The sequence below is a fragment of the Populus alba genome, chromosome 14, assembly GCF_005239225.2.
Source record: "Populus alba chromosome 14, ASM523922v2, whole genome shotgun sequence".
NCBI lineage: Eukaryota > Viridiplantae > Streptophyta > Magnoliopsida > Malpighiales > Salicaceae > Populus > Populus alba.
The window spans coordinates 21,575,258-21,647,112 of NC_133297.1; the positions used below are offsets into that span (position 1 = coordinate 21,575,258).

The 71,855-nt window shown below is 32.8% G+C and overlaps 4 protein-coding genes across 11 annotated transcripts; 3 read left to right on the forward strand and 1 right to left on the reverse strand.

Annotated features, from left to right (window-relative positions):
* Positions 1 to 458: 458 nt before the first annotated feature.
* Positions 459 to 5,911, forward strand: LOC118039654 (WD repeat-containing protein WDS homolog). Of its 2 annotated transcripts, none has more exons than XM_035046416.2 (5): positions 459 to 748; positions 1,370 to 2,095; positions 3,202 to 3,303; positions 4,537 to 5,172; positions 5,425 to 5,911. In XM_035046416.2, exons 2-5 carry the CDS (start codon positions 1,448 to 1,450, stop codon positions 5,596 to 5,598), a joined length of 1,560 nt encoding a protein of 519 aa, XP_034902307.1. In that variant the 5' UTR covers positions 459 to 748; positions 1,370 to 1,447; the 3' UTR covers positions 5,599 to 5,911. The 2 variants fall into 2 exon arrangements, with proteins under 2 accessions (XP_034902307.1, XP_073260774.1); XM_073404673.1 differs by lacking the exon at positions 459 to 748 and adding an exon at positions 763 to 985.
* Positions 5,912 to 10,015: 4,104 nt separating this feature from the next.
* On the forward strand, positions 10,016 to 17,098 carry LOC118039653 (uncharacterized). 4 transcript variants are annotated; one of them, XR_004685955.2, is made up of 15 exons: positions 10,016 to 10,378; positions 10,523 to 10,684; positions 10,759 to 10,875; positions 10,972 to 11,056; positions 11,589 to 11,697; positions 11,794 to 11,861; positions 11,986 to 12,111; positions 12,189 to 13,273; positions 13,603 to 13,803; positions 13,907 to 13,967; positions 14,787 to 14,900; positions 15,700 to 15,813; positions 15,892 to 15,998; positions 16,697 to 16,769; positions 16,857 to 17,098. XR_004685955.2 is itself a non-coding variant. In XM_073404497.1 (15 exons), the coding sequence occupies exons 1-14, from the start codon at positions 10,302 to 10,304 to the stop codon at positions 16,721 to 16,723; spliced, it is 2,436 nt and encodes an 811-aa protein (XP_073260598.1). In that variant the 5' UTR covers positions 10,016 to 10,301; the 3' UTR covers positions 16,724 to 16,769; positions 16,887 to 17,098. The 4 variants fall into 4 exon arrangements, 2 of the variants coding, with proteins under 2 accessions (XP_073260598.1, XP_034902306.1); XR_012167902.1 differs by having other exon boundaries at positions 16,887 to 17,098; XM_073404497.1 differs by having other exon boundaries at positions 15,892 to 15,981; positions 16,887 to 17,098.
* A 17,169-nt stretch (positions 17,099 to 34,267) lies between these two features.
* Positions 34,268 to 37,075, forward strand: LOC118039651 (alcohol dehydrogenase class-3). The gene is made up of 9 exons (XM_035046412.2): positions 34,268 to 34,426; positions 34,549 to 34,685; positions 34,778 to 34,824; positions 34,934 to 35,259; positions 35,471 to 35,553; positions 35,661 to 35,736; positions 36,253 to 36,410; positions 36,494 to 36,655; positions 36,750 to 37,075. The coding sequence occupies exons 1-9, from the start codon at positions 34,393 to 34,395 to the stop codon at positions 36,864 to 36,866; spliced, it is 1,140 nt and encodes a 379-aa protein (XP_034902303.1). The 5' UTR covers positions 34,268 to 34,392; the 3' UTR covers positions 36,867 to 37,075.
* Positions 37,076 to 60,325: 23,250 nt separating this feature from the next.
* Positions 60,326 to 64,420, reverse strand: LOC118039649 (uncharacterized). 4 transcript variants are annotated; one of them, XM_035046407.2, is made up of 9 exons: positions 63,769 to 64,420; positions 63,473 to 63,685; positions 63,161 to 63,361; positions 62,762 to 62,869; positions 62,515 to 62,652; positions 62,150 to 62,401; positions 61,289 to 61,609; positions 61,028 to 61,200; positions 60,326 to 60,866 (listed from the first exon to the last, which is right to left on the reverse strand). In XM_035046407.2, the coding sequence occupies exons 1-8, from the start codon at positions 64,312 to 64,314 to the stop codon at positions 61,033 to 61,035; spliced, it is 1,947 nt and encodes a 648-aa protein (XP_034902298.1). In that variant the 5' UTR covers positions 64,315 to 64,420; the 3' UTR covers positions 60,326 to 60,866; positions 61,028 to 61,032. The 4 variants fall into 4 exon arrangements, with proteins under 4 accessions (XP_034902298.1, XP_034902300.1, XP_034902299.1 ...); XM_035046409.2 differs by having other exon boundaries at positions 60,326 to 60,871; XM_035046408.2 differs by having other exon boundaries at positions 61,023 to 61,200.
* Between the last annotated feature and the right edge of the window lie 7,435 nt (positions 64,421 to 71,855).

Genomic DNA, 71,855 nt, shown 5'->3' on the forward strand with positions numbered 1-71,855 from the left:
ATGAGAGGGAAGAATAGTGGAGAGAGTTGGAAAGAACGATGAGAAAAAAGACCAAAACATGGTTATTTTCAATAATATAAAATTAAAAAAGTGTGCATAGCCATGTTTTATGTTCAGCAAACAATTCATAAAAACAAATTTGAGTTGCTTTTGCTTAGCCTGTGTTTAGAACACATGCTATTGTGAGTTCCAATAATTAAAAAATATGGTTTGTAACTAATTAAATATCTAAAAATTATGGTTTTAATCTGAACAATGGAAGCTAATATGTAAACAAACACTTTTTTAATCTATTTTATGACTATAAAGAAATTGTAATTATTTAATATCATTCATGTTTATTTAAATATTGGATTTTTATTCGATTCCTAAATCAATGCTAGAAGAAAAATTACAACGACTACATTAGACAATGCCACCCGTCAACTTCCATCATATAAGTGTTACAAGCAGGGGAGGAAAAACTACCGCGAGCAGTAAGAAAAGAAGGATCTATAAACGGCACCGTTCTACGGAACGACAGGACAAATGGTCTCGTGATGGTGGTGTCAATGTGATCGATCTGCATCACGGCTTCCAATTTTTAATCATGTATTCTGAAAAGCCCAATTGCGCACTAAATCGCTACTTCTCCCTGTAATTCAAAATCAATCCTCTCTTTACGGACCACCACCACTCCTCCTCCGACAACAACAGCCTTGTCACTGCTCAGGGAATCTCCTTACGTTTCTTGTCTGGCCCATTCCTGGTCAGCTCTCTTGTCTCGTCTCTCTGTCTCTTCTCCTCGCATCATTTCCTATTTCACCCTTTTTTAACTGTCTGCGCTTAAAAGTTCTCGTGCCATCTTTTTCTTTCGCTGTACTTTCCAATTAGTAGGTTTGGTGTTGGTGTTTTTTAAGGTTTGTGTGTATGTTATTTCGTCGAATAATCAATTTGAACTTTCGCTTATTGGTAATGAAACTCTGGTGCTGATTTTTAGTACGAGGTAAAGGTATCTCATGTTTTTTTTTTTTTTTTTTTTTTCTAGTAACAGGACATGTGGGTGTATGGAACGACCATGAAGGTTTTTATTTATTTTTAATCCAATTCAAGATTTTGAGTTTCTGGGAACCAATAAATGTTTCAGTTTATCTCTCTTTCTTTACCTTCTCTGTTTTTTTTTCTTAAAAAAATAAAATTAAAGCTTCTGATTTTTGGGGACTGACGATTATTTCCGTCAAGTTTCTGGACTTTTGGAGTATTTGGTAAATGAAATCTTTGGTTGCTTGTGTTAAGGTTGTCAAGGATAGTTGGATTGCAACAGCTAGCGTATAATTAATTAGCTGTTTTTATGAAGCTGAACACTCACGGATACCCACTTGTTTCTCAGGGAAGTAGGATTATTCGATCACTATCTGACCACATGAAGTGAGAGAACTGGTCAAACATTTGTAGAGTTTGCCCGGAAATGGAGAATTCACCTACAACAATCGGCTCAAAAGGTTTGATAAAGCAGAATGAGTTTGTAAGGGTTATAATTCAAAGCCTTTATTCTTTGGGCTATAGAAAGTCAGGTTCTTGTCTTGAATCGGAATCTGGGGTTTCATACAAATCTATGAATCTTGAGTTGCTGGAATCACAAATATTGGAAGGAGATTGGGATGGCTGCATAAATACCCTTTCTGCTATTCAGGAGTTGGCGGATGAAACGAGAGCGTCGGTGTTGTTTCTGGTGTTTAAGCAGTGTTTGTTAGAATATTTAATTGGTGGCGATGATTCTTTAGCTCTTTCTGTTTTGCGGAACCAGGTTCCTGCATTACGAATGGGCAAGGAGAATGTCCATAATCTTGCTTATAGTATAATTTGCTTGAAGGAGATGGAATTGAGTAAGGCAGATGACAATGTCATCCACTGCCAGCGGAAAAACTTGCTCACAGAGTTGGAAACATTGCTTCCTCCACCAGCTGTGCTGCCTGAAAGAAGGTTAGAACATCTGGTTGAAACTGCCATTACAGCCCAAATTGATTCATGTGATTATCACAATTCAATTGAGCCAATTTCACTTTATGAGGACCATAACTGCTCAAGAGACCAGTTTCCCACAGAGACCATTCAGGTGTGCTTCTTACTGCCTTTTAAATTATTACTGCTTAAAAATGTTAAAAAGAAGCAAAACTAAAAATAATTGACTTTCTGAATAGAACATGGAAATGCTAATTGCTTTAACTTATTGGATGTTCTTAAATGCTGAATACTTGTGTGCATTGAGATTACTCGTTATTTCTTAATTGAGCATTCAGATGGCTTATGTTGGTAAAAAGTCCAAAAACTTGTAAGGTGGCAATGATGATGCTAAATACACATTATAACGAAAGAATCATGGACAAGTCACTTTCAACTTACAGCATGATAATATAACACTATTTAATGTCTTAACCCCATTGAGGGTAGCAGCATAACATTCATGAAAAATTCTGTGAAGCAATGAAGGATAACATTGTTTCATCTTCGTACTTCTGTGTTAGAGATGCAGGAATGAAAATGCAATTCTTTTTTGAACATTGCTGCTTCTGAGACTTGCTTGGTGCTTATCTAGCTGTCTTTATATTGAATTATAGAGTAAGAATCTTGTTAAGAGAAGCTGGATAACTGAAAGTTAATTTTAGAATATATGAGAAAGCCACATGGAACTTGTGATGCAAGGTTACAACTTTTAGCAACTCTGTGCGCAGTCATCCATACATATAAATTGAACCTAGTTCTCTGTTGCCTTCCTCATGGTCCACAAAATTCATGAAGTGTACTCTTTTAGCATTGTTAGCTGTAGAAAGAACTGAGCAAGATCCTTTTGGGTAGAAACAGAGTAAGAATTTTGCTGGAATAAACCATACAAATGAAAGCTAGTTTTAGGATTGTCTGGGAAGCAGACGAGTTCTGTTATTAAGCTTGTCATGAGATCTACCTCCTCTCTATTGGCTTTGGTTTTTCCTTATCAACCTGCAAATGTTTATTTATTTATTCTTATGCATACCCTATTTAAATGTTTGAAAATAACTGTTGCAGAGCAACTGAGCTTGAGACTAAACAAAAACTAATTTTAGAATTTACCTGAGAGCATCAGATTATCTGTCTTGGTGAGATTGTCATTTGAACGAACCTGCAAATACCATTTTTCATATTTAACAGAACAACATATACGCACTTGTTGTCTGTGTTTTGCAGACGTTGACTGAGCATGAGAATGAAGTTTGGTTTGTTCAATTCTCTAATAATGGGGAGCACTTAGCTTCTTCTTCAAGTGACTGCACAGCCATCATATGGAAGGTACTCTTTGATGCTTTATCCTGTGGGCTTGCTTATCACAAGTGTCAGACAAAATAGGGTATTACTTTCTTGATCCAAGTTTGTCTTCGAGAATTGGTATATGACAAATTGCTATTGTGGTTTGCAATGTGTGGGGAGCTGCATTCTGCTATTTTGCAACTTAGGGAGATTTGTTTTGGGGGGGTGAAAAACACAGGGAGTTGTGTGCGGGTAATCATTATTCAAGGTTCCAAATCTCGATTTTTCCAGGAAATTTTTCATTTGGAATGGTGAATGAAAAAAAGAGGACAAAGGAAATGTTCAAAAGCTATGTATGGCTGGTTAACTTTGAGGACCAGCAGACATTAAGTTCCTTGCTGTTGTTAGTTGAGTTTGAAAGTTAGTGATAGCTGATACTTTTATATTCACTTGTTTTAGATTAATTTAAATTTCCGGCTCTTGATGTACAAAGTAGTACTGGACGGAGTGATTCGTATTTGAGATAAATTATGCACTGATTTTTTTGGCTAGCTGTGACTTTTTGGAAATTTAGACTTGATGTCCTAGTCTCTCAGAGGAGCTTAAATGAATTTTACTATACGATAATACAAAATATTTCAATTGCTTGTTGATGTTGGTATCATGGAATTGCCTTTAAAAAGAAAAATTATATTTCAAGAGGAATGGTTGATTACTGAAATAATAAGCTCTTCAAAAAATATGCAAGGGCCAGCTGATAGCGACTAACATGATGTTATTTATGTGGAGCTAAATGAAAGATTTGGCCCCATTGTTGTGCTGATTTAGATAATTGAAAATTTTAGAAAACAAGAGAATTGAGTATTGTTAATAAATATGATAATTTCACAATGTTTGGATCTTGGATTTTAAGCTTTACCATAGGCCTTACAGCTACCAGGATTTGATTACTGTTTCTATGCACTATATTAAATTGTGTGAGAGTTAGTGTCTAAGAAAGTCTGAATAGGTCCCAGCTAAGTAGTTGCCTTTAGTGGAAATAGTATGTTGCTCTATTCATTGCCCTTGTCATGACTATTCAATTACAGTTTTGTGAAGTCCCTCAATGTTCATATATTATATTAATCTAAAGCTTTATATTTACATGTGTGTGCTGCATTGAGTTGATTTTGAGTTTGTGCTTAGAACTTTATTTACAAGTTCTTCTGGGTGAAAAATGAAGATGCGTACCAATTTGAAAGTGGGAGGCTGTCATTTAATTTTGCAATTCGCCAGGTACTGGAAGATGGGAGGTTGTCTTTTAAACACATGCTAAGAAGCCATCAAACCCCAGTATCCTTTGTAGCATGGAGCCCTGATGATACAAAGTTGCTAACTTGTGGAAATGTGGAAGTTCTCAAGTTGTGGGATGTGGAAACAGGTACATGCAAGCATACTTTTGGGGATCATGGCTTCGTTGTCAGTTCATGTGCTTGGTTTCCCGACTCAAAGCGATTTGTGTGTGGCAGTTCTGACCCTGAAAAAGGAATCTGCATGTGGGACTGTGATGGCAACGAGATAAAAGCATGGAGGGGCACAAGGATGCCTAAGGTTTTGGATCTTGCTGTCACACCAGATGGAGAAAATCTGATCAGTGTAATGTCAGATTTAGAAATTCGGATATTAAATGTCAGGACAAATGCTGAACAGGTCATCCCGGAAGAGCAACCAATTACTTCCCTTTCAGTTTCCGCTGATAGCAAGTTCTTTATTGTCAATCTTAATAGCCAAGAGATCCATTTGTGGGATGTTGCGGGAAAATGGAAGAAACCATTGAAATATATAGGCCACCAGCAACACAAGTATGTGATAAGATCCTGCTTTGGTGGATTGGATAGCTCATTCATTGCCAGTGGTAGCGAGAATTCAAAGGTATGGCCTTTTTCTCCATGGCCTAAGCTTTTTGTGAAACAAATAATTCATGTCCATGCATATTACAAGTGATTATATTTGTTTTTATCTTTAGGGGTGATTTATTTTGTCTTTCTCATTTATATTCTCATAGCATGCAGATTCACATTCTGATGTTGAGCAGATGGAACCATCACTAACCTGTTCATTTCTGGTCTGCTGTTATTTAGTGAAGTTAATTTAGTCTGAAATTATGTTGTTACTTCCTAGCAGGTTTACATCTGGAATCGGCGGAACTCAAGGCCAATCGAGGTTTTGTCTGGCCATTTAATGACAGTGAACTGTGTCTGCTGGAACCCTAAAAGGCATCAAATGCTGGCTTCAGCTAGTGACGACCATACCATCCGTATATGGGGACCAAGCCGATCCAAGAACATACAGTGTTAGAAGAGTGTTTGATCAAGAAGGATACAAAACCAGTATTGCAGCCCAAACCTGCATGTGCAATAGTATTTGTTTTCCCCAATTTGTTATTTGTTCGTAGATTTGTAAATAGGTGGCATTCCGGTGCCCCTTTCCAATTTTTGAGCCTTGTAAATCTCCATTCCTTGTAGCTTTTTTTTCTCTTGCGTATGTGAATTATTTAGATGTTTTGAGCAAGAGTATGTTTAAGAAATAGATGATGCCCTATATAATGGTCTTTGTACTCTCATGCTATGGTACAAATGTCTTTCTGATCGAGCAGTGATCTTTCTTGGCAGCTGCAGGTGAAAGTTTTTGTTTTGCTTTACTCACTGGTTCCGTGCTCTGTGTTCCTGGTCTTTCTATGGACCATCTATATATCAAGAATAGGCGCTTGGGCTAGCTTTGTCTGAGCTTTGATGGCTGTGATTTTTGGCTCCAGACATATGCGTGCAAGAACAATCGAAGCCTCATGAAACCACAGTTCGAAGGAGAAGAACCTGGTAATGTCGCGGGTTTAACAGGTGGGATTTTGTCAACCTGGTACCATGATCTAGGTTCTGCTTGTCAGAAGGGATGTGGATTGGACGAAGAGTTGATGATGATATTAAAAAAAAAGAAAAAGATGAGAGTTAATTCATGTAAAATTTACCAAAGATATAGGGTATTTGGGGATATTTACTGTAGCAGTAAAGAGGATTTATTAAGGATTGTACTAGTATACTTCATCTAATGAGATTAGAGGATTAAGCTCAAGTGTAAAACAGTTTTTTTTTTATATAATTTAATTGTCATCCTCGCGTTTAATGGAGGTATGAATGTATTTTTTACTTTTTTAATAATGAAAATCTTTGGTATAAAACCTAAGATATTTGATTGTGAAGGGCTTTATAAGATTTTATGTTTTTTTTCATAGTATAATTACTAGTTTATCCTTTACATCATAATTAATTAAGGCTTGTTTGGGGGGTATTTTTATATTATTATTATTCTTAACATAGCGAAATCATAAAATTAATCTCTATCTCAAAATCAATTTAGGCTTGGTTTAAGGGTAATTTTGTATTTTCATATGAGTGTTTTTAGTTAAATGCATATTAGTAAAGGGGTACAATTGTCTTTTAAAGTAATTAAAAATATTAAAAAAATAAAAATGAATATGTCGAGAGTGTTAGAGATGTCACTGTGCTTTGGTGGCTCGTGCAACTTCATATGATGGTAAAAAAATTACTTTCATCGTGTCATTAGATTCCCTCACAGGATCACTTTTTTTTTTTTTTCTCTCCTTCCTCTTTTGATATTCGCGCTTAACATTTAAATTTTCAAGACAGTTTTCTTGATTTGGTATATTTGGGTATCGATCTTCATTCTTTTTTTTTTTTTTTAATTGCATCATTTTAATATAGATTGTTTATTTTTTTATTTTTGAAAGGTCTTATTCTTTTTGTTCTTTATTTTCGTCTTGCCTCTTTTAAAAATTTTAATTGTTTTAAATTTTATTGTTTAACCAAAAATTTTAATTTATTGATTTTTTTAAAATTTAGCTCTTATTCTTTTGATGGTTTTTTCTTTTAATTATTTAGTAAATTTGATTTTTCTTTTCAATCCACCCTTTAATATAAGATTATCCACTTTCTCATTTTTTTTCTATTAAATTTTATCCCCATTCATTTAGTTCATATTTTTTCTTTTGAATTTTTATTTTAGTTTCACCTCTTAACATTTGATTTTTTTAAAATCAGAGATATGTGGTTTTTTTTGGATTTGATGCTTCCAATCAAATGGTCCAGGTTATGAGTTTTATTAGCTGACATGGATTTTCATCTTTTTTTAGACTTATTTTCTTTTTGAATCTTAATACTTGACATTTTTTTTTAATAGGCTTCATGGTTTTTTTTTTTCATTTTTTTTATAGGGTTATTTTGATTTCATGACTTGAGTTTTAGGTTTGATGGGTTAGCCTAGGTGGTTCACATTTTTTTTTCCTTTTAATAATTATTCTTTCTTCTGGATCATTTTGTGTTATTAATTTTCTTTTAATATTTAATTTATTGAGAATTGATCTTCAAGGTTTTTTTATATTTGATGTTTCCAATCAAATGGCTTAGAGCACGAGTTTTATAAGCTAATAATAGTGGACATCATTTCTTTTTTTTTTTTACTTTTTTTTTTATCTCATGATTTGACATTGATTTTCTAAAAAACTTAGGTTTTGTAATTCTCTTTGTTTTCCTTCCACTAAAAGATAATGTTGATCTTATGATCTAACCAGTGGGTTTGGCGGGATAACCTGAAGGTTTGACAAGTTGACTCAAGCAGCCTCAGGTTTTGTTTCGACTTATAATTGTTATATTGTTTTGCCTTTTGTATGTTTGACTTTTGCTTTCAATTTAATCATTCAATTTCCTTTTGTATTTTTTATTTTTTTTTCAATTTAATCCTTCAACATTTGTTTTGTTGAAAATTAGGTTTTAAGGTTTTTTTAAATTTATTGTTTTTGATCAAATGACTTAAGTCACAAGCTTAATGGGTTAGCAAGAGCTAACATGGTTTTTTTTTTTTTTTTTTTTTATCACTCAACATTGATTTTTCTCTTTTTTTTTAAAACGTGTATTTATCGATTGAACAACATTTGTTTTCTTCAATTTTTTTATCCATCCCACAACAAAAGCATGAGTTACATAACTAGTAAAAAAAAAGGATGGATAAGAGATGATGCATCTAAGTTGAAGAAAATTACTCCAATCTCTTCTTGTTATCAAATAAAGTGAACACATTATTCACCTCGAAGCATTGAAAATTATGAGGTCTCCTTTCTAGTTATCAAATTAGAGTAGAATATATATATATATATATATATATATATATATATATATATATATATATATATATAAAGGATCATGTCTTTGACTTGCCTCTTTATTCATATTAGAAATTTGTTTTGTTTTCCTAAACTCAGTATATCGGCTAAAAACCTGTGACCAGATAGATTTATAAATCATTCTCAGATATAACAATGCCATATATTGATTTTCTTTTTTATATAGGTGTTTCTTGTTTTATTCTTTTATATTGGTTTTTCTTGTTCTATTATATTCTAGTATATAAACAAAAAAAAAACACTGCTTCAATTCAAAGTGTTTTATGTTATAAAGTGAACCATCTCTCTCTCTGTAACAATTACAATTAGTTGTGTACTAGATGTGTTGCTCGCAATTTGCTGCGGGTCAAACAAAATTTTTTTATGTTTGAAAGGTGATAAGCTAAAAAAAATTCAAGTTTCAAGTTATTAGTTCAAGTGATAATTTAAATAATACAAAAAAAAAAAGCAACAAGAATAAATAACTTGACAAAACAAGCAATGAAAAAAAGATATATAAAAAAAAAAAACTACATTTGAGTTTATTATAATTATCAAACAACTCAATGCTAACCTAATTAAAAAAAAACCATAAAACAAAAATCAGCTTAAAAAAAAAAAGGAAAAACCAAGCAAACCCAGATGAACATCCTAAACATGATCTAATCTAAAAAACCTACAACTTATTAAATCATAGATCAGAGTTCAATTAATAAGCTTAAATGTTGTCCAATTTAATTTTAAAGGATGAAATCATTGAAAAAATATTGATAAAAAACTTGCAAAAGAAAAAAAAAACAACAAAAAGATTAACACACATAAAGGGTGAAATTAAAAACACACTAATTTTATAGATTATTCAAGTTAAGAAAAATTAGAATAAAAAGAAAAAGAGACCAAATATGAAGAACCAACAAACTAAAGGGCTGTTCTTGAATTTTGAAAGGGTTGACATGAAAATCTAGGTGGGGAAAGAGAGAATAAGAGGAAAAAAATGGTCGCCAATACCTTACCACCGTGAATGGTGGTGGTACACACGTTGCCTCATCGGGTTAGAGACGTTGAGATCTTCTAAAAGTTACACTATATTGCAGGTTAGCCCATCACACGTTGCCAAAACGACACAGGAGCTATCCACACATTGGTGCATGCAGAGCATGCGTCGACATGTTTTTTTTTTAGCACCCTTGAAATTTACATTAAAAGTAAAATAAAATAACAAAAAAATCATTGAATAAAATTTATATTAAAAACAAAATAAAAATATTATTTTAATATATTTTTAAATAAAAAATATTTTAAAAAACATCTACTATCATAATTTACTTTACAAGGACATTTTCTTTGGAAAATTTTATTCATTACATCTTTTAAGCTCTGAATCCTAACTAATATCAAGAGTGAGATGGTGTCCGTTAGGGAGCTAGTTATCCCTTAATTAATTAGGACATACATACAATTCTGAAGTTGTCGTAACTCCTTACAGACACTTTAATAAGTAGAAGTTTCAACGGGGATCTGTAAGATTTTTCTGTTATGTTAACATCTCTCTCTCTCTCTCTCTCTCCCTCTGAGGCCATAGGCGCACACATTTTATTATTCACCTTCCTCTCTCTCTCTCTCTTCTCTCTTCTCTTACTAGGTTATGTCCAACAATAAAATCCAACACCCATAACATTACCCTCCCTCCCTCCCTCTTTCACCCCTCCACAGCAAATTCAAATTCAAATCTATCAATCAATGAATTAGGGTTTCTCCTCCACACCATTGCAGCTGCTTCATTCGAAATCCCCTCTCCATGTGAACCCTTCATTGCGCAAACAAGGAAATGACCCCAGTTTCCTTGCCGCTGGATCGAAATCCTCCCCTCAATCCTCCCGTCTCTTCCAATCCTCCTCTTCTTAGGTTTAATTTCTGATTAACAAACTCTTATATTTCTATTCACAGATTCATAACGAGTGGTTAATTTTGACTCTTTACGAGAGAGCTAGCTAGAATTTACTTAAAATTGATTATATTTTGGTTCTGATTTTTTCTTATATGTTTCAGTGGTAGAAACGCCTTGTGTTTGTTAGTGCAGAGAGAGATTTGTCCTCGAACTAAACACACGCCAAAAAGGCGGTGGGGAGAAGCTTCGCAATGGAATTATAATTCTTCATCGGTGCCGAAAACTGAACCAGCTAGAGATGCAAAACGCGGTCTTATTTCATGGTAATTGCGCTGCTTTTAAGCTCTCTTCGTGGGCTGCTTGCATCGTGTTCTGAGTTTGTTTGCTCATGTTTTAGGGCTGAGGCTGAGTCGTTGCGGCATCTATCGGCGCAGTATTGCCCACTGGTGCCTCCTCCGAGGTCGACTATAGCAGCAGCATTTAGTCCTGATGGAAAAACACTCGCTTCTACGCAGCAAGTCTTCCTACTCTGGTCTTTTCCTGGTCATGCCTGCACCAACTGGAAGTTGTACTCACTTCTCTCTCTCTCTCTCTCTCTCTTTTTATGCAGTGGTGATCACACAGTGAAGATAATCAATTGCCAAACTGGAATCTGCTTAAAGGTGTTGATGGGTCATCGGAGGACGCCTTGGGTGGTAGGTTGGAATTTGGTTTTTTGCAAGGATCGCTAATTTTCTTTATATTTTTTAATTCTGGCCAGCTACGTATAAATGGAGAATGGATAAATTTGACGCAATTATTTGGCATAAATTCAAAATTTAAATTCTAACACTTTCTTTTTTTAATCCTGCTCCACTGAGATGTCTTCCTAAAAAGTAATGGGAATAGAATATATTCAGTGAACATGCTGATTTTTTCGGTTAGGGCATTATAACTTCTTTCTGCGGTATACTCATTTAGTACTATAGCAGTCTACCTGTCTACAATTTTTCAATTACAAAAACTGCATTTTCTCAAGGGCGACTGCTTCCCTTTCCTTTCTGTTTTACAACCATTTCCCATTATCTTTCATGTACAATCACAGTTTTGTTGTTGATCTCCCTTCTCTTTCCTTTTCTCCCCATTTAAAGCTATTAACCCTGCTTTTCAGCTCAAATCAAGTGCCTTTTCTTGAAAATGAACAACCTTTAAGTTATCTTTTCCATATTAAAGACCCTAATTTTATAGGTCAGGTTCCACCCACTGCATCCGGAAATTCTTGCAAGTGGAAGCTTGGATCATGAAGTTCGCTTATGGGATGCAAACACATCAGAGTGTATAGGATCCCGTGATTTCTGTAAGTTCAGTTCTACACATTGATTATTTTTATGCAGTTTTCTTTTTCTGTAGTTGTTGAGCGTGTATGACCTGGTGAATTTGTTTCCCCTCACAGATCGTCCTATTGCTTCCATTGCTTTCCATGCAGAAGGAGAATTGCTTGCTGTTGCATCAGGTCACAAGGTATTGAATATTACTTTAATATCGCTCAACTTACACAAACTTTTTTCTTCTCATTACTTGAAAGGCATGTGTTGCATTGAATATATAGTTTAACATAGCATTGGCATTTAATCTCATGTGTCAGTTGTACATATGGCACTACAATAAGAGAGGGGAGGCGTCTTCACCAACTATTGTATTGAAGACTAGGCGCTCTCTTCGAGCAGTGCATTTTCACCCGCATGGTGCTCCATTTCTCTTGACTGCTGAGGTGAATAACCCAAAGGTCATTTATTTGATTACTTACTCATTCTATCGTGTAGATTACATTTTTGGACTGATATGCAGGTCAATGATCTTGACTCTTCAGATTCTTCTATGACACGGGCAACATCTCCAGGTTACCTGAGATATCCTCCTCCTGCTGTTTTTGTCACAAATGGTCAGTCTGGTGATTGTGTTAGCTTGGCTTCTGAACTACCACTTGTGTCCTTGCCTTTCTTGTTCGTGCCTTCATTTTCTTTAGATGATAGTAGAATAGATGCTAATAGACTTGTCACTTCAAGTACAATGCAAGTGGAGTCCTCTACTTCAATGCAGCTTCAAATGGATACAAATGCAACAGACAGATATGTTCCCTTAGTGTCTCCCATGGAGACATTTCCTGCAGTCCCTTCTAGTTCACATACCAGTGCAGAAGGTATAGTAAATAATTCTTTCCCTTCTGGAATGGGAGGCGGAGTTTCTAACACCAGAGAAGACGCGATGGAGACTGATGAAATGCCGCCTGTAGGGGGGAACCCTCAAGGAAAATCAGCTCATCTAGAGATGCTTGATGTTGGTAATAGTGCAATGGATGGAGTACCTGCAAATACTTCAATTAGGCAGCAGTCCACTGATTTTGGGCAACTTCAGCAGATTCTACCCTCTAGACACTCCACGTGGTGGGAGTTACCCTTTTTGCAGGGATGGTTAATGGGTCAGAGCCAAGCTGGTGGACCCTCGACAGTTCCTCTTAGTAGTGGTAGTCGTGAGCGTACAGCCCAATATATTGGTCCTTCCTCACTGACATCTTATCTATCTACTCAGAATGTGGAAGCTGCAGTGGCTTCTTTGGCAATGCCCGGCAGCACCAGCATATCCGGGGTCTCTGGGAGATCTGGCTCTCGGCATCGCATTTCACGCTCCCGGTTCTTTGTGCCTGAATTCGGGGAAAGTATGGCTCCCATTAATATGCAACATGAAGGTAGTGATAATCAGCCCATATTTAATAGAATCCAGTCTGAGATTGCCACGTCATTGGAAGCTGCAGCTGCTGCAGAGTTACCATGCACTGTAAAGCTTAGAGTGTGGTCTCATGACATAAAACATCCTTGCGCTCCACTTAATGCTGACAAATGTCGCTTAACCATACCTCATGCTGTCCTTTGTAGGTATGCTGAAGGCTGTAATTTTTCCTTTTCCTATGAAATTTGGTGTTTACTTAATTAATCAGCATGATAGAATTTAAATTATTTTGACCAAAAAGAAAGTATTAATTTGTTGATTTTTTAGTATATTCTTTGCTTGCTCCAGCAAGGATGAGGCGTTTTTATTGCTGCTTTATGTTCAGTGAACTCTATATTATAACCACATCACTTAAATTTTTTCTTAAGTCATAGTGGACAGCTTGGTCATCTTTTGGATTTGCATTTTATTAATATATTTTGGCTGACCTTTCAATGTTCACTTTGTGTCTCTCTGTCTGCTATTGTTTTTTCAGTGAAATGGGCGCTCATTTTTCACCATGCGGAAGATATTTAGCTGCCTGTGTTGCTTGTATGCTGCCCCATATGGAAGCTGATCCCGGTTTACAAACGCTAGTCCATCAAGATGCTGGGGCTGCTACTTCCCCTACTAGACACCCAATATCAGCACACCAAGTAGTGTACGAGCTTCGCATATATTCCCTGGAGGAGGCAACGTAAAATTCTATCCAACTTTTACAATGCACTTTATTCTTTCTTGTTCTTTAATCCAGATGAATGATTGTCTTATCTATCAAAGTGGCTTTTCTGTTTATACAGCTTTGGTTCAGTGCTTGTGTCACGTGCAATTAGAGCTGCTCATTGTTTGACTTCAATCCAGGTCAGTGATCTTTCATAGAATAAAGGAACATGTATGATGTATCTGTTTTCATATTTACCGGTCTTCTTCAATTACAAGCAGGCCTTTGTCTTTGCATTGAGATGCAAAATCTTTTGGCCTATTGATGGGTTATCATATAGTTAGCATAATAAGGTCAAAACTTACCTGTACTCTGCTGATTGACTGCTTGTTAGTTCTCCCTCCATTTTTCATGTGAATTCTCAACATTCAATTGCATTTAGCTTGTAAAGGATATGCTGATGCTCTCCTTTGTGGTATTAAGCACATTTGGCTAAACTGGCAACAAAAGGAGGACTTTTGAATTGTAATTCATTGTGTGCTCTTCCTTATGGTGTTAAGTGCATTTGGCTAAACTGGTAACAAAAGGGCTTTTGAACTGTAATTCATGGTCTATTATTTATGGCAACATCTTTTTGTCATTGTTGTCATTAGTTTCTTTGGGGTCTGGAATCCCTGAGAGGACTCATTTAATGTTCTAGGCTTCTGAGATCCTCAATTGCTCTTTTATTTTTTCCCTGATAAAGGAAGAAAGAGAACCCTTCGGACATGATGCTCTGAGATATAGATGTTGCGATTCAGATATAATATTTTTAAGATACTTAAGTTGCAAATACTAGAATATCTGGTCCTGGTATACTTTTTTTTTTCTTTTAAATACCAGTTTGAATATGTTTATCTTATTTGTTTGGATTTATAATTATGTTGGTGTAGATGGTGAAGGTCATAGATGTTTGCTTGCTTACTAACATTTCCTTGTTGGTTGATATTACTGTGCTTTGTATTTCATGCCATGTGCAGTTCTCACCAATGTCGGAGCACATATTACTGGCTTATGGTCGACGTCATGGCTCCCTTCTAAAAAGCATTGTCATTGATGGGGAAACAACAACACCTATTTATACAGTTCTGGAGGTATAAAGTTCATTTTCTTTCCCTGCCTTTTGTCCTTATTCTTGATTCCCTTTTACTTGAGAATTTTCTGTTGGGTGATTGTTATTTTGTGATAAGGTGTCCATTTCTTTATGGATTTATGCTTCATTCATGTAAAAGCAATCCATCTCTCTGCTTTATTTGCTAATGTTGTCATGCTTTCACAATTGTTGCACTGGCAAGAGTGGAATTAATTGAGGTGGCTTTCCTATAAAGCAGAAAATTGTTGCTCTAGCAAACATAGTTTGTGATGTGCTGCTCTCTGCTTTATTTGCTAACGTTGTCATGCTTTCACAATTGTTGCACTGGCAAGAGTGGAATTAATTGAGGTGGCTTTCCTATGAAGCAGAAAATTGTTGCTCTAGCAAACATAGTTTGTGATGTGCTGACAGTGAGTTGAGTGAGATAGTTTTTCTATATGATTGATGAAGGAATGAATTTTGAATAGAAAGGTCTGCAGGTGATTGTGCTAATACTAGACGGAAACTTGGAGTTTGTACTACTGGAAAAAGGTTTCTTTGAGCATAAATGTGCAAAGATGTTATGGCCAATGGGTTATATACTTCCCAATTAATACCCAGAGTCATGGTTGCAATTGTCACTATTATTGAAATGATGGTTTTTATTCTGGAAAAGAAATATTATTTGGAAAAAACATAAATAGTGAACTTATTATGTTTAGCAGCAAGGGTTTATATCCTACCTGTATTTCATACTGTAACTGTCTCTGGAATTTGGCATGTCAGTCTTGCAACTCTAGTCCTCTGTTTCTGTCAATTAGGTTTACAGAGTTTCGGATATGGAACTTGTGAGAGTGCTTCCTAGCGCGGAGGATGAGGTCAATGTTGCTTGTTTTCATCCCTTTGCCGGAGGAGGTCTTGTCTATGGAACCAAGGTGTGCACCTTTCTTTGATCATGTTCATCTTATTAATCTATACTTTTGAACTGCATAACAGTTTTCGGTAAACTACAGGAAGGGAAACTTAGAGTCCTCAAGTATGATGGTGTCCATGGTGTTAATTGTACCAGACCAAATCACTTTCCTGAAGAGAACTTGACTGAGGTAGAATAAAATGAAAGGTTGCTTTATTTTCTTTTATTTTCATTTTTCTATTTTGTCCTTCTATTGATTAGAAGATGCCAGGGTTCAGTTCCCTTTATGCATGCTTCCATTTATAAATCTTACCTGGATCACAGAAACGAGCACTAGTGCAGTTGCACATCGAATAAAAAGAAAGCACTTTTATTTCATGTCAAATGTAAAAAGGGAAAAAAGGATGTAAAAGAAATCTGTTAATCATGGAAATTACTAGGGGTTATCAATCTTCTGGAGCATTTTGCCTAATTTTTTTCCCCGTGCACTCATTTTCAGCACCTCTGGTCTATTAAGTATCAAATGACTAATTTGAAGTTTTTACCATTAGACATCATTTTAATGCAAATTGGGATTGGGTTTAGGTAGCTGCTTGAGCTTTTCCCAAAAGATCTGGGTGGTTCATGTTGTCTTGCTCGGACATTATTGTTTACCTCATGGAAATAGGAACAAGGGTTGCCATGCAGTGGAAAATGTGCTAGGTCAACTAGTTCTATTTGGATGATATTTTTATTGCCTATTGAGCTAGCCTTGGTTTCTCAAGTGTTTTTCTGTAGAATAAATGATACAATTGACTTCACTCAATGCAAAGTTGGTGGTTTGTCTGGTGCCTTAGAATGTTCATGTCCATTGGCCTTTCCCCTCAGTACTTATTTTTGTTTTATTTTTTGCTTATGGATTGCAGGTCCAGACATATGCTCTAGAAGGTTAAACCCCCATGTTTCCCCTTTGTGCAATCTGCACAGCTCAGCCTGATGGTATTAACTTGTACCTTATTTCAATTTTCTCATACAATGTATCCCAATTTCAGAATTTGTTCAATCAATATTCGTGCATTTTCTTAGGTTCTGCAATGTTTGCTTCCATTGGACCAGAAAGCTCACCATTGTACACGAGGCAAAACCTCAACATTTGGTGCGCATCTCCTGGCCTGATTTGAAGCAGGTGTGACTAACTTCTGGAGTTCTACACTTACTGATTTCTTCTCACCAGAAAATTGTGGAAATGTATAACAATTTATGTGCTAAAATGTAAAATATTGTGCCCCAGTAGCGTACTAATACAAGTCTGCATGTTTTCCTTTTAATTATACCCTCTCCTTCTCTGCTTATACAAAAAAGAAAAAGAAAAAAAGAGAACATTTTCGTTCTTTCAATTGAATATTTTCTTTATTGACCAAATGAATTATTGTTTAATAGTTACTACAAGTTGCCCTCTTCAATGGGTGCTAGCTCACTTAGGCTTTGGCTCTTTATCAATGTTAGCTGATGATGGAAACGAATTTGGTGGTGCTCAGCTTGAAACACTTTTTTCCTTCTATAATGTGTCTGAGTTCTGATTCAAGCAATGATGCGTGGCAATTTAGAGTAAAGTGAAGAGCGTGTGATTTCACTGAACACATGTTTGAGTCAAATGTTAGGAGGAAGATTAGTTTCATGCTCCCAAGGACGGGTTTATGGTAGCTGTAGATCTCATCCCTCCATATTAGTTGGTAAATAAACCTCCATATGGGAGTATGTTGTTATTTATAAGTGTAAATTGTGAATAAGATGATGTAAAATAAGATGAAATGAAAGGAACAATCACACAAAAGTGCATGTTAGTGTATGAATGTGCAGGAGCTGCAAAGCAAGAAGAAACACTGCAGCTAGAAAAAGAAACAGAAAGTTGAAATTGGTTGGTGAAGCATGGATTCAAAAGGTCTGTGGAGGGAAGAAAAGTGGGCAATGTGTCGTTATGAGTGGCATAATAGTGGACAAAGTGCTGTAAAGTTACTGGAAATGCGTGTGAATAAATGCTGTGTCCTGATTGTTCGAGAGGATTATGGTGAGGAAATTAAACATTTACATGACAATAGATACAACATTTAATCCCCTTTTCAACACAGTGCCAATAGCATCTCCAATCTTGAATGCTTCGTGCAATCCAGCATTAAAAGTCTGAAAAAATTACTTTATAATCACGAAGCATAAAAATACCTAGTTCAATATAAAAATAAATTAAATATAAATTATATAATACAAATATATGTATTTAAATATAATTTTAAAATTTAAAACACTCTTAAATAGCCAAGAGTTAAGATTAAAGACAACTTTAAATTAAAAGTAATTTAATGTTGAGAAAGTAAAGATTTTAATACAAAACAAAGCATAAATCAAGTATAATTTCTATCATTAATATAAAATAAGAATGTTTGATCTTGTAGAGTGGTATGTAAAGAAAATCATCAACTGCGCATTCCAATAAATGATCATTTTCACCAAGTTCATCATCACCATCATAATAAATCTCTTCATCCTCTAAAGTCAAAGTGGATAAAGATACCTCAATAGTTTTCTAATTTAAATTCATCATCTTCAACAAACAATGATTAAACCTTAATCAATTTAATCTATGTGCAAGAGAGACTTGATTCATCTAAAACATGGGTCTAATTATTTCATAATGGCGGGCTAGTTAAGTTCAACATTAGAAGCATATTAATGAATTACAAGGAGTTTTTGATGAATTAAAGAAGATTTGCAAAGTTTAAAAAGGGCTTTAAGCTTGGAAAAGAGTGGAATTGGGAGTACGAGCATAAGGTGAAGAAAATTAGATTTATTTTCTTACAATTTCTTCTTGATTTCTTGTTATTAAGAGGTAAGAACCACCCCTATCATGATTCATTTCAATTCTAGTATGTTTTGAAGTTTATTGTGTTGTATGTATATTGTGGAATGTTGGGTTATATAGGTTGAATTGTTTGTAATGGTAATTTTTTTTTTGGAATTATGTTCTTAGATATGAAAAACTAACGGGTAACATGAGAATTGTGAAAAATTTGAAGAAAATCATGTTCCTTATTTGGTGTAAAGTTTCAGCCTACGTGTATATTACAGGAATAATGAATTTGATTGGTTTAATTGTTATGAAATTTGAATTGAGTTATGTTAGGTTAAGTATAAAATGAAAAGCTAATGTGAAGTTGAAAATAAAATTTGAAGAAAAATCCATGCCTTTTTTATGTGTGATATTCAACCAACTTAGTGTATAGGAGGGTTTGAATTTGTTAATTCAAATTGACATGGAATATGTGTTTGATTATGTTATATATTGTGTTTGATTATTGGGCATGAAATTAAATCGCATGAGAACTAGAAAAAAAAAAACATATTTTCCTTGGTAGAAAGTCTCGGCTTAAACAAATAAAAAAGGATTGGACTTTGTTGACTTAGTTGCTATGAAAATTGGGTTGAGTTGTGTCAAGTGAAATGTTTAAGGTTGAGTAATAAGAATTTTAAAAGAAAATTTGGAAGAAATTCATGTCTCCTTTTCGGTGGTGATTTTGGCCACATAATAGTAAAAGTGAGGTTTATATTTTCTTAATTTAAACTAATGTAAAGAATTTTGTTAAAAGAAAATTTTATATAATTTAGAAAGGAACCTTTGGTAGCTTAAGAGATAGGTCTGGTTAAAAGTTCTTGTAGGGGGGGCATCTAAAGTTTGCTTGCTTTATATGTTCTTAAAATTGTTATTGAACTGACGGTTTTAACAATTGAACCTATAAAAATGAGTATGAACATAAAAAGTGTGTATATAATTGGAATGAAATTCTTAAAATGGTTGAAATGTTAATGATATTTGAGACCTTGATCATATAAGAAAGGCTGCCAAATCAGGATAGCAGCATGGAGAAGCAGACTAGCACAAGCTTTAGGTAGGTGCCATGTATTTTTTTTGCTTAAAAGATTTCATAATTCTTTAGAAGTGTAAATTTCTAAAAATATGCATTTATTTATAAAAATATTAATACTAAGAAATGATTGATTTCATTAGCTATCTTAAGTGAAGCTAGTGACATTAGTGAAATTGATGGCCGAGATGTTTAACTTGACTAGCTATCTAGAGTGGAGCTAATGATGTCAAAGTAATTAACTGTCGAGACACTTTATTTTGCTAGCTGTCCAGAGCAGAGCTAGTAACATTAATTTGATTGACTGTTGGGATACTTAAATTGACTAGCTGTCTAGAGCGGAGTTAGTATAGTTAATGTGATTGACTGCTAGAATATAAAATTTAAATAGTTATCTAGAGCTTAACTTTCAAGATACTTAATTTGACAAGCTATCTATAGCGAAGCTAGAGGTGTTAGTTGATTAACTTGCTAGGTTATTTATGGATTATTTAGGTGGAATAAAAAAGTTGATAAGTAAAGAGAGATGACACATTTATTTTTGAAGTGTTGATTTTGGATTAATGAAATAAAAATGGAGGTTTATATGCTTTGTTATATCAATTGCTGAATTATGTGCTTATATTGTATAATGAATTGATTTTAGGTTCATCATAGACCCAAGTCGAGCAATAAATTATTTATAGTATTTCATTTTGTTTAGCTAATTATGATGTAATTATTGATAGGTTGAATTCTCTTTGTAATATAATTTTGTGATAAATGTTTGTATTGTAAACTAAACTAGTATTAAGATCAATGTAATTTAACTATTGAATCTCTTTTATTAGGTTTGAAATTTAACATGATAATTATTTCTATTTATTAAATTAAAAATGCATGTAACTAGTTTATAGTGTTTCTTATATTCTTAATTATGTTCTTTATTGTGAAATATATTTAGTGTGATTGATTATGGATTGTGTAATGGAAGGTGATTTGTGTTGCTCATGGAAAAGATCTAGGATGGTTGGACCATAGATTAAGCCTTGATTGTGTATGTGGATTATTGATTCACAGGGAGGTCAACTATAAATTATAAATAATAAATATAATTTAACAAAGAGTTAAAGAGATATTTGAGATGTGAGATTAATATGAGATTAAATAATGATAAAAATAATTATTAAGGTTAGAGAATCCACTAATAGTATTAGAGATAAGTAAAGTATAAACTCTTTATAAATTATCAACATGATCATATTAATCATCTTATTTACATAACATCATACTTATAAATTTTATCAGGTATTCATGATGCTAACTTATGTTGACAACAAATCAAGTTCCTCTCATAGCAACGATGTCGGCTAAAGACTATAAATGATCAAGCATTTGATACCAAGTGTTATACAACATAAATATAGATTAACCATTTAACAAGCTAGGTATTAAGGATTGATAAGATAAAAAGATAAGACATGTTAATATCAAAATTTCTTGAATATAAACATTTAAGTCCATATTGAGTTTATATTATACTTATTTTAACACCATTAATGAAACATTTTCACATTGACATGATAAACTTAGCTAAACATTATGAAGAAGAAGAACATAAATAAACAAGATAAGAACATAGTTAACTAAGTATAGTAAAGGAAATGAAAAACATAAACAAGAAACTACTATAACATGAAATAAAACTAAAACACTACAAAAATACAAAAAAAGCAAGAACATGATCTTGATCTAAGAACCAAGATGCCTAAATGAATGACAAATGCCTTCTTTTATAGGATAAAATTCAGAACTATTCATTTGGTAATTGATTATTGATGTAGTGGCCAACTATTGATTTAGTGGACTTGGTGAACAATGGCATTCAAGCATTTTGGCTAGATGAAATGACATTGATGCAAATAGAATTTGGCAAAGTGTTTTGCATGAAAGTTGTTGGAAATCATCTTCTCTTTCCACCCACAACATTTCAGAGCATTTGGATCACTTCAGATAGAGATATGACTAAAATACTGAGTAGTGCTTCTGGTGGACGTGGTGGATAACCCTCAAGCTCTTGTCTGGACGAAATATCATTGCTAACATCAAAACTTGAGCAGGTGGTCCTCATGAAAGTTATTGGAAATTGTCTTATCTTTCCACCCACCAATTTTGACATCATTTTGCCTTCTGGAACTCCAGCTAAGGGTAACATTCTGGGTAGTGTTTAGGTTGGATTGCAGGATAGATTTCGACTTCTTTTTTGTGGCCAAGCTTTGAATTTGAAAATGGTAGATTTGGGTCTTTCACTCTTCATGAACATTGTAAGCCTATTTCTTAGCTTTCTAGCCATATAAACTGTCGCATGTGTGCGGCGTCGTGACAATCGTCCACCCTCAAGGAAAAACATGGAATGATAAATTCCTGGTAAATGTGTAGAGACAAGGAATTCTTGTCTTTTATCAGTAAAATATAGACTGAGAGTCATCACCTAGTATTCTGGTTACTAGGAATCCTAATTGGTCTCAGAGATTGGGTATGGAGACTGGTTTGCGTAAAGGGTACCTTTTTAATATTGGGAATATGTTTTACGTATAACTTCATAATCCCTGATACTAAAATCAAACAAAATAAAATTTTTGTTGTTTTTTTTGAAAATTTGGCCAATGTTCTCTTGATTTTAATAAACTGGTTATTAAAGCCATAATGCATGCTAAGACATTGTTTTTTTTTGTATGAAAAATACAATATGATTTTTTAGCTTTGAGACACTTGGTCATATGCACAAAAATATTTTTTTTCTTTTTTTTTTCTTCAAATTTTTTGTATTTTAGGAAGTTTTGACGAAAACCAGGTATTTTAATACCGGATTTTGTATTTTTAACGACATAAAATACAGACCGATATTAAGTAAAAAAGGAATAAATCAAAAGGTGGGAAAATCACAAATATTAAAAATATACTTTTTTTTTGTTTTTTTTTTGAAATGGGCCGGATCGGCCCAATTGCATGGGCTGGGCTGAACCAGACCCAAGATCCATGGGCCCACCACGATTGGTTACTGTGCATGAGCATAGTAACTAGCTTCACCTCGCCTGCAGAGATGTGCACCGTGCACGTCCTGCATGGTGAGGGAAAAAACGAAAGCAAAAGAAAAGAGGGCAGAGTGTTTACCTGGAGAGGCGGTGATGCTAGCGACTGCTAATGACAACGGAGGCGGCAGGGGTGATGGTTCTTCTTCTTCTTCTCCCCTGTTTTTTGCTATGTTTTGTTTTTGTTTTTTTTTTCCTCTCTTTCTCTCTTCTTCTTTATTTTTCAGTTCTTTCTTCCTCTTTGGGTCTTTTTTTTTTTCTTTCTTTTGGTCTTTCTTGACCTTCTCTGTTCTCTCTCCTCTTTTCTTCTTTTTTTCTGCCTCTGTTTTTCTTTCTTTTTTTTTTTTTTTTTCTTTTGGCCTTTAGACCATTCTCCCTCTTCTTCTTTTCTTTTTTTTGTTTTCTTTGTCGGTCCTCTGGCCTCCTTGCTCCCTTGTGTCTTTTTTCTCCTCCTCCCCTGTTTTTATAGGCAAACACAAGGGGGGCGTGGTTGGGGCGGCCACTATGCTACCGTCCGTCCAACACGTGGAAAGCTTTTGGGCAAGTGGGTGTCCTTGGTCAGTGTCTTTTTGATACTTTTTAGGGGAAGAAAGTCGGTGAAAATAGGGGAAGAAAAATCTTCTTCCTCCCCTGCCTTGCGTGTCCAGGGGAAGAAGAAATGTTACAGTGCTGTTCAAAATGGCATCGTTTTGGGCTCTTGTTTTTTTTTTTTTTTGTAAACAGTGCATGAAACACCACCATTTTAGACAAAATGCGCTGTTTCATTTAAAAGAAAAAGGAGGCAAAATGTGTTAAATTTCACATTAGTCCTCAATTTGTAATTTGTTCAATCAAGTCCTAAATTGCAATTTTGATTAAAAAACAATGCAATTACATCCTTGCCAAAAATCCAACAGCGGCCCTAAAGTTAGCCGCCTTTTTCACTTTGATCCTTGGTCTCGAATTAGTGCAATTTGATCCTTAATTGAGCAATAAACTTCTAATTTCTTCAATTGGGCCCCTGGTTCAATTTTAATTCCTACCCCTCTATTTACACACCTTTTCTATTTTGGTCCTTGGTTTCAGATTTCTTCAATCAAGTCCCTAATTGGCCATCAAACTTCAATATTTATGCAATTAAGCCCTTATTTGACCAAATTAACTCTAAAAAATTATAATTTGACCCAAAACTTTAATTTCTTCCAATTAAAGCCCAAATTAACTCCAAAATTAATTTTTCTTGCAATTAAAACCTCTATAAATTCAATTAAACCTCCAATAAAATTTAATTGAGTTCATAAACTTTTGATTTTGGACTTTTCTTCCTCAAATTGAATTTTCTTTGTCAATAGGGCTCTCATCAGTCAATGATATGCTGTCAAATTTTAATTTTTATATTTTTGAACATCCTCAATTAATTTTTGAGTATTTTTTTAGGGTGCTCTAGCATCCTCTTCTCATTGTTATATTTTTGTGATAATATTTTTTTTTTATTTTTGATTTTTTTTGTATTTGTTTGGATTTTATTATTTTTTGTGTAGGGACCCAAAAATGGGTTACTACATAAACCAAACTAAAATCCAAGATCTACAGCTCCAAATATGAGCAATGACTGAACAGTGTTCCAATTTAAATTGAATCAACATTTTTTTTCCAAGCTTAGCCTTTTCTTTGTCTTTCACTTTTAATAGTTAATCACTTCAATCAATCCTTTGAATTGTAAGATATGCCTACATTTAAAATGAGCATTTACCATAAATTAAAGCTATCTTATATTATCATACTTGTTATTATAAAACATGTTCTAGCTAAGGAGTTATTGATACTTCAAGTGTAAAATGATGATATAAAACCTTGATAAAAATGTACTTTTAAGTACTAATCACACCCCCCAACTAGCTTATTACTAGTCCCTATTAATCAAAGCGTTAAAATAGAAAAAATAATTTGCAAGTTCCACAAAGCAAGACATTCTTCATTTAACTTCCATTAGTCTATCAAAATAAACAAACTCTCATTAAATTTATATATTTGCTTCATATTGTTGAAACAAGATATTAATAACCTTTCTTTTTATATGCTTAATATATGAAAACATAGATAATGTGACTTTTATTGGAAGAAAACAATATTATGTTCTAATGTTTTTTTAAGATTAAACTTCCTTGGGTTGAGATTATTATTATTATTATTATTATTATTATTATTATTATTATTATAATATATATACTGATTAGTACTTAAAAGTGCATTTTTATCAAGGTTTTATATCATCATTTTGCACTTGAAGTATCAACAACTCCTTAACTAAAACATGTTTTATAATACCATACTGAATAATATAAGATACCTTTAATATATGGTAAATGTTCATCTTAAATGCAAGCCTATCACATAAATGAAAGGATTGATTGATGAGTTTAAGTATTGAAATTGAAAGGACAAAGAGAAGGCCAAACTTAGAAAAGAGATGTTGGTGCAGTCCAAACTGGAACACTGTTTGGTAATTGGGTCATATCTCGAGTTCTAGATGTCCAAATGACCTGAATTGTTTAGACAGATTCGGTATGACATAGGCCTACAACTTTCATGTGGAGTCCAAGATTTAAAAAGGCTGTTTTCAAGTCCAAATTATAGCAACAATGGAGAAAGTCTGAATCTGTCATGTAGCCCAGACACTGTTCAGTGTTCAGCCCATATTTAGAGTTCTAAAAGTTCAAATGACCTCAATTGTTTTTTCCTGGAGTACAGGTGGTTCCAATTCTGATGTTAGCAATGACGTTTTATTCAAACAAGAAGATAAGGATTTTCACTAAGTCAAGAGTTGGCCACCCACTTAACAATTAGTCATCAAATCAATAATTTCAAATTTTGGCCTATAAAAGGAGGCATTTTCCATGCATTTAGGAGTTTGGTTATTCAGATCAAGAACTTGCTCTTGCTCTCTCTCTCTCTCTCTCTCTTTATATTTTTTTGTAATTCTTAAGTTTTGCTTTCATTAATATCTTGTTTATGCTTTTCATTTCCTTTCCTTTACTTAGTAAACTTGTATCTTATTTATGTTCTAATTTTGTTTATTTATGTTTCTCTTCTTCATTATGTTTAGCTAAGTTTATTATGTCAAGGTGAAAAGGTTATATCAATGGTGTAAGAAAAAGTATAGTGTAAACTCAACATGGACCTTAATGTTTAATATTAACATGTCTTATCTTTTTATCTCACTAATTCTTAATACCTTGCTTGTTAAATGGTTAATCTAGATTTGTGTTGTATAACACTTGATACAACAAATGCTTGGCACTCTCATAGCCTAACTGTATGGTATTACCTACACCTGTGCTATGAAAGGAACTTGACTCTAGTGCAATGTTTGATTCCCTTAAGTCTTATATTATCAGACTTGTTATCCGTACTAGCTGAGAGAATGTTTAACCATGCTGATGCCTTCATTGTCTTACTAGGAGGTCTGGGAACATTGGAAGAGATCTTTCATATTTCCTCTTGGGCCAAACTGCACATTCACCATAAACCCATAGGTCTATTAAATGTTAATGGTTTTTATGATAATTTGTTGTCTTTTCTTGATCATGCTGTGGAATAGAAATTCCTAACATCTTTGACACGATAAATCATAATTTCTGCTGCTACTACTGAACAATTGATTGACCAACTACAATCTTTCATCCCTGTAATTGATCCCTCAATGAGTCGCATAAATTTGTTAACTACGGAAAGCCGTAAAAAGCTTAGATTGGATTTGAGCCTTCATTTGTGAAACCATGTGTCTTTTGGTTTTATTAATTATATATTATTTTGTTTTGTTATTTCTTATATTTATTTAAGTGTGTTTCAAGATTGCCAGTGTTCGTTGTTTCACGTGATGCCTTCTATACTCTATCTTTCTACCTTAGAACATTAAGGACAATGTCTCGTTTTGGTTGGGGGGAAATGGTAGTGGTTGATATTTCAAAAAAAAAAATAACTAACTATGTTTTCTATTTCATAAACCATTTGCAAGATTATTGTTACTAGGATGGTAGAGTAAAGGAATTCTTTTAACTCTTGATACATATCTTAGTAAACATTCTTAACAAGGTCTGTCAGAATACTTCTTGAAATATTCAGGTTTACAAACACTTGTATTGTTATCACTTAATTCTGCTTATATACTCATTTAACAAGTATTTTTAAACCTTCATTTTCACACACACACTTTAACATATGATTATGTGTTGCACATTGGATTATTACATTATTTATGTTCTTTTGTTAAAGGTAACAACTAAGGGAAAGAGATAATATAAAATTTGCAAACAAAAACAAAAACAAATAAATGATGATAATAAAAACATAGATAAGTTTTGTTTCATAGCCTCCCTAACCTAAGCAATTAAGCCTGAATGGGTGTTTTAACACCTAATACCCTAAAGTCAACTGATTTGGGAGCTATTAGCCTAGTGTTTGTTACATGGATTGAGGAGAAAAGCTTAAGGGAATCAAACATTGCACTATCTATGTATCAATATCGGCAACCCGAGTTATTAAGTTCGTAGGGATGTCTTAACACCTAATCCTCTAAGACCAACTAGTCTAGGAGTCATTAGCTGAAAGCTCGTTATATGAGTTAAAGATGCATTGTGTTTTAAGTTATATGTATATGTTTTATAAAAAAATAATAATAAAAAAAGATAATAATCTCAACCTAATGAAGTTAACCTTAGAAAAACATTATAACATAATATTGTTTTTTTTCCAATAAAAGCCCCATAATCTATGCTTTGATTACAAGGAACTAGTAATAAGTTGGTTGGAGGTATGATTAGTACTTAAAAATATATTTTTATCAAGGTTTTATATCATCATTTTGCACTTGAAGTATCAATAACTCCTTAACTAGAGGATGTTTTATAATAACAAGTCTGATAATATAAGATAGCTTTAATTTATGGTAAATATTCATTTTAAATGCAGACATATCTCACAATTCAAAGGATTGATTGATGTGATTAACTATTGAAAGTGAAAAGACAAAGAAAAGGCTAAGCTTAGAAAAGAGATGCCGATTCAATTCAAATTGGAACACTATTCAGTCATTTGGTCATATCTGGAGCTGTGGATCTTGGATTTTAGTTTGGTTTATATAGCTAGAAAGATAAGATATAGGCCTAAAACATTCATGAGCGTCCAAGACTTAATTATGTCATTTGGAAGTCCAAATCTTAGCATTAAAAGAGAAGTACGGATTTGTCCTACAACCCAGACACTGTTCAATGTTCAACCTATATCTTGAGTTCTAAAAGTCTAAATAACCTCATTTTTGTTTTATTAGAAAGCTGAGATAATTTCTTAGAACTTTCATGAAGACTATATATGTTAAATTCTGATGTTAGCAATGACATTTTCTGCAGAAAAGAAGATAAAGATTGTCACCAAGTCAAGATGTGGCCACCCACTCAATAATTAGTCATCAAATCAATAGTTCCAAATTTTAGCCTATAAAAAGAGGCATTTGTCATGCATTTAGGCATCTTGGTTTTCAGATCAAGATCATATTCTTGCTTTCTTTCTTTGTATTTTTGTAATGTTTAAGTTTTGCTTTCATTAATCTCTTGTTTATGCTTTTCATTATAATTATGTTCTTATCTAGTTTATTTATGTTTCTCTTCTTCATATGTTTAGCTAAGTGATTAATACTTAAGAGTGCATTTTTATCAAGGTTTTATATCATCATTTTACATTTGAAGTATCAATAACTCCTTAATGAAAGTATGTTTTATAATAACAAGTCTGATATTATAAGATACCTTTAATTTATGGTAAATATTCATCTTAAATACAGGCCTATTACATAAATCAAAGGATTGATTGATGAGTTTAACTATTAAAATTTAAAAGACAAAGAGAGGGTCAAACTTAGAAAAGAGATGCTGGTTCAATCCAAACTAGAACACTGTTTGGTCATTGGGTCATATCTGGAGGTGTAGACCTTGGATTTAGGTATGGTCTATATGGATGGAAAGCTAAGACATATGCCTAAAACTTTCATGAGGAGTCCAAGATTTAAAAAGGCCGTTTTCAAGTCCAAATTCTAGTAATAACGGAGAAGTCTGAATCTGTCCTACAGCCTAGACACTGTTTAGTGTTCAACCCATATATTGAGTTCTAGAAGTCAAAATGACCTCAATTTTTTTTTCTGGAAAGCTGAGACAATTTCCTAGAACTTTCATGAGTTAAGTCTGTTCAAATTCTGACGTTATCAATAACGTTTTGTTCAGACAAGAAGATAAGGATTGTCACCAAGTCAAGTTGTGGCCACCCAGTCAACAATTAGTCATCAAATCAATAGTTCCAAATTTTGGCTTATAAAAGGAGGTATTTGCTATGCATTTAGACATCTTGGTTGTTTAGATCAAGATCATGCTCTTTATTTTTTTCTTTATATTTTTGTAATGTTTAAGTTTTATTTCATGTTATATTTTTCTTAATCTCTTGTTTATGCTTTTCATTTCCTTTACTATATTTATGTTCTTATGTTGTTTATTTATGTTTCTTTTCTTCATTATGTTTAGCTAAGTTCATCATGTCAAGGTGAAAAGGTTTCACTAATGGTGTTAGAATATGTATAATATAAACTCAACATAAGCTTCAATGTTTATATCTAAGAAAATTTGTTATTAACATGTCTTATCTTTTTATCTTACTAATTCTTAATACCTTGTTTGTTAAACGGTTAATCTAGATTTTTGTTGTATAACACTTGGTACAACAAATGCTTGGCACTTTCATAGCTAACTGTATGGTATAACCTACACATGCGCTATGAAAGGAATTTGATTTGTTGTTAACATAAGTTAGCATCATGAATTTCTGACAATATTTAAAAGTATGGTGTTACTTAAATAAGATAATTAATATGATCATGTTAAAAAATTATAATGAACTATTAAGGATAAATCATCCGATTGGAACCTCCTTTGTGTGTGGTTTCCAATTCATTAATAAAAAGAGTTTATACTATACTTATTTCTAATAATATTACTGGATCCTCTAACCTTGACAATTATTTTATCCTTATTTAATCCTTACATCAATATCTCATAAAATTCTCATAAACTCAACCACAATAATTTCAAAGTTTTCACATTTTCCAAACACACATGTGCTATGAAAGGAATTTGATTTGTTGTTAACATAAGTTAACATCATGAATTTCTGACAATATTTAAAAGTATGGTGTTACTTAAATAAGATAATTAATATGATCATGTTAAAAAATTATAATGAACTATTAAGGATAAATCATCTGATTGGAACCTCCTTTGTGTGTGGTTTCCAATTCATTAATAAAAAGAGTTTATACTATACTTATTTCTAATAATATTACTGGATCCTGTAACCTTGACAATTGTTTTATCCTTGTTTAATCCTTACATCAATATCTCATAAAATTCTCATAAACTCTTTTTTTTATTAAATATATATATTATTTGTAATTTATATAGTTAACCTCCATGTGGTTTGACCCCGGTCTTGCCAAGTTATTTATTACTTCGACACTACTGTAATTGGGATAAGACATTAATCTTTTGATCATGTCATATACTAGATTCGCATTTCACAATATAAGTTTACAACCCAATACTAAGCAAAGTCATAAAAGAACATGTGAGAGAACCACAAATAAATTTAAAAAAGGCCCTTGAATTTTTTTCAAAGTTTTCTGATGTCTTAAAAGACCTATTTAACTAGATATTAAGATAAAAAAAAAAAAAAAAAAAAAAAAGGGCATAAGGATGTGTTTTCCAAACACACCCTTAGCAAAAAAAAAGGCTAGATAGGCCTGAGTTCCAGACCCAACCGGTCTCAACAATTCCCCTTTTTTTTTTCAAGCTTGATCTAGCTTATCAAGCTTGGTCACTGGCCCAAGCCAGTGACCAAGTCTTTTAGTAGCAAGAATTAATTCATGCATGCTTGCATAGTGAACAACTAATTAAAATTGCAAAACAGGGGAAAAAAAAAAAAGCTTACCTGTTATCGTTGTTGTTGGAGATGAAGATGTAAGGCGATGCTGGTTGGGCAATGCTATTTTCTTCCCTTTCATTTCTATTTTGTTTGTTTCTCTCTGGTCACCATTCTCCCTTGCTTTGGGTTTGTTACTCCTCTGCTTTATGGATCTTCTCTGGCTCTTTGTGTTTTTCTTTATTTCCTTTTTTTTTTGTTATTTTCTCTCGTTTTTTTTTTCTATGGTTGGATCGGGCAAATCAACACAAATCTTTTTTGTTGTTTTCTTTTTTTTACACTCTGTTTTTTTTTTTTCTGGGTTCCTTCCTTTTCTGCCTCTCTCATGTTCTCTTTTTTTTTTTTTTTTCTCGTTCTTAGTTCTGGCTCGTCGTCTGGCTTTTATAGGGTCATACTCCTATTCTCTTAGGATGGTAATCTTGTAGATAAAGATGACCACTGCTTGGGTTTGCTTCGTGTTTAGTGGAGCAAAAACACCAACACTCCTGCCATTGTTGGACTGTTGGTAATTAACTTTATCCTTGCGTTGGAGGCACATCATGGGGATGAATGGGATTGAAACACCCATGTTATTTGTGTGAGACAACCCAATCTGTGATTTTTGGTGAGGGGATTGGGTCTGGCTAAAGCTAATTTTATTGGCATCACTAAACGGGCTTCCTCTATTCTCTATAGAAGAGAATGAACAGTGCTTTGAACAACATTGTTTTAGGTCATGGGATCATCTTTAATTTGCCCCCTAAAGTTTTGAAATCTTGCAATAAAGCTCTTATCTTTGAAAATCTTTATTTTTTTAATTTTGCCACTATATCAATGCAATTGGACCCTTGAATTTCTACATCATTTATAAAATAGTCCTTGGTTTCAGATTTAATCAATTTAGTCCTTAATTAACTCCTCAAACCTTTCATTCTTTTGGAATTACCCTTGGAAAAATCAATTAACCCCCTTACAATATCAACATCTATTTACTTCGATCCCTGAAATTTAATTTCTTGCAATTTTGACCTAAAATGACCCTGAATTTTGATATTTCTTCAATTAAGCTTCTAGTTGCATTAATTAAACTAATTTAATGTTTAATTAAATCCCTAAACTTATCAATTTTTTCAATTTATACTCAAATTTATTAACCTTACATGTTACACATGTACATATATACATAGTTTTTTATTTAGGATTCTTAAACTAAGAAAAAAACTAAAAAAAATAGAAAGTTAAGAGGGTTATGGTCTCTCTCTCTCTCTCTCTATATATATATATATATATATATATATATATATATTATTTTAATAAAATAATTTATAAAATAAATAATTATATTTAAAAATATTTTTAAAGTAGATTTACAATGACTATGGAGGATGGGTTGGACCAAGCCCAGCCAGCATGGCTGGTTTGGGTTTGGCCCATACATTAATAAAAAAAAAAAAAAAGAAGCTTGTTTGGCCGTCTTACGCCCTAACAAATTGGGTTGGGCTGGTCCTGAGTCTAACTTGCATGCATGGGCTTGAGTCTCGTGCCCAATAACCCACCTCATGTGGTCAGGCTAAGCCCAACCCAAACTTAATGGTTATCTCGGTCATATGATTCATGTTATAAATTTGGCAAGTTAACCTGAGATAACTTAGCCTTTTTTTAGTCTTTTTTAATTGAATTATTTTCAATTTCATCCTTAGAATTGAGTTTCATAATTTGATTTTTATTGGATTATCTCGGTCTCATGATCTAAGTCACAGGTTTGGCAAGTTAGCTCGGGTCGTTTTTTTTCTCTTTTTTAATATATCTTTTTCAATTTTATTGTTCAACATTGATTTAATTGAGAATTATAGTTCATAATTTGTTTCAATTTACTTTCTGTAGGGTTATCCTGATTTCATGACTGAAGTTGTGGATTTGACAAATTAAGTCAAGTTGACTCAGTTTTTTTTTTTCTACTTTAGTTTTAATATTATTTTTTTCAATTTTATCCTTCAACATTGGTTTGATTAGGAATTGAAATTCATAATTGATTTTGATTTTTTTATGGTATCATGGTCTGATGACCTAGGCTACAGATTTGCATAGTTAACTCGAGTTGACCCGTGTTAATCCAATATGTTGTCTTTTCAATATTAAAGCAACCCCCTAACAAAATTGAAATACAACCCGGAAAGTTGAAAACCAAGTTTGATAAAACTCTGAGCTAGAGGTAACCATGTATTTAAAAACCAAAGGTATTGGAATAAACTTAGACCTATAAATAACCATGTGCTTAAAAACCCGAAGTGTGAGAATGATGCCACAAAATTAGTTATTTTTTATAAGTCGGATGTACGAGCTTTGTCCCTATAAAAAAAAGGATGTTTTATCACAAACAATCAATAGGAAGAAACTCACGTTTATTATCACCAAGTAGCCAAAATTTGCAGCTCAAAAAACATTATATAGTCTTCTCTAAATAACTCTAATGAACTCCTTTTGGGTTGTAAGCTAATGAGCTAGAACTAGGAATCAACTAGCATAAGTCAAATAATGAAATAAACTCTTAAACGATGTCTAATGGGCCACATCAACTCCAAGTGGGACTTGGAATCCTTGCAAAGTATAGACTCTAATTTTTTCAATGAATCTGATCCATATTAGGAACCTTTGTAGTTCAAGACCATGCACAAATTTAAGGTCTAAATAAGTTTAATTTAATATCTCTTTGCTATCCAAAACTAATCAATTACAGGTCTGGATTGAATGGTTTGAAAATAACCAAGAAAAAACATTTTGCCGATGAATTTGTCAAAATAATAACAATAACTTTAAATAATTTATTCTCGAACTTTGATTGGCCTGAGATTTTATCATGCTATAATTCTATATATTTAGTACTTTTTTGTAAATTTTAAGTTTGATTTAATATATAATTTGAGAAATTTATCTGATGGTGTAAAACTGGTCAAAAGGACAAATAGCATGCATTAATCCAAACCAGCCTAACTTTATACCTAACTTTATTTGTACCAAAAAAAATCACAGGCCTAGTAGTGTAGTGATGGCAGTAGTCGAAAAGCACTCACATACCTAAAACCCAACTGAGATGCAAGGCAGGCCCACCGCAAACCCAAGTCATTTTCGATGGAGAGAGCACAGAGGAGTTGTCACATTCGTTCTGCTTTGGACATAAATTGAGGGCCTAGTAGTTGTGAAATTGCATTTCTCCTCTGACCACTAAAGTTCAAACTTGAGAGAGTTGAATATTCTGAAACGAAAAATCTGTGCGCACATCTTGTCATTGTCGGCAGACACAGACTAGATAGGAGTTGTATTGCATTTTTAATTTCACTTTGGTACCATATTTATTAAAAATGATTGCCATGAATCCCCAACAAAACAAATTTTATCATTTAAAAAAGTGCGACCATAGCCAAATAATAATAATAATAAAAAAAATAAACACTACGGGTTGACGTCGTTGCCAAATCTTATTAAATTAAATTAAAGTAAAAGAACTGATGGCCAGATTATAAAAAATACAAATGACAAAAGAGAAAAAAAAACAGTTACTTATCTTATATAAATCCCAGTCCTCTTTGAAGTTCCCACCATTTGCAATCTTCAATTCTTTCTCTCGTTGGTTTCTTCTGTTGACTTCACTCTCCATCCATGGCTACTCAGGGACAGCCCATCACTTGCAAAGGTACTCTCTTTCTTTCTTTATATATATATATATATACATACATACATATATGCATGCATTTGTGATTTCGCTGTAATAACAACTACCTAGTAATCTATGATTTTGGATTTGGAATTGCGAAGCTGCGGTTGCTTGGGAGGCGAACACGCCGTTGGTAATAGAGGATGTACAGGTGGCTCCACCACAGGCCGGTGAGGTTCGAGTCAAGATTCTCTTCACTGCTCTTTGCCACACTGATGCTTACACTTGGAGTGGAAAGGTATTTTCCTTTCCTTTTCTTTTCAAAGTTTAGGGGTTTTTCCTGATCTAATAATAATTTCTATTTAATTTGTTTGTTATTTGATGTTGTAGGATCCTGAAGGTCTCTTCCCATGTATTCTTGGTCACGAGGCTGCTGGGTATGGAATCCATACTATGGATGATATCATACATGACACGAATCATCATGATGATCCCGCATGTTTCAACTCTTTGTGTGTTGTCGTTTAATGAATTTTTTGGACACAGGATTGTCGAAAGCGTTGGTGAAGGCGTGACAGAGGTTCAACCAGGTGATCATGTTATCCCTTGCTACCAGGCGGAATGCCGAGAATGCAAGTTTTGCAAATCAGGGAAGACAAACCTTTGTGGAAAAGTTCGTGCAGCCACTGGTGTTGGAGTCATGATGAATGATCGTAAAACCCGATTCTCAATTAAAGGAAAACCCATCTACCATTTCATGGGAACCTCAACATTCAGCCAGTACACAGTTGTGCATGATGTTAGCGTTGCTAAGATCGACCCAGCAGCCCCTTTGGAGAAAGTTTGCCTCCTTGGCTGCGGTGTTCCTACTGGTAAGTATATCCTGTTTTTTCCCAACTTTTTTAAGCTCTACACTGAGCTCCAGGAAGATTCTTTTGTTGCATTTGAAGTTTCTGTTTGCGATCCCTCTTCTGTCGAAGTCTGCTGGTAGTTTTTGGTGTATGTTTGGGTTTTTTGGATGATGTCATGCATTCATCTTGATGTATTCAAGTGTAATTAGTTACACACATCTCTTGTCTCTAGGTCTTGGAGCAGTTTGGAACACTGCAAAAGTAGAAGCAGGGTCCATTGTTGCTATTTTTGGACTTGGGACGATTGGACTTGCAGTAAGTTGTTGTCTTGCTTGGTCCCCCTCCCCTCACCCTTGGAAAAATAGAACCATTAATATTTCTGTGTCATCCCTGAAAAATAACGGTATTAATTTTATGGTTAGGTCGCGGAGGGTGCAAAAGCAGCTGGAGCTTCACGGATAATTGGCATAGATATTGACAGAAAAAAGTTTGATAGAGGTACAGTTTCATTCTTCCTTCCATTTAGCATGCTTCAGTGGTCAGCAATAAATTTACTTTTTTTTTTTTTTTTTTTTCCGGTGTGACAACCACTGTTCTGTCCTCAAATTGGGGGATATTGTGTCTTTAATTGATCAGGAACTTTTTAACCGGAAGCGAAGGGAATGTTTAATATGATCCAGACCGAACTGAACACCAGTTCAAACCGAACCAGTTTGGTTCGGTCTGGGTTGGTTTTTTGGCATTAAAGATTAAAAAACCAGAAACAACACAATTCGAGCATCTCCCATCTGAATAGCCAAAGTTGCTTCAACATTGGTTTGTTTTTTTAACACCCCTGTATCTACATATGAAAACTACCTTTTGATGTGGAATGTGGGAGTGTCCATTTTCCAGCGCTCTATCTATCTAAACACATTATTTGCGAACCGTGGAGGAAGGATGCTTAAATGAATATCTATCATGCTTAGATGCCCTGTCTTACTTAATTATCTTTTGTAAACTGCAATGCAACAGCAAAGGATTTTGGAGTTACTGAATTTGTGAATCCAAAGGAGCATGATGAACCGATTCAACAGCGTCTCATTGATCTCACTGATGGTGGTGTTGACTATAGCTTCGAGTGTATCGGAAATGTTTCTGTGATGAGGGCTGCTTTGGAGTGCTGTCACAAGGTAAGTAATGTATGAATTGGTGGTCGAAACCATGTATTTATCCAGAGATCACTTGTGATGATACTCCTGACATTCTTAATTAGGGCTGGGGAACCTCCGTAATTGTGGGTGTTGCAGCATCTGGCCAGGAGATAAGCACTCGTCCTTTCCAGTTGGTGACTGGCCGTGTTTGGAAAGGAACAGCTTTTGGTGGTTTCAAGAGCCGTTCGCAGGTGCCTCTGCTTGTAGACAAGTACATGAAAAAGGTTCGGGCATATTGTGATGTATCTTTCTCAGAGCATTTAAAACTTGAGCTAAACAGGGAGCTGAGCTTTTCTTTCCACTCTACTTGTCTTACAGGAAATTAAGATCGATGAGTACATCACCCATAAACTGACTCTTGGGGAGATGAATGAGGCATTTGATCTGCTGCACGAAGGCAGCTGCCTCCGGTGCGTGCTTGATATGCAACTCTAAGGCTAAGTCCACAGTCCGCCTGCCTTATTTTATAGGGAACGCAATGTTTTGTAACTTTTCTTCTTCTTTTCGGTTGGAATATATGGAGAAGAAGAAGAAAAACACCCTTATCAGGTGTAAGGATGATTTTATACAGGGAATAAGATTTGAGTGGATGATGTACTCATAAGTTGTTGCAAGGTTGATGGAATTTTGAGGTTTTGCATGAATGAGTGATCAGGATATGTTTGTGCTGAATGAATAACTGTGTTACTTATTTGCGCCGCCATGATGACGATAGCCGGAGCTGGAGCTGGAGCCGGAGCATGTGTGTTAATCCGACCGCTACTAAAAAAAAAACAAGCCTATTAGCAATTAACTAGTCCATTTCAAATGATATTAAAATCTATTGTTAATAAAATTCAATAATAAAATTAACAACAAATAATTTTAGATGCAAATAATAAATATTAATTTTTTAATAATGTATTATCAGTTGCTAATTTGTTTAGCAACAAATTATCCGTTGCTGAAATTTAGTTGCTTAATATATAAATCAACAATGGATATTTCATTGTTAATGATAGTTGATGATCAGCAACGGATATTCCATTGCTGATTAACAATAGAAATTTTGTTGTTAATTCGTTGCTGATTTAACATGAATTTTTTAAATTATTTTTTTTATTTTTTTAAATTATATATGGCTATTTCAAAAATTATAGATAAATATACAAAGAACATAAATTAATACTAGAAATTATTTTATAAAAAATAATAATTCAAATAAAATAAATTTCACAATAAATTTTTAAATCTCGTCAAACTTACATCAAAATAGATAAATCACAATTTAATAAATATGTTTTATCATAAAGGTGGTGGTGGAAACAAACCAAAATATTGTTAACCATCATGAGGTGGGGCCGATATACAATGGTCAATGCCTCGGTCAATATACTGGATTAGACAAGGGATACATATGTGGAGCCACATGTGACATCATAGATGAAGCCATAGGTCAACATACCTTGGTTCATATTTGATGCCCAAGCTTGGTATCTCATATTACTAAGAAAGTTTTTGATTGAAGTCATCTCCTGTTGTAGTGATAAAATATGACAATCTCTTTCCTTTATTTGCTCTTTCAATACCTGAATTGATGAGCTAGGAGGTACTGACTCCATCGTATAGGATTGTGATGAAGCACTCGTACAAATCATGGATTTCGGCATACCAGGTGCATCATAAATTCTACCCTTTGTAACTCCTTCTAAAGCCACACACCAAGCTGCTCCATCAAATGAATGATGATTTTCCCGATCAGTTCCATATCTTTAAATCATCTATTTTTTGTAATTCTCCTACAATAAAATTAAATATAATAATAAATTCATTTTAATTTGAAATAATAATTAAATTACATAAAAAAATACCGACAACAACTTTTTTAGACTTGTTATCTATGAAGGTTTCAGGCTTCTTGGCACTCTGATGCAACACCGAAAACACATCATCCCATAGAGGTTCTTTTCCACTTGCTTTTTCTTGCTATCAACAAATAAAAAAATATTAGACAATATAAATATAAAAATTTGAAGTCCATCATAACAAATATAAACAATCCTCACCATGCTAGCTTGATATGATGCAAATGACACCGTACCTCCAGAATGAGTGCTTAATTTACCATCTATTTCAGTTAGCCGATTATTTCTTGCAAATTTTGATATCCTTTGAAATTCAAGGGTGGATCAAATTTCTTTAATCATTTGATTCCAATCATCATTATTTATCCAAACCGGACCTTTATTAATACAATCCATAATATTTGTGGTATTTGTTTTTCTAACATAGCTCTCTTATGAGTTTGTGTCAACTGCTGGTTCAAAGCAATTCTTGTTTTATCCTCCCAAATCTTTTGAACAATTGGTTCATCATCCTCAGAAAATATATATTTTTTCTATACCAAAAAAAAAAAACAAAAACAAATCTCAACATAGTTGTTAACTAGCCTATATAATTACAATCACACAATCTTTAGTAAAAAAGATGAATATATTTTTTTGGTATATACCTTACCATTTCTTAATATATTCCTAAAATATAATTAATTTACATGCTCTAACTTAATTAATGTCATTAGTGATGCAAAAAAAAAAATATTTTAATTTATATTTTCAATCAATGAAATGGTCAAACAAACTTAATGCCTTTGCTAGAAATTCCTTTAATTGTATCTAAGAGGTTCGTACTTCATTTGGTCTTCACTTCCATAAAAAACTATTTTTACTATATTAATACTCCTTGCATCTAAGATATGGTGCGCATAGAAAAAAAAAATGTAACACCCTCAAATATAATGTCATGAAATCTCAAACATTTCATTACTAATGTCAAGTATTGAATACTATATCTAAGATTATGAATTTTTTTTTTTGAAAATTTTGGCAGAGTTTTCTCTATTTTTGTTAGTACCAAGTTATCGACAACACTTCTATAGTATGTCATTACAACTTCCTTCTTGATTCAATCATCCTGGATTACATCTCATTCATCAAACAATCTTTGAACACTTAATTATACTTATCAATATATTCAAGTCTCATAATATCAATTAATAAGTCAATATAAAAGTATTACTAAAACAATTTGAAAGATAATCAATTTCATCACTATAAGTTCATCAATTTAAAAATGTATATTCTCATACCTTAAACTCCTTAAAGAGTTATCCTTATAAGTGGAATCGACTTTTTCTCAATTGTGCCATGGTGCTTTAAAATTTGACCTTAAAATAAGTTCGATCTCACGCCCACACGATGAGTTATTGAAGCTTTTAAAAAAATGACAAAGATTTATTAAATTAATAAAGCTTAAAAAATAATTATAAAACTCAATAACCTTATAAATTTCAACTTAAAGCAATTCACAATGGTTGATTTCTGTATAATATGATGCTTCAACAAATATATTTGGATCATCAAGTGTTTGAGTAGGAAGGACACGGCATGGTTGAGAAATCTCATCTGACTAAGTGACATCAAATGATCTTATATTATTATCATCTTCAATAAATTCACCCATGTTAATGCTATAGTGAATTCTAACAGTTGTCTTAACTACTGCCCACCATTCAAAAGATTTATTGTTAGGTGGACATGTATAGTAGACTTGTTGACATTGTTGCGCTAGCACAAAATCTTCATTTTCATATAGTTAAGAAGTATGCTTGATTTCCACCAAACCATTTGAACGATGCATTCTAATTCCTCTTCTTGTATCATACCAATGACATTTAAACATGAGTACTTTGCACTTACTCCCCAAATATTTTAGCCGAACAACTTCTTTAAGCATTCCATAATAGTAACATTCATTGGCATCATAACAACTTTCTTTCACACAAACCCCCACTATTTATCGTCTTTTTAAATCGACCATAACTTTGAGTGTGAAATTTGAAACCATTCACATAATACCCTTTATAACATTTAACTAAATTTGAAGGGCCCATAGCAAGTGCAAAGATTTGATTCCCAGTTCCATTTGATTGATATTCAACCTATCATAACATTTAACACCATAATAAATGTTTTTTTTCAAAAGAAATAATTTCTCAAAATAATAAAATTGCATTAAAAAAACCATAATATAAAACTACTTACTTTATTTTTTAACCAAATTGGAAAGATCTCCTTGCATAATTTTTCTATTTCAGCATCATTTGCATGTAGTTGTTGTAACTTTAGCTCTTGATGGTATTGCCTAAATTATAAATAGTTTATTTTTAAAATTAAATTATTAAGAATAAAGTATAAAAAATATATTTCTTACTTACTCTAAATAGGGCTTCAATTCTTCATAGTAGAAACAAATATAGTTATGTGCAATTTTCATTTCAGCATGTGGTAATTGTCTTCTATACGATCTTTTAGACAATTTTTTTCCTGGGTAAGAAAAAATTGAAAGTTGTCCTTCAAGACTTTTAAGGCCACCATCATCATTTCTTGGAACTCGATTCCATATTTTTGTACGTCATCTCCAAAATAATAAGATACAAAATTGATAATTTCATCAATCAAATATGCTTCACATATGGAACCCTCAACTTTAGCTTTATTGGTCATTGTTTTCTTCAAATAAAACATATACTTATATCATTGATATCAATTAGTTTAGGAAAAAAATAGAAAAGAGTAAACAATAATATGATATGAAAACATACCGTTCAAATGGATACATCCATCGATATTGAAAGGGTTCTCCGACTTTTGCCTCATAAGGTAAATGTATTGTCAAGTGTTCCATAGAGTCAAAGAAGGATGGCGAAAAAATCCTTTCAAGTTCGCAAATAATTTCAATGATATTCATCTGCAACAACTCCATGTGTTGGACATTTAAACTTGTAGCACTAATGTCTCAAAACAATACTAACAATTCAGTTAATGACTCCTACAATGGCTTAGGCAGGTAATGTCAAAAAGCAATTGGAAGAAGTTTTTGCATAAAAACATGACAATCATGACTTTTCATGTCTGAAACCTTACATTATGCCTCTTTTACACACCGTGAGATGTTTGAAGCATAACCATTAGGAAAGGAAAATTCTTTCATCCATGACAACACTTCTTGTTGTTGTTTCTTGAAGAGATAATAAGTGCCTTTAGGTTTGTAAACCCGACCACTTACATCATGTTGCAAATGTAAGTTTGGCTTCTTACAATACAACTGAATATCCAACCTAGCCTTTAAATTTTCCTTGCTTCTATCAAGATAATCCATTACTATATAAAAAATATTGCCAAAGAAATTTTTTTCAATGTGCATGACATCAAGATTATGATGAATCAGATTTGTATGCCAATACGGAAGCTCCTAGAAAATGCTTTTCTTCACCCAATTATATTTAACACCAAAGCCTGGAATTTTGTCATTATGAGATGAACTTCTAATATGTCCCACCGTAAAATTAGACACTTCAAATAACATTTTTGAACCAGATCGATGAGGTAAAGGAGGGAGCCATTCTGTTACTCCTTTCAAAAACTTATTTGATTGATATCTATATAGGCGATCCATAGGTAGGAATCGTCGATAACAGTAAAAAAAAGGGTTATTTTCCCTCATGCTTTAATCCAAAAGCTTTGCTATGCTCCATACAATAAGGACAAGACAACTTCCTTTGAGTACTCTAACCCGATAACATACCATAACCTGAAAAATCACTAATGGTCCACATCAAAGCTACCCTCAATTGAAAATTTTCCTTCTTATATATATCATAGGTATTAACACCATAAAGCCATAACTTTTTCAACACATCAATTAACGATCGTAGAAAAACATCAAGATTTTTCCTCGGATTCTTCAACCTAGGAATAATAATTGACAAAAACATGAATGGTCGAGTCATACACTTCCAAGGAAGCAAATTAAAACAGTCACAATTACTGGCTAACAAGAGTAGACATTTGAAGATGTGTCAAATGGACTAAAACTATCAGTGCATAATCCAAATCAAATATTTCGTGTATCGGATGCAAAGTCTTGATGATCTTCATTAAACTTCTTCCATGCCTCCCAGTCAGATGGATGCACCATAACTCCATCATTTGACCTATGAAAATGATGCCATGTCATATCTTTTGGCATGATGTGGAGACATGAATAGCCTCTAAAGTCTTGGTGTCAAGGGAAAATATTGAAGTTGTTTCTCTAACTTATTAGAACCTTTACTAGTGGAATTTCTATGTTTTTATCATAAACTTCCACAAAAATCACAATTTGTTTTCATTGCATCTAACCCATAGTACAACAAACAATATTCAGGACACACATCATATTTATCATAACTAAGTCCAAGTGGCCGCATAAATTTCTTGGCATCATAGAAATTTAAAACCAAATTTTCATTATCAGGCATGCAACTTTTTGTAAATTCAGTAAATTTGTTGAAGGCAGTTTGAGTCAAATTTAGAGTTGACTTCATATTAAGCAATTGTACACAAACAGATAATTTAAATTGCTTGGTACACCTATCCCATAAAGACTCCTCTGTAGCTTTAAGTAATTTATAAAATTTATCTGTCTATGAATTCGAAAGTTCCTCTACTACCATAGGACTAGAAACCATATCATTAGAGTATGCATCACCAACCCCCATTGCATGCAGAACCATATTTCTATATGAATTTTCTTTAAAAACATCATTCACAACATGACTACACCCAACTGATGAAGGTCCAGCAATTATCGGTTCTGAAACATAAGGCTCTCCATGTACAGTCCAATTTTCATAATCAAGTAAAAATCTTCTTGATAATAGGTGCTTATAAACATCTTCTTCCATTAAAAACTTTTGATTTTTGCACCTAACACAAAGACATCTAATTTTACTTTCAGATACATTTTCATCAATTGAAAATGCAAAATTGATAAATCTTCGTACACCCACAATAAATTCTGGACAAATATAAACATCTCTACGACGGCGATACATCTATGATCGATCATCCATATTAATCTAATTAACATAATTAAAACAAAAAAATAGAATATTATTTAATTTATTTCTTAATCTATATTTAAAATTTATATAATAAATTATCAAAATAACTTCATTAATAACTAGCTTATAAGTTATCAAAGGAAAATATAATACGTTGTTTTGATTGTCCATTGGATTAGTGAAATGATGTAGGTAAATTAGCTAGCTAAATAGGATACACCAAGCAATTGCTCTGTTTATTATTTCTCACCATCATTGTTTTTCTTCAACTTTAGTAATCTAGACTATTTTATTAGAAAAAAAAAATATAATCCTTTGCATTGTCAAGTAATATTGTAGAAATAAAGTTTGCATGCAAACATATGCCACAATTATTATTTTTAACCAACTATTAAATATTTATTTCATCAATAATTTATCACTTAAGATCGTCACATTAAACATAGAAATACTAACAAACTAAAAACACTTTGGAGACAAATTATACCATTATTAGCAAACAGAGGCTAAGATTTAATTACAATGTAATTTTTCTACAAATCAAGTTATCTTCCCAAATTAATAAAAAGTTTTAAGCTACATTGAAAAACCTGAAAGACCAATATGCACAGCCCAAAAACTTGACAACCCCAAATGCAAAAAAGTAATGTGATGATGATGGGTTCAACAATCTAAAATTAGAAAAATAAAAATAAGTAAGAATAATAGTGTTAAGAAATTAAAAAGGTAAATTAACATGTAATGAGCAAGAATAACATTGAATAATGTTTCCAACCATCTTATTTATGATTTATCAGGACTTTATAAAATAAAAGTCATTTAACAAGCTGGAAAATAAAATCATTTAATAGGCTGGAAAGAGAATCCCAACACTGCCATATCCTTGCCCACCCAAAAATAAAATCAAACAAATAATAATTTAACAAGTTGGAAAGAGATTTGGAATAGCTTTTAACTCACCTTTCCGCTCAACCTCAGGCTAAATAACTTGATATTAATGACAGCTAACCCTTCGCAGAAGGAAATCCTCCAGCAACTAATAGGATGAAAGTTAGCATTCGTGGCTACAGATGGCGAGGCTGATGATTTTGGACTCACATTTGTAACACATACAATAATAGTCTTTTGAAGAGTCTCATATTATATTGAGCATCCTGGCAGAAAACAAGACATTTGGATGAAAATCATTTACTTCTAGTTAAAATATTCAGATTGAATTGAAGATAGCAGACTCTTTCAACACATGAAGAAATCCCATAGTAGCTAATATCTTTAAAGACTAATTCATGAATTCTTGATCCATACTTAAATTCTAGATTTGTCCTTATTTAGAATGGAAGAAGGATTGGTAAAGTCAAGAAGCAGAGAGAGGCCAAAGATTCTATTATATAAGAGCACAAGAGCTAAAATTTACATAAAAATCAACACAACAATTACACTTTATTTCAATTACTAAATTTACAAATAAAGATAGAAAATACTATACTGATCCCAATTCAACAGCCATGCTAAACTTTCACGATAAGTAAAAAAAAAATAAGTAATGCAAGTTGTAACATTTGGATGGAGTAAAACCTGCAAGTCATGTTTTCTTTTAACTTCTTAAGATAATGGCACCATGAAGAAACAAAATATTAAAATGCATCATTCTTGTCTCCATTTTTTTCAGATAATGAAAATCAACATAACTACAAATAATAAAAATCAACATAACTACATACTAGTTACAAAAAAAAAAAAAAAAAACCTTCAAAAATTAATTAAATAAAAAAAATTCAAATTAACTGATTATAAAATAAAAAAAAAATTATTATCGAGTTCAATTTTAATTTCAAAAACTTGAAATTGATTCAGCCAAAATTAAATCTAAAAAAAAAGTTAAAATATTAATATTTTTATTAACCCAAAATTAATCAAACCCACATTCCCACAATCTGCCCTCTTTTGCATTTCCGTTGCCGGGCCAACCTTCCTAAGACATATTACGCAAACTTTGTATGGAGAAGTTGGGAAGCTTTGCTAGGAAGTCGGCTAAGACACATTCCCTATTGTCATATATAGTTTTTACCATAGATTATGCAAAAACTTTGCCATCCTTCCTAAGACACATTACCCATATTTCTACCAAAAAAAAAAAAAAGCACATACACCCAGTAAAACAAAGAAACACCATAACCATGTAAAAATTCTCACTACTTTCATATTTAACAAATAATTTGCAATAGATCTACAAAATTATTTTTTAAAATTAGTTAATAAAACAATATTTATTCTCTCTAAATTACAAATATAATCTCTCAAATATGGGTTTTTTTATTATACATGCTATCTTAATTTTTCACTACTTTTTTATTTATAGTTGTTTTAAACGGCTGCCAAAATTGGTTGTGTGAACAGAACCAACCCTAAAATTAAAACGACATGGAGCATTAAAGAGACTTAATTTTGGAAGACTTTGGGGTTGCTGTGACAGCCTTGAAAGTCTATGTTTAGGGGGGGTGCTAAATACCTCTCTAAAAGGGGGGGGGGTAGAGTGACAACCTTAAGTGTAGATTTGTCATGGATCAAAAGTGTCTCCAAGAAACTAAAGGAAGGCTGCAGTGATAACCCTACATGAAATAAAAAAAATAGATGGATGTTAAGGGGTTGATTTAGACAGCCCTAAGAATAAAAAAAACAATGCAAAATTAGAGTCTCATATAAAGTAATTGAGGTGAGCTAAGTTTGGGTTAAGAAATTAGCTTAGAAAAGTCTGCATGGTTCGGGTTAACGAGTGGCTATGTGAACATGAAATAATGATCTAATTTATATATGGAAATTTTACATGAAATCATATAATGATGCTTGTTAGTTGATGAGAAAACATTGAAAAAGGAATGAACAATATTAAATGATGGTCTTGTGTAGAGCAAGAGAGGAATAGACTACGGGACCCTAAGCTAGCAGAATGGGACCATTGAGAGGAACAAGTAGGTGATTACCACCTCACCTTTTTTATATTTTGAAGAGTTTAATATATTCTAAAATTTTATTTGTTTATGATGTATATTGATTTACAATTGTAAAAGATGAGAAATTTATGAGTGGAAACAGAATTAAACATGACAGTTTGTGTCACGAGTGTTGCTGGAAAAAAAATAATTGTATATGGTTATTGTGCTTGTTATCTTAATTTCTAAGGACAACTTGAATTGATATAAAAGTTGGTCACATGAATGGGGGCAAGTACACAATAGCTGGCCACATAAGTGGTGGCAATTCTTGTCATAGCCGGCCACAAGAGGTGGGGGCAAATTAAATTCATAACCGGCCACAAGTGTGGGGGAAAACTTAGTATATAGCTAGCCACAAGAGTAGGAGCAGTTATAATCCTTAGTCGGTCACAAGTGTGGGGCAAAAAAAGTTTCTAAACCTTCTCCTTGGTGAGATGGTAGGTGTTGGAGAAATGTTATTGGATCTTACATAAAATATTGGAATTTTGTAACTTGGTATTTTACTTATGAATGATAGACTTTAACTAGAGATTTATATTTATTTTTAGACGAGTAATTGTTCTTTATATTCTATAACTAATTATTTATATATGTAATGTATTTCACATGTTCTTCTAGTTAGAGGACTCCTTTTTAAATCCAGTAATTATAAACTTAAGATTTCTAATGTTTTTCCAAGACTTTGTAATAATTGTTGGAATCGTTGATTTATGTTTTATTGGATTTGGTTGTAAATCGATGTTTTAAGTTATTATACAATTTGTTATTTGCACACTTTTATGTTATTTCCTTTTATCAATCCATTTATATGATAGACTAATATTTAAGAAAAGTCATTGTGCAAATTATTTGTGAATGTGATATATGGAAGGATTGAATGGTGTGTGTGATGGTATAATGAAATGTTTGGCCTAGTGATAAGTAAGGTGTTACAATTGGTCTTTTGGTACTTGATAGTGATATAATGGAATGTTTGGCTCACTACTAAGTGGGGGTGTTATAGAAAATATGTGGGTAATTAAATTAGAGGTGGCCAACCATATACAGAACAAAGAGGAAAAGGGGAAAATTGTGGTTTTCCTTATTAAATTTATTATAATAGGTTTTTTTTTTTTATGTGAATGTGTGTGAATCGAATGAAATTAGCATGAAAGGAATGAAGAAACTCTTGGTTCCTTAAGGTAATGCTTTGATCCAATTATGCATCAAAGGGGAAGGATGTTTAATTTGACATGTTTAGCTTAGTTATGTGTGTTTAATTGTGTTGAAATGAGAAAAAATACATGTCGAAGTAGCAAGGATCGTGTGTAGAAAAATATTGTTTAAAAAGTTAGTAAAATCGATAAAAATGTTCTATTTTGATGTTAAGAAGGAAGATTGAAATAAATAGACTAAATGTATTCTTAAAAGATATTTTTGACACTCTTATATGGTATATGATATGGCTAGTGATTGAGATAAAAGAGGAAAAGGTGAATTGTGGATGTTGTGTGTAAATGGAAAGGTTGACAAATCTGGATAGATTCGTCTAATGATTTTCAAAGAGAATTCAAGTAGAAGAATGAGGGAATTATAGTTTTAGATGTTGATTAACTAAATAAATTGGTCTTATGTAATTTAGGTTTATATAACTCCAGTTATGGGCCACCAACCAAGACAGGGTCATGACAGACCCTATAGGGCAGTAGGTCTGATTCATTTACGAGTAATTTCAAGAGTGTTAGGGGAAGATCTGTGTTCTCCTCCCTTCATGGGACTTGTAGCCCTGTATCCTAACTTTCCCACGAGACTAACTTTGCTTGAAACAGAGTTTTAGAACTCCATATACAGTCAAAACTCTGAGGAGAGGCTGGAATGCAACCTCTGCTGGCGTATTTGAAAAGTCGCTAAAGCGACTATCTAGACACGTTAAGGGTGAAAATTAGGTTCTTTCCCGTTGGGGAAACATGTGATATTACATCTTAGCTTTCAAAATAAATGAGCCATGTTTGAAATAGAAATTTGTAATGATAACTACGATCGGACAAAGAACGATGATATTAATGGGCGAAATGAGAAAAACATATATATATATATATATATATATATATATATATATAATAATTAAAAGAAAAACCTATATTGGTTGTTAATATGGTTGTTATGAAACGTATCATTGAATGAGGATAATTTATGAGATATGCTTGTGAATTCAGTAGGGATCACAAGCGTGGTGCAATAGTAGCAGCAAGGGAGCATGAGTAAAGCTTCTACTGCATATGGGTGATCCGCACATGTTCTTTTTAATTAAATTTTGTGATTTAATATGTTATTGAGGTTAAATGTGATATTAAATGAAAGAATAAAAGTTTGCATAATGATATTATTATTTCAGATAGTATCGTATGTGCTCAAGGTGAATGATCTTTGGTGTGAATTGTCAAGTGATGGAAGTAGCTGACATAGAGAATATGAGAAGTATGATATGTTGCATGGACTAACATACATTTAGTGCATGGTAGGATTTCAGGTAAGGGGATCACCATTCATCGATGCCTATAGAGCATGGATTAGTATACATTTAGTGTATTTTAGGATCCCGGGTAAGGAGATCGCCATGCATCGACGTCCACAGGGTAATGATGATACTGGTGATATTAGTATCGACAATGTGTTAATCAAAAATAGTTGTGGTTGATTTCATAGAATCTTGAATGGAAGATGAAATAGTTTTAGTAGTTGAATGAGAAAAAGTTCTAGTGGAAACAAAAAGGGAAAAGTGAATAGAATATAAATACATGTTTACCTTATTAAATTATTAGATATTTGTGTTACTATACTTATTATGATATTTATGTTTTAATAAGATGAATTTTGTTTCAGAACTATCTCATGCACGACATGAGTAGTTCCTAACTTTTGTTCACCTTTTGTTATCTAGTTCTAGGGAGTATATCCTTATATTTTGTAATATTAAAACATTTATATAACTTAATTTGTATAATTAATATTTAAACTAGAATATATGAACTTAACAGTCATTGAACTGACACCACCCACTTGTAAATACTGACACCCTTTATTGTTTACCTCAAATTAAAAGAGAGTTAAAATCTTCCCCCTTGCACCTCCATCACATGGGCAGATTGTCTACCAAATTATGCATACTCTTCGTGCAATTAGCCTCCTAATTACTTTACTATTTGACAAGTAGCGTAGATGGTTGTTTGATTCCACAACAGATCAAACAAAGTATGCATGAAGATGGATGACAAAACGAGAAAGAAAAGTCTTTGTATGGTAGCCAGCTGCTATGAAGAGACATGTGGGTACAAGTAACATCAGCTTCATCTATCGCAGATTTGAAACAGTGATCCAAATTCTTCTGCTCCTTTATTTTTCTTCATGACTAAAATGGCTTTGAAGATTTCTAAGTTTTTTCAATTCTCATTTTTGTCTTTATTGTTAATCATTTTAGCCTTTTAATTGTAAAAGGCTAAAACGTTGTCGTTATATATATATATATATATATATATAAAAGAGGTCAGGTCTCAACTAGGTTTACCCAGTGATTAGTACTTAAAAGTGTATTTTTATCAAGGTTTTATATCATCATTTTGCACTTTAAGTATCAATAACTCCTTAACTAGAGCATGTTTTATAATAACAAGTCTGATAATATAAGATACCTTTAATTTATGGTAAATACTTATCTTAAATGCAGGCCTATCATATAAAGTAAAGGATTGATTGATGAGTTTAACTACTGAAATTGAGAAGACAAAGAGAGGGTCAAACTTAGAAAAGAGATGTTGGTGCAGTCCAAACTAGAACATTGTTCGGTAATTGGGTCATATCTCGAGTTCTAGATGTTCAAATGACCTCAAATGTTTGGACAGATTTGGTAAGACATAGGCTTATAACTTTCATATGGAGTCCAAGATTTAAAAGGCTGTTTTCAAGTCCAAATTATAGCAATAATGGAGAAGTCCTAATCTGTCCTACAGCCTAGACACTGTTAAGTGTTCAGCCTATATCTCGAGTTCTAGAAGTCCAAATGACCTTAATTTTTTTTCCTGGAAAGAGAAGACAATTTTCTATAACTTGCATAGGTGGATCCAGTTCTGATGCTAGCAATGACGTTTTATTCAGACAAGAAGATAAGGATTTTCACCAAGTCAAGAGTTGGCCACCCACTCAACAATTAGTCATCAAATCAATAGTTCCAAATTTTGGCCTATAAAGGGAGGCATTTCCATGCATTTAGGGGCTTGGTTGTTCAGATCAAGAACTTGCTCCTGCTCTCTCTTTTTATATATTTTTTCTAATTCTTAAGTTTTGCTTTCATTAATATCTTGTTTATGCTTTTCATTTCATTTCCTTTACTTGGTTAACTTGTATCTTATTTATATTCTTATTTTATTTATTTATGTTTCTCTTCTTCATTATGTTTAGCTAAGTTTATTATGTCAAAGTGAAAAGGTTACACTAATGGTGTAGGAATAAGTATAGTGTAAACTCAATATGGACATTAATATTTAACATTAACATGTCTTATCCTTTTATCTTACTAATTCTTAATACCTTGCTTGTTAAATAGTTAATCTAGATTTATGTTGTATCACACTTGATACAACAAATGCTTGGCACTCTCATAGCCCAACTGTATGGTATTACCTACACCTGTGCTATGAAAGGAACTTGATTTGTTGTTAACATAGGTTAGCATCATGAATTCCTGACAATATTTAAAATTTTAGCGTTACTTAAATAAGATAATTAATATGATCATGTTAATAATTTATAATGAGCTATTAATGATAAATCATCCGATTTGAACCTCCTTTGTGTGTGGTTTCCAGTTGAATAATAAGAGTTTATACTATACTTGTTTGAAATATCATCAGTGGATCCTCTAACCTTGACATTTGTTTATATTATTGTTTAATCCTTACATTAATCTTTCATCTCAAAGTTCTCATCAACTTCTTCTTCTTTATTACTACTACTACTACTTTTATTGTTGTCTATAATTTATACAATTAACCTCTCTATGGTTCGACCCCGGTCTTGTTAGGTTATTTATTACTTTGACACTCCTACACTTGGGAGAAGACATCAATCTTTTGGTTATGTCACCCAGGTCGATCGGGTTCCGGGTTGACCTGCTAGGTCGATCGGGTTTCACTGAGCCAAATCCTTGGCTGTTTTTTAATTAGACCTGGCCCGGTCCCAAGCTTGGGTTGGCCGGGTTTCAAAACTATGGTAATTGAGTTATAAGAATGTGTGATATTAGAAGTGTAAATAGGTTATATGTTGATAATTTGGAACCTCCTGGTATAGGGGAGACTCTGCTGAAATTTTGGTATAAATTTTGATAGACTTTTATATGAAAACTTATATAAAAAAAATTATCATGTTTTCCATTTGATATGTGATTAGTGTTTTATCCCGAATGAAGGGATGTTACATGTCAAATAAGCTGATCTTATATAACGACTTCAGTTGCATTGAACCAAGAAAAAAAAAGTGATTATGATAAAAAAAAATATATATTTGTTAAAAAAATCAATGAAGGTACGTTTCAATTCAATTAAGAGTGTCACAAAGAAATTCAAAAATAAAAGGAGAAGAAATGATCCAAGTGAACCTGAATGCGCTTACTGACATGCAACACATGCATGAGGCCGTGATAATTTTTCAAGAAACTAGGAAAAAGATAGAACATAAAGTATTGAAAGATAAAATTTTTTAAAAAAAACTTAGTTAAAAAAAGAAACAAGGTCAATATCACCTGGGTTAACCTTTCAAACCCGTTACCTCGATCATGAGTTTAATGTAACCCAATTGGAGAAAACCATGACTCTCAATTCTCATCTAATTCAATATTAGAGGATTAAATAATAAAAAATTAATAAAAACACTCTTCTAAAAAAAACACTTAGTAACATGCAAGAATGAGGACCAAATGTCGAGCAATAAAAATAAGGGGGAAATAATATTAATTTATTTAAGGGTGAATTATTTTTTTTAAATCAAACATTTTATAAAAGAACTCAAAAAAAAAACCAAAATCAAAAGAAAAATAATCAAATATGAAACTAAAACAAAATAATAGGAAAAATAGCATATCAATGTTAGAGAATGAAATATATATATAAATAAATTCAATTAGACAAAACCCCCCCCCAAAAAAAAAAAAAAGGGTGAAAATAAAAATATTAAAACATTTTACAAAAGAAATCAAAATAAAAACCCAAAATCAAAAGAAATGGATCAAATTTGAAACCAAAATAAAATAAGAGGGCAAATAGCATTTGAATCAAGGGTTAAATCAAAATTAAATTTAAAGTTTACAAAAAAATCAAGACAAAAATCATACAAAAAATTAAAAAAAGGATTGAATACGATATCCTAAAACAATAATCAAAAAAAAAAAAAAAACTTGGCCTACACATTTTTCTTGGCAAAGAGAGAAAATGAAAGAATGAAAGAAAGAAAGAAAGAAAGAAAAAATGTTGCCGAAGCCAAACTACCGCACAAAACATTGCACAAGCCACCTTATTTGGACGAGGACTTGAGCCGCAAAATTTCCTTCCTTGAGCGTTTTGAAAAATCATTTTTGACATCAGCACATCAAAACGATCTAAAAGGTACAAACCGCATTCAATTTTAGCAAAAAAAAAAAAAATTGAATTTTGGTGAAAAGCCGGTTTCAATGCCAAACGTGAAAAAAATTTAAAGTTGTTGCACACGCCGCTTTAATTAATTGTGCAAAGAGGTCCTAAGCTACGCCCTTACCAACAACTTTTATATAAAACAATTAATTAATTTTTATATAATATGGAATTGCCCTGTCTAAACCTTATAATTAAAAAAGAAAAAAAAAACATAACAAATAAATCCTTTAACTCAAGTTTAGAATTTTATAATTATAAGGGTAACCAAATAAATTTATTATGTATTTATTCCTAAAATATTAATCTCTTTTAAAAATGCGAAATTAGCACTGTATTTATCACAAAATCACCACATTGAAAAGACGAATAATCCATTAAATTCAAGTTTTAAATTTTTGATTTTGTGATAAATACAGTGAAAACACGACACGGTGTATCAAATATTTTTTTAACGCTTCCCACCGCTCAGAGAAGTATGAAAAATTAATGTTGATTCATATCATTTTAGGGCAGCTCGAAGCCTTTTGTCGAATCAAATTTCACAGACAAGTGGGGTTTGCACGTTTAGAGGAGTATATGTTCATGTTGATTTTTAGGGTGGGAAGTTGATTTATGGCTGATTGATTCTGATACCGAAAATGACAATTAAAATCAGATTCTCCTCCTCGCTTCCTCTGTCAAGGCTCTTAGCTGCACATAATGCGCAGATTTTGGTGATCGTGGCTTGGGTGAGTATCACAATGAGGACTCTGCTTTTTGTGGGCTTGCTGTGTGTATACTGATCACGAAGAAAAAGAAACAAAGCAGCAGCTAGGTGTTGCCTGAGGAAGATGGGGACGAGCAGCGGGAGCTGGAAAGTCACCGATCATGCATTGGTTTGACGGGGCTAGTTGTGTCTCCGGGCAGATGAACAATATTAGAAAGCCTGAATAGCATTCCAATTCATCCGTACAATGGTTCAAGTAGCTGTTGCAATCGGTAGGCGCCACCGTGCCATGCCTGAATAGCGACGTCAATGACGAGAAAAGTGACCGTTCTTGAGATCCTTTGCTACAAACCATCTTGTTGATGCCTTGTGCTGATCAAGTGAGAAGTGGATCTTGATGGTGTTCAATCACCAGAAATTATCAAATTTATCAGTGATGATTTCCAGGGACTTCCACAATTTCAAACATGAGATATCCTGGAAAATAAATGAGATTCTAAACAATGAAATTCAGATTTTAGATTGCAATGCACTCGTCTTCTCAAAGGAATTCATCATCCATCCAAAGTTCTTGAGCTATTTCATTGGTTTCTAGTCTAAACCGTACAAGGCTGAGAAAATGCCACAGGCAAACAAATTAAGACAAATGCTGTTCCTGAAACTGAATCAAGCAACCGAAGAAGATACCTTTATCATCATAAAGGATTTTCTTTTTTTTTTCCTTATTGCCTTGTGTGTCATGTTCATCATAAAATGCACATGCTAATCCATCATGGCTTGTCAAATCCATTCCTGCCATCTCCTTGTCCCACTAAGATCCTCATAAGCTTGAATTTTATTTTGGGTCAACTCAAGCTAAAGACTTGGTCATGGATCAGGTAGGTCAATTCAGGTTAATCTAGATAAAGATAAATTTTTTTATTATTATAATTTTAAAACCCAACTCCGGAATTAAATGAGACAAGGTTCGAGTCACAGGTTGAAAGGGTCAATCTAATTCGGGAATCGACTCAAGACAAAGTTCAGGTCATGAGTCGTGAGGGTCAACTCACTTGACCCAAAATTTTTATTTTTATTTTTATTTCAAAAAAATCAACAGGTTTTTTACCCATGTTTTATTCCGAGTTGACTTGAGTTTTTTATTGAGCTAGGTCAAGTCAATCATTCCTCTATTTTTTAAAAAAACTTGAACTTATTCAAGCCCTAGATCAAATTGTCAAGTTAGTCCTGATTTTATTGTTAGAATTATTATAATATTATTAATTTTAACACTCGATATAAACTAAAGAAAAAAAATATCAAAAATTTTTTAAATATATAAGTTTGATAATAATACATATTAAGGGTACAATAATTTTTTTGTTCATATTTTATTATGTCTTGTCCGCTATAAACAAACAGGATACAGAGACAACCACTTTGTTTTGTACATCACTACCAAACATAATTGTCTTAGTCTTATTTTTTGTTTTTTCTAAACTGTTTATGTCTCTTCTGTCTCAGGACAATAATCAAACGTTATCCTAAAAACATAGAGACAAAGGAGAAACTATTGACTACTTTTAGTAGAAGCAGTAACAACAACTAGCATCATCGTTCATTCAAATCAAAGAAAGGAGTTTTAGGTTTTTAGCCACTTAGTTTGTTTATGGCTTAAAAGGTTTTTAGAACTTTTAATTTCGCACAAAGTTAATTTTTCTCTATTTTTATTTATACTTATTATTATTATTATTATTACAAAACTAAAAGAGTACTTTTACTCATAGTTATCAGACCTGACCTGATGGATTGACCTAGGATCCAAGTGACTCAAGGTCCTAATTGGGCATGAAGAAGGTAAAAATCAAGCATGCAATTAGCCCAATGAATTCTGCTTGACCTACCTGGCCAGCCCACGACTCGAAAAAACCCGGCAAAGACCTGTATTTTTTTAAGTCATTATTTTTAGAACAAACTAAAAATTTTAATCTTTGATCTAATTGACATTTTGTTTTTCATATAAAAACTTCTATAGCATGTCCATGAGCATTTCCATGTGAAAAACAAATTACATTTTTTAACAATCTAAAAAATTAAGTCAATCATATTTTTTGAAAGTATGTCTATGAACCTCTTTATGTGGAACAAAAGAAGGGACGAAGAAAGAGGGAAAAAATGGTGGTTTTAATTAAAGAGAGGACAAAAACAATTTACAAAAAAATAGTGGTTTTAGTTAAAAGAGGGACAAAACAAATTATAAATAAAGGCAAAAGGTAAGTCGAGAGAGGATAGGCGTTGCCTCACACACATAGGGGGCAATCAAATGTTTTTATCACGCTCAGTCCAACCTTATACACACGAGCCTACCACCCTTTTCTTATTGGTTACTAACTTATATTAAAATTCACTATATAAATATTAGAAGATGTTTTTATTTTTCCAGTGTGGGATTGGAAGCCCACTGGTATATATACTTTATGTTTGTGTTTTTTTTTCAATGTGAGATAAGAAATTCTTTTGGTTTAAATACTTCAACTTAAAAGAAAAATATAGAAATTGAGATAAAAAAAAAAACATTGTGAAATAATCTTTTAAACTTTATTATTTACAACATATATAGTTTACATCTACATGAATTATTTCTTAACTTTTTTCATATGGGATATTAAAACCTCAAACATTTTTTTTCCTGGGTTGACCCAAGTCAATTTCTCTGATTGGGACTTGGCCCCTTAGCCTGGTCAACCCTGGACCGGGTTACATAACTATGCTTTTAATATGCATCACCGCACAAAACACTATTTATTGCAATAAATATATTTTTTACCTTTATTTTTTTTTTATTAAAATCTATGTTTTTTCCTCTAATTTCATCATTTAATATTTGGTTTATTAGAGATTGGGTTTTGTGATTTGTTGCGGCTTGCTTTTTATATGGTTATTTTAGTCTCATGACTCATGTCGCGAGTTTAGCGAGTCAACCTGGTTTACTCAAGTTTTTTGTGTTAATTAATATTTTTTTCAGTTTCATCCTTCAACATTTAGTTGATTAGAAATTAATTTTTATGATTTGCTCAGTTTGCTTTCCATAAGGTTATTTCGGTCTCATAATCTAAGTCACATGTTTTGTGGATTAACCTTGATAGACTTTGAAGGTTTTATTGTGTCCTTTTTTTAAATTGATATGTTTTCCAATTCCATCCTTCCAAAATGAATTTATTGGAAATCAAACTTCACAATTTTTTTTTATTTGATTTGTATAAGTTTATCTCAATCTTATGGCTTAGGTCACAAGTTAGGAATGTTAACCCGAGTTTACTAGGTTATTTTTTTATTTAATTTCTATGAGTTTATCCAGATCTCATGACCTAATTCATTGGTTTAGCGGGTTAACCCGACTTAACTCGAGTCTTTTTGTGTTATTTTTTTTTTAAATTGAATTTTTTTAATTTTATCATTTAACATTATGTTGCTTAGGAATTTAGCATCATAATTTATTTTAATTTGTTTTATATGAGGTTATTATGGTCTCATGATCCAAGTCGCGGATTTAACAAGTTAACCCAGATCGATCCAATAAAGTGTCATCTCAATATTTAAAAAAAAAAAAAGATATCTTGATTTTTTTTAGTCAAACTATATTCTTAGCGATCTTTTAGGTTGCCTTTGGACCATTTAAGTTGATCAGGTCAACCCCCACATGATTTAATTTTTTTCCTACTAGAGAAACGTTAGTGTTATAACTTATTTTTTTATTCTTCCCCTAAATTTACTTTTTTCCTTTCAAAAAATAAAAGTAATAATAACAAAAAAAACTAGCAACTGGGCAAAAACAGAATGGGAAGAGTTTCAAATATGTAAATGAATCAAGGCGGAGTTTTGGATAAAAATGGGATCCTAATCATACCCCATTGTACCCAAGATTAAAGAGACAATGCAAATTCAAGGTCAAAATAAATGATTATTAGATGAATCTGTATATAAAAAATAAGTTCAAGGACTTAATTGGATTTTTAATAAGTCAATTTGATTTAATTATAGGTCGAATTAAAAGTTTGATTATGTTTAAGAATTAATTTGGTGTAAGGACTTAATTATACTTTTAATTGATCAAATTAATTTCATTAGGGACTTGGTAAAAAAATTAAGTTTGAGAGTCTAATTTGAGCTTAATCAAAAAGATTGACATTTTAGAGAACCAAACTTAATTTTTACAAAGTCAATTAATTGAAATCAGAGACAAAATTGCAAGAAAATCAAAGTTTATAATCAATTAATGGTTAAATTGAAAAAATTCATAACCAAAGACCTTTTTGTTTGCAATTTCAAAGAAATAAATAACTGGTTTGTTTGGAATAATGTTCTAAGCAATTTGCCTTGAAACAAATGACCAAATGATTCAAAAACATGAAAAATGGAAAAACTATCACTTAAAATTATATCTTGGAGCTATATTTCACATGTATGAATAATAGTTGGTAGTAAATTCGCTTGTCATGGACTCGCAAAACATAGTCTCTTGCAAATTCAAACCATTACACTTTATGTGAACAAAATTTATTGATTTTAAGTGGTCTCGATTGAAATTAGTAAAGTCTACATTTGATATTCCTTTCACTTTTTTAAAGATAGAGACTGGTATCATGTGGTGGGGGAAAGTTCTATTGTTGGCCAAGCATTGGGCTAGTGGTTGGTGGCTGGTGCTAGTTTTGGATACATCTTAAGGGAGTTTCTTTCCATCTTCACAAAAATCTTGTTCCATATAACAACATCCTTATTAGTTTGTAGTTGAAGAGCTCACAAACTTAAAATTACTTCAGGCATACATTTATCTTGTTGTAAAGATTCAGAAAAGCTTATTGCAAAGTGAGCAAGATTGTGATTCACTTTTCCAATAGAGGTTAACGCGTAAAACAAGAGAATGTAATAAGGGAGATGCCCTTAGATAAATCTAAAAAACTTTGAGGATCATTTTTCTTGGGCTCATCAAAGGAATGGACACTCCTTCCTTAGACATGTCTAAGAGAATGAGCATTTTGTTTTTAGCATGTCTAAGGAAATGACATCTTTTCCATTGAGCATGCTAAAGAGACGATCCCAACCTCCTTTAGGCACGCCAAATGATAGACCCAACCTCTCTTTGACTCAGTCAAGGAAAATACCCACCTCTGTTTGACCTAGTGGAAGAGCTCGGTCTTCATGAGCTCAGTTACATTTGACATCTTATATCCCTACACCTTTTAGAAGTATAAAAATCCTAGAATAACCCACCATATCTCCATCAAACATTAATATAGATATAAAAGATATTTATTATTTATTAAATGTTATCAGGGTAAAATTACACACCGGACCTTTCTCTTAACAAAAGAAACAGGACCAATCGGTTATAAATATACATGAGATCTTCAGAATAAAGATTCATAATCTCCATTTTTTTACTGCATATGTATTTTCAGAACATCTCTCTCTAAAATATTATTATATTTTTTATTTTTAAAAATACATTTATTTAAGTATTGGAGAATCCTCATTATTACCAAAAAAGATCTTTTAAAAATACTAGTCACAAGCCACCTTGATCTACCAAGCACCAAGTAAAAGCTATCAATTACCTTGGCTATAAAGTATGAATGAGATTGTTAGAATTAATTAATCAATTAATTGATTATTCGCTTCAAAAGCCCTATTAGGAGGTTACTTTGAATTTTTTTTGGGACTTCGTGGCCCTTGAAAAAGTCCAAAATGGTATATATAAATTCAGCACTGGAAGGTGGGCTTTTTGCCCCAGATATTTGGAGGGATCAGCTGAGTAGGACATGGTGCGAGGTGCAAGCTCTGAAACAGTTCTGCCCCGATCATCATTTTCCTGGTTGTTGCTGCAATAGTTTATGACCTCTCCTGTACATCTTGGTCTTGTTTTCTTGTTGAGGTTTGAAAAAAGAAAATAACTCACGTAATTTCTAATGAAAAGTCAATAAGAAGCTTAGGATTCCTCAGACATTGAACATTTTGTATGAAACGTGCTTTATCTAATCCTTCGTGGTAGTAACTCAAGTTAATCAGTCAAATAAAATAGGATATTGGAGGCTAGTCACGAGAAGTACCATCCGAGATCTAGATGTTTGAGCTAAATTATCCAGAATGTTTTAAGACAGCACAAACCTGCTGACTCTAAGATAAAAACCTCTAATCTTGTCCATGCATCACTTCCTCCACTAAGACTTTCTCACATGATTTGAGAGCATCTACTTCTTTAAGCATGGTACTTTCCAAATGTTCTTACTGTTTCGTCTCTCTCTCCCTGTAGGGACCGAGCATTTGTTAAGGAGACTTTCATTCTCTTAAAAGTCCAATTTCGTTCATACTTGTTTTCACAAGCTGATTTGCAGTCTTGATTTTCGAATTGGCTTTCTATGGTTTTTGGGTTTTGCAGCATTTCGTAGACACACAACTGTTTGACAAGCAAGAGCACGAGAGCTCCTGACCTGATCATTTCCAAGTCCCGGAGCAATCTTTCCAGATGGTAACTAAGATAATCTAAGCAATGCAGGATGATGGCCTCGGTTACTGACAAAAGGCTTTTGGAGCCATCAACCGTGAATTGGTGATGTTTAGCTGAGAGTTGCAAGGAAAGCAGAAAAATGAACTTCGTAATATAGAAACATTTTGATATGTTTGTAGTATCGGTTGAAGACACATGCAAAATGATACAAAAGCTACAAAATATCTAAAATGGCAAAGATACAAGACTGATTGGTCACTTGTAGACAAGAATAAACTGCTCAAGAATCAGAGTATTCTACAAGTTCAATCACCTTAGTTGAAACCATATTTGACTGCCTTAGATTGCAGCTGCCTCCACAAGCACCCAATTCCTAATATTTTGAACATTCGATACAAAAGCTACAAAAATAGCCTAAAAATACATAAACCATGGGCAAAGAAAACAGATCCTCTTCCGGATTCTCACCATTTTTGTCTCTATTTTTATATTAGAAATTTGTAGAAGCCATGAAAAACCTATTTTGTAGAAGCCAGGTTGTGATTCATGGAATCACTTCCATGAGCATTGCATGAGAGAAATTACGATACCTCTGCATATTCATTGATGTTCACTTCAATGTTTCAGCTTCTGAAATAAAATTCAGGTTGATGTAGAGGCAAACCGACCTGACCTTGCATGCAAATAAAAAGCATTGAAAATCAATAGTATGATGGAAGTAGCACAAAGAATTTCCTCAGACATGCCAATCAATTACATTGTCACAACTAAGGAAAAATATTATAAATCCCATTACAGGGAAATGAGTAGCATATGAAACACACCATACTTGGATCATTTTTCTTCATCCTCGGAATCCGACTTTGCAAAAACTGGGTCAGGCTGGGTTTGCGCATATGCTGGAGCAATGTATTTGGGATCTTTTTCCGCAGCATCAGCATACTTCAATATAGCTTCTCGTGGGTCTTCCTCCATCCATGTCTCCTTGATCATTCCCCCTTGCTGTAATGAAATCCAAATGTCAGTTTTTCCCACTGGCTTCATTAAGAATTAAATAACGATGAGAAAATGGTTAGACGGGAAACATGACCTTAAGAAGATATTGAGTCAATAAGCTTCCTTTACTAGCACCAACTCTTCCACCAAAACCTGGTCCTGTCATTGGAAGTTCAGGTTTGTGGGACTTAAGGGGATCCTTCAATGTTTTCTCTCGCTGACGCTTTCGGCTTGGCTGATCTCTAAACAAGGGTAGTGCATGAGGGTTGTGAATGACGGGCTGCACCTCAAAATCATCCAAAGATTTTTTCCGAGGTGCAGATGCAACACATACAAGAGCTCCTCTCTCACTGATGGTTGGATCATATAGTACGTGGGTTCCTCCTCGGCTTTTATCCCCAGCTGTTGCAAAGATCTTTAAACAAACAAAGTAGGCAAGGCTTCAGTTTGTATGGATGGGCATGTGTATTAAAAAAAGTGCTACTGAGGGGGGTATGTGTTTTGCAAATATTTTACTAGATTTTCCCGTGTTTGTTATGAACTTTGTTCATTTGTTGAAAAATATTTTAAGTTCATAAAGTTCTTTACGCACATCAATCAATTCACAATTGTCCAACTATTTCACCACACCAATACCACCACCACTTTTTTTGTCGTCACTTTCTACACTACTACCTCATCACCACCATCCTCTTTTCACAATTCCATTACCACCATATTTTTCATTTCATTGCTACCAAACATCATAAAATCTTTTCCATGTAAAATGTTTAACCAGAATACCATTTGTAAAATATTTTACACGAAAAAAATGCTCCTAGGTTGAGGAAAATTAATGTATCCCTCATTTGCACAAGAATAAATAAATAAATAAACATACAGGCAATGTCTTGGTGCATCCAAGACCACCTGTATTGACAATAAGAATAAAGCAGCATATATCATTTGGTGTTACCTGATTTAGCTTTGGATGCCAAGCACACTGCACAACACTGCTAGTCAGAGAAATACCAACTCTTGAAACAAGTTCAAGTTTTTCCCGGTTGTAAAAGCACAATACACCTCCAGTTTTGCTCTCCCTTTCAAAAGATGTTCCAGTCAAGAAAAGCTGTTCATCAGGACTAAATGCAATATTTGTTTGAGCATAGTTATTTGGAAGATTCTCGAAGACTTTAAGGGCCTCTTTCATTTGCCGCAAATCCCAAACCTAACACATGAAAATATAGATATGAAGAAGGGTGTGATAAGTATCAAGAATAAACATATATTAGTGAAGAAAGTGAAAACACAATACTCTCTCAATGAATGTTTCATCACTACCTTCAGTGAACAATCAGAGCTTCTTGAGAGTAAAATTTGTCCATCACTTGAAAATTTGAGGCAAGTGATGTCATCTGAATGACCCTTCTCAACAAAAACATCTGGCCTGCTTCCCCATCCAGGCTTAAGGCTCCATATCTGTGAATACAAATTAAGCAACATGTGTGTCAAGAAAAATGAAATAATTGAAGTGAAAGAGGGTTCAATGAAAAAAAGAAGACAACAACCACAATTCAGAAACACAAACCTGTATAGAACCATCTCCAATGCCGCCGGCAATGCGCTTTCCTTCACGATCCCAAGCACATGTGGTAACTGGAACTCTTCCAGGCCGAGCAAGCTTTGGTTTAATGACCTAGTTAAAATGAACAACTGCAATGTTAGTTTACCTTCTTTCATATATTTCCTAGTTGAATGAGAATAACACTTTCAAATATATCACAATTAATGCAACCCATAAGCACACATGGAAACAGAAACATTATAACCCTCCATTGCACATGCAAAAAAAGCATCCTAGGAGCCACTAAAACAGCTTCATTGACTGTCAAATGAAGTGCAACCAAGTTCCTCAAAACCGAATGGTTGTATGGAACTCATCATAATTTCAAGTAGCAGAATTGAGCATCTTGAAAAAACAGCAAACCTGCTTTTGACTTTTGAAATCATTCACATCCCATATACGTAGTGAACCGTCCTCTGATGATGTTAGAATTGTCTCCTTGGCTTGAGGATGCCACTCCCCGCAAGTCAATCCAGAAATGTGACCCTTTGTATTCTTCAAGTCACGAATATACATATCCCCCTTGACAAACTCACCTAGTGTAAGCCCATCACGGTCAAATATCTGAGACACAAACAAAAACAAAAACAAACCAGAGTTCCACAATCCTTGCCGTGGTTCCGATCAAATGGTAATAACCAAAGATACCCGCATGAAGAAATAAATAAATAATACCTTAGCTTGAGCAGAACCAGTGACGCATAAAAACCGGTCTGCGGAAGGACTCCAGCTCAAATTACGAACTTGATGGCCTTCAAATGGTTCAAGCTGCCTAAATGATTGTAAACGCGAATTCATCCCTTGAAAATCGTACATTCTAACTGTATAGTCATAACTACCAGAAAGAACTCGAGACCCAGTATGATCTACAGCAAGAGCTGAAACAACCTGACAGACAAACAGTCACTCAAATAAAAATCCCAAGAGCAAAATTTAACCATTTTTTTTTATCAAAACATAACTAGAGTTACCTTAGAGTGGCCTCCAAGTACAATCTCATTACTCGTTGGAATCCGATACAGAAAATCCTCCTCATCCGAATCCGCTGGCTCCGGCGGACGAAGTGGTCCAATCATTACACCATCCTCCTCCTCCTCCTCCTCCTCATCATCATCATCATCAGCAGCAGCAGCCAGTCCCGGCGGAGGCCGCGGAGGCCCCACCATAACTTCCCCATCATCGTCGTCGTCTACACCCCGAGCTTGTGGTCGAGGAGGTCCAATCGAAACATGGGCGACGAATGAATTGGAACCAGTAGGCCGCGGTGGTGGCGGTCCAAGTGAAGGGGTGGGGTTGGAGGATGATTTAGGTGTGGGACGGAGAGAATCGGGCCGCGCTTTAGAAGAGGAGGAAAGAGAAGATTGGGTTTCGGCGTTGGCGGCGGAGGTGGGTGGTGCTTTTCGGATAGTGGTGTTATGGATTTGTTCGAGAGGTGTTTGAGATTTTGATTGTTTGCCGAATGTTAGAGGGAACTGTGCTCTAACTCCGTCGTATATTTCTGCTTCCTCTTCTTCCATCTCTTTTCTTTAATACTATAGTCGTGGATTTTCCGGAGAATTCTTTTTTCCGGTTTCGTGGATGATTTATAGGGTTTAGTTAAACGCAAGATGCCGTGCCGGTGGCGATACACACACGTACATACAGGGGGACACACACACATAATAAAATAAATAAATAAAAACTTATATATTACCCACTGAATATATATATATATATATATATATATATATATATATATATATATATATATTGTTTTTGGGTTTTTTTTTTTTTTTTTTCTAATGGGTTCTTTTCGGTTCGGTTCGATTCGGTTTATTTTTAGCTAAACCGGTTCGATTCTTTTTTTTATTTTATTTTAGACTTATGAAACCGAACCAAACCTAATTTTTTTAAAAAATATTCTAATCGACTTAATCAATTTTTTTTTATAGTTCAATTTTCTTGGTTTTCTTGATTTGTTGGTTTTTTTACTCATCCCTAACTCAATTTATTAAGTATGTTCATTAATGTGGTGTATAATATTTTTTAAAAATGATTTTTAGATTAAAAATATATTAAAATAATATTTTTTAGATTTTTTTATTTTTAGAATCAGGATATCAAAATAATTAAAAAAAAAAGGCAATAAACATTAAATTTGATACCTTTACAAGTGAAAAACAATTTAAAAAGCATTTTAAAAAATAGGTATAACACAAAAACAAAAACTCATGTTTAGTAATGTGGTGTGGAGTGTTTTTCAATTAAAAATGCATTAAAGTGATTTTTTTAAAATTTTTTAAATTTTAATATTAGCACATCAAAATAATCAGAAAAACATTAATTAGATGTTTTTTAAGCAAAGAACATTTTAAAAAATGAATTAAACCACATTATCAAACAGAACAAGTATTTCACAAATCAATCCTCAACCTATCATGATTTAAGACAAAATTCATTGTTTTAGGGGATGGCCATCCATTCCATCTTTTTAGTTGATTATCTTTTTAGACAAAATTTCCTTTGATTTGATAGGTGAGTTTTTTGTTAAATTATTGAATTTTTCTTTGATTTGATAAGTGAGTTTTTTGTTTACAACAATTGTTTTTTACTGATTTATTAGGCTCCTACACTGTACACTATACATGAGGTGGATCTAGTGTTAGGAATTTCTTTTTGTAAGGTTAACTTGTGTAGTTTAAATACTTTGTATGTTATATTGGTGGTTGTCTTGGTTATGTGCAATAGTTGAAGCTTTTATTTTTTTCTCGTTTTTTCATGGAGTTTTTTTAATGAGATTATGAGAAAAACCAAACCTATTTTTTTCGATAATGGATCTAATTTTGGAAGTCGGTGGTTATGATGACCTAGCCATGATAAAGCACGCAAGTTTTATTTTGATAGTTAATGATTGGCATAGCCTATTCATGAAAAAGTATATCTTTTCTCTCACAACTCCCTATGATAAACCCTAGAAGCGAAAGAGTTGTCTCTATATCTTAGAAGCAGATGTAGAGGTAAATTAATGATAAGAGTCTGCATCTATATTGAAAACAATATATTTCCTTAGGTTTCAATGTATTGTGTGTGTGTGTTGTTAGTGTATATGCCCTTGTCCAATTAATTTGTTAAATGTGATACTGATTTTGTCCATGCAAAATATATTTATTATTAATAAAAGAATTTTTTATCTTTAATATTATTCTATGTTTGATTAATAAATCTAGATTAAAAATAAAGTTCTTAGGACAAAATTCTTTGAAAAAAAAATTATAAAGTGATTATAATTACAAGATTCCTATAACATCAGTTGATACTCTATTAAGACTTGACATTAATGAAAGTCGTTGAAATCAATACATATTATATTATTTCTGTTATGAAATGAAACGGTTATTCTCATAAATTAAGATATGAGAGATACTAACATGACCAAAAGATTGATGTCTTATCCCAAGTGCAAGAGTATCGAAGTAATAAATAACACGGCAAGACCGAGATCGAACCTTAGAAGGGTGAACTATATAAATTACAAATAATATATATATATATTTCTAATATATATATATATATATATATATATATATAATAAAAGAAAGAGTTTATGAGAATTTTATAGGATATTAATATAAGGATTAAACAATGATGAAACAATTGTCAAGGTTAGAGGATCCACTAATGATATTAAAAATAAGTATAGTATAAACTCTTTATATTAATCAACTAGAAACCATACACAAAAGAGGTTTCCAATTGGATGATTTATCCTTAATAGTTCATTTTAAATTGTTAACATGATCATATTAATTATCTTATTTAAGTAACACCAAACTTTTAAATATTATCAGGAATTCATGATGCTAATTTATGCTAACAACAAATCAAGTTCCTTTCATAGCACAAGTGTAGGTTATACCATATGGTTGGCTATGAAAGTGTCAAACATTTGTTGTACCAGGTGTTATACAACACAAATCTAGATTAACCATTTAACAAGCACGGTATTAAGAATTAGTAAGATAAAAAGATAAGACATGTTAATAACAAACTTTCTTGGATATAAACATTGAAGCCCATGTTGGGTTTATATTATACATATTCTAACACCATTAGTGAAACCTTTTCACCTTGACATAATAAACTTAACTAAACATAATGAATAATAGAAACATAAATTAAAAACATAAGAACATAAGTATAGTAAAGGAAATGAAAATCATAAATAAGAGATTAAGGAAAATATAACATGAAATAAAACTTAAACATTACAAAAATTTAATGAAAGAAATAAAGAGCATGATCTTAATTTGAACAACTAAGATGTTAAATGCATGGCAAATGCCTCTTTTATAGGGCAAAATTTGGAACTATTGATTTGATGACTAATTGTTGAGTGGGTGACCAACTCTTGACTTGATGAAAATCCTTATCTTATTGTCTAAATAAAACTTCATTCCTAACATCAGAACTAGAACCAACTATACTCATGAAAGTTATAGGAAATTGTCTTATCTTTCTAGAAAAAAAAAATTAAGGTCATTTGGACTTTTAAACCTTGAGATATGGGTTGAACACTGAACAATGTCTGGGTTGCAGGACAGATTCAGACTTCTTTGTTGTTGCAATAATTTGGACTTGAAAAAGGCCTTTTTAAATCTTAGACTTCACATGAAAGTTGTAGGCCTATGTCTTAGCTTTCCATCCATATAAAGTAGACCTAAATCCAAGATCTATAGCTCCAGATATGACCCAATTAACAAATAGTGTTCCAATTTAGACAGAACCAACACCTCTTTTCTAAGTTTGGCCCTCTCTTTGTCCTTTCAATTTTAGTACTTAAACTCATCAATCAATCCTTTCATTTATATGATAGACCTGCATTTAAGATGAATATTTACCATAAATTAAATGTATCTTATATTATTAGATATGTTATTATAAAACATGATTTAGTTAAGGAGTTATTGATACTTCAAGCGCAAAATGGTGAAATAAAACCTTCATAAAAATACACTTTTAAGTGCTAATCACACACCCCAACCAGTTTATTACTAGTCCCTAGTAATCAAAGTGTTAAAATAGAAAAACAATTTGCAAATTCCATAAAGCAAGGCATTCATATTCAACTTTCCATTAATCTATCCAGATAAACAAACTCTAATTAAATTCATATATATGCTCAATACCTCTTAAACAAGATATTAATAAACCTTTCTTTTGTGCTCAAAATATCAACATATAGTTATGGGGCTTTACTTGGAAGAAAACAAAATTTTTGTTCTAATGTTTAAGGTTAACTTCATTGGATTGAGATTATTATCTTTTTTTTTCTTTTTTAATATATATATATATAACTTAAAACACAATGCATCTTTAACCCATGTAACGAGCTTTTGGCTAATAACTCCCAGACCAGTTGGTCTTAGGGTATTAGGTGATGAGACACCCCTATGAGCTTAATAACTTGGGTTACAGCTATTGATACGTAGATAATGCAATGTTTGATTCCCTTAAGCTTTTCTCCTCAACCCATGTAACAAGCGTTGGGTCAATAGCTCCTAGGTTAGTTGACTTTAGGGTATTAAGTGTTAAAACACCTCTTCGAGCTTAATTGCTTAGGTTAGAGAGGCTACAAAACAAAACTTATCTATGTTTTTATTATCGTTATTTTTTTGTGTTTTTGTTTTTGTTTTGTTTTTGCAAATTATATATTATCCTAGTAAGATGCGTCTCAAGAATTACTTTAACAAAAGAACTCCTTTTACTCTGCCATCCCAGTGACAACAACTTATCATAAAAACCATAACATTTAACAAACATATGGGTTTATGATGAATGTGTAGTTGGGCCCAAGAGGAAATATGAAAGATTTCTTCCAATGTGCCTAGACCACCTGGTAACGCAATGAAGGCATCAACATGGTTAAACATTGCATTCATTCGATTAAACATTGTGAGGACCTGTAGTTCCTTTTTAATTGTTTTTCCAATGATGTCCTATTTTGCTAAAGCTTTGGGGACGACCCCCAAACCCAAAACTTGACTACCTTCTAAAAATACAGCTTTTGACACTCCCCCATTAACCCAAGACTGCCTCCCTCATACATTAAATGAATCTTTCGCTCAACTAGTACCTGACCAAGATGATTTGCTGATTCTAAAAACTCTTTTTATTTCCCAGGACTGGATCCACCGGAAACACAAATATTTCTTATGTGATGACATGAGGAACTTGCCATTTTTACACACTTTTATATTTGATGAATGTATGGGTTGAGTAGAAATAAAAGGAAGGAAGAGAAGAATTTATTGATGAGAAATTAAAAATGCAATCATATCATCTATATGTAGGCCAATTAGAGTCTCACACACTCTCTCTCTTTCTCTCTTTTTTTATTTATTTATTTTCTTATTTTGAAAAAGCATGTGTATATAAAAGGTAGTTGTGATTATGACTCACATCTTCCCTTGGTTTTACATCCAAGAACAGCTTAAACACCCTCTATGGGTCGGGGATAGGCTTCTCATCCAGTTTTCTTAAAAACTGACAAACATAGTCTCTTTTAGTTAGATTCCCAAGACTATATCGAGCATGTTATTTATGAAAATGGGGTCATAAGTCATGAAATGCACAATGCACATCTCCATTAGGATATGTCTCAAAAGTCAATAGAAGATTATCTAATGATTCCTTATGTTTTGAAATGAATCCTGACTTTTGACAATTTTTACAAGCTTTGCAGAACACATGTGTATCTTTGAACATGGTGGGCCAATAAAATTCACATTGTAAGATTTTTGCAGTCGTATTTTTTGACGAGAAATGACTCCCACATGCCTCAGAATGATAAAATTTAATTACACTACTTACCTCATTGTCAAGAATATATTTTTGAAATATTTGATCAGGATAATATTTGAATAAGTACGGGTCATCCCAACAAAAGTTTTGCACATCGCTCAAAAACTTTCTTTGTTCTTTGGTACTCCAGTGAGCTGGCAAAAATCCTGAAGCAAGAAAATTGATATTTTTATTAAACCAAGGCATTGAACTAAGACAAAAGTAAGGATTCATTAGGAAAGTAATCATCGATTGGTGTGATGTCGAATGTCGAATCTGTTGTCACTCTTAATAAAAGATTTGCATCAACATTTTTTGTGCCTTTTTCACCCATGATTTCTTCTCGAGAATAAATCATTTGCAAATATTCAGATTCATCAAACTCAGCTTTACTCAAAGTATATTCAAGTTGATCATGAACAAATTCTTCAATAAAAACTACTTCTTGTAAATCATTATCATCTCCAGGTTACTTGTAGATGTTGAAAAAATTCATCTCCAATGTCATGTTTCCAAATGATAGTTTCATCAGTCCATTTCTACAATTAATCAATGCATTAGAAGTTGTAAGAAATGGACGTCCTAAAATAACAGGAAATGAATTACATGTTTCAACAGGTTTTGTGTCCAAGATAATAAAATCACAGGATAAATGAATTTATTGACTTGTACTAACACACCCTCAATTATTCCTTTAGACACTTTTACAGATCTATCGGCAAGTAAAAGAGTTACAGAATTTGGTTTTAACACCTAGATTGAGACTCTGAAAAACTGAATATAGAAGTAAATTCACATTAGCTCCATGATCAAGTAAAACTCTTTTAATTTTATGTTCTCTAATAAAGCAAGAAATTTTAGGACAATTGAGGTCTTTATATTTCAAAGCATTATTATTATGAAGAATGTCACTTATTTGTTCGGCTAAAAAGGCTTTCTTTTTCACATTCAGTTTTGTCTTCACAGTGCATAGATCTTTTAAAAATTTAGGATATGAAGGAACCTGTTTAATAGCATCCAGCAAAGGTATATTGATCCTTACCTGTTTGAAAGTTTCAAAGATTTCAGAGTTGTGATTGACTTTCCTTTGTTTGGTCATGGCATTAAAAAATGAAAGTGCTGGTGGGGTATCAGTCTTTTCTTTGCAATGTTCAGATTTAACCCCTTCCTTACCTGAGATTGACTCATCATCATTCTCATAAGGTTCAAGAGTGGGTTTTTCAATAACCTTACCACTACGAAGAGTAATGACTGATTTGACTTGATTCATGTGTTGCCTTCTAAAACTACTTGCATTTTCATTGTAATGCCCCTCAGGATTTTGTTGTGGTTGAGATGGAAACTTACCTTCTTTTGAAAACTGAGAGCAGATGTGAACTTTGCAAGAGTATCTTTAAAATATGTCATGCTTTGAGTAAGTTGAGTGTTGATTGGCTCTTGCTTTTCAATAAATGCATGCAATATTTCCTCAAGATTTCTTCTAGTAGGTGGAGCATAAGGAGGTGCATATTCATGAGAATTTTGAAAAGTTTTGGTGCGCTTGAAATAAGGACTGTGAAGTTTGTGCATTATTATTACCACTCTTCCAACTAAAATTTGGGTGATTTCTCCAACCAGGGTTGTATGTTTGCAAGTGTGGTTTATGATTGGGCCTTTGAAAACTGTTTAAAGGATGGGCTTGTTCATGGAGACATTCATTAAAAAAAAGCAAAGATGACAGTCATTAGTTAAGTGTTCATTTGTTTAACAGATTTGACATACAATGTCTTGAACATATTTTAATTGAAGACTCTTTTTCAATTCTAGTGCCTCGACTTTTCTAGTTAAAGATGCAAACTTGGCTTGAAGGTTATGGTTTTCCCTAAGATTGTACATACCTCCACTAGATGTATGAGGTTGGGTTTTACTTGGTGCCTCATAAGTGCCTGTAGTGTCCCAATTCTGAGCATTTTCAGCTAGCAAGTCTAGGTACTCCATTGCTTCATTAAGGTCTTTATCTTCAAAAGTTCCATTGCACATCAATTCTACCATTTGTCTATCTTTAAGTGTTAAACCTTCATAAAAATGTGAAACCAATCTCCATGTTTCAAAACCATGATGAGGGCAAGTATCAAGCAAGTCTCGATACCTATCCCAACATTGGTAAAATGTTTCACCTAGTTTTTGAGTGAAAGTGGTGATTTGTCTTTTAAAAGAGTTTGTTCTGTGAGATGAAAAAAATTTCTTTAAAAATTGTTAT

What these genes read in the sequence shown, in the direction of transcription:
- LOC118039654 (XM_035046416.2), top strand. Translation starts at nt 1,448, where the DNA reads ATGGAGAATTCACCTACAACAATCGGCTCAAAAGGTTTGATAAAGCAG. An exon ending in GCACAGCCATCATATGGAAG is followed by an intron (nt 3,304 to 4,536) that starts GTACTCTTTGAT and finishes GCAATTCGCCAG; the next exon opens with GTACTGGAAGATGGGAGGTT. An exon ending in GTGGTAGCGAGAATTCAAAG is followed by an intron (nt 5,173 to 5,424) that starts GTATGGCCTTTT and finishes ACTTCCTAGCAG; the next exon opens with GTTTACATCTGGAATCGGCG.
- LOC118039653 (XM_073404497.1), top strand. Translation starts at nt 10,302, where the DNA reads ATGACCCCAGTTTCCTTGCCGCTGGATCGAAATCCTCCCCTCAATCCT. An exon ending in CATTTCTCTTGACTGCTGAG is followed by an intron (nt 12,112 to 12,188) that starts GTGAATAACCCA and finishes ACTGATATGCAG; the next exon opens with GTCAATGATCTTGACTCTTC. An exon ending in TATTCCCTGGAGGAGGCAAC is followed by an intron (nt 13,804 to 13,906) that starts GTAAAATTCTAT and finishes CTGTTTATACAG; the next exon opens with CTTTGGTTCAGTGCTTGTGT.
- LOC118039651 (XM_035046412.2), top strand. Translation starts at nt 34,393, where the DNA reads ATGGCTACTCAGGGACAGCCCATCACTTGCAAAG. An exon ending in TGGCTGCGGTGTTCCTACTG is followed by an intron (nt 35,260 to 35,470) that starts GTAAGTATATCC and finishes TCTTGTCTCTAG; the next exon opens with GTCTTGGAGCAGTTTGGAAC. An exon ending in TTGGGACGATTGGACTTGCA is followed by an intron (nt 35,554 to 35,660) that starts GTAAGTTGTTGT and finishes TTTTATGGTTAG; the next exon opens with GTCGCGGAGGGTGCAAAAGC.
- LOC118039649 (XM_035046407.2), bottom strand. Translation starts at nt 64,314, where the DNA reads ATGGAAGAAGAGGAAGCAGAAATATACGACGGAGTTAGAGCACAGTTC. An exon ending in GCTCTGATTGTTCACTGAAG is followed by an intron (nt 62,402 to 62,514) that starts GTAGTGATGAAA and finishes TTCATGTGTTAG; the next exon opens with GTTTGGGATTTGCGGCAAAT. An exon ending in GGCATCCAAAGCTAAATCAG is followed by an intron (nt 61,610 to 62,149) that starts GTAACACCAAAT and finishes GTTTGTTTAAAG; the next exon opens with ATCTTTGCAACAGCTGGGGA.